At 40.6% G+C, this 56,172-nt stretch overlaps 1 protein-coding gene across 1 annotated transcript; it reads left to right on the top strand.

Annotated features, from left to right (window-relative positions):
* Positions 1-24,521: 24,521 nt before the first annotated feature.
* On the top strand, positions 24,522-42,826 carry LOC111234149 (fibroblast growth factor 10-like). The gene is made up of 4 exons (XM_022762090.1): positions 24,522-24,554; positions 25,625-26,183; positions 40,447-40,550; positions 42,560-42,826. The coding sequence occupies exons 1-4, from the start codon at positions 24,522-24,524 to the stop codon at positions 42,758-42,760; spliced, it is 897 nt and encodes a 298-aa protein (XP_022617811.1). The 3' UTR covers positions 42,761-42,826.
* The last annotated feature ends 13,346 nt before the right edge of the window (positions 42,827-56,172 follow it).

Raw genomic sequence — 56,172 nt, 5'->3', positions numbered from 1 at the left:
GACTGTAACAGTACCCGGAACATTTCCTCCGGGAAAATGCACATTTTATGACTCAAATCTAAAATCACCGAAACATCAAAAAAGAAATTTAACAAAATTCGGTCTCATTTTGATTGTCACTCCGGGCGGCACACCAGGATGACATCACAGATTACAGCCTCGGCTCTCTGGTTTCTTGCTTTGGGAGAAAAGATACTCGGGTCCCTAAAAAACAGATTTGACGGTGCTACGCCATGATGATAGCAGATGTGATTTCTTAAATTGAGGGGTATTCCCCTACAACCACTACCCCGTCTCTGGGCACGTTGATGCATTCCCTGACATCATAGCGCTGACTGCGGTGGTAACCCAGGTCACTGAGATACAGTTACACTCACGACTCTGGCAGACCACAGAGAGGTTCAGCAGAAAAGTCCTGCACAGAAACACTGCAAGTAGTCTATCAGCAATGGTTGTAAAAGCTATGGCTATGGTAATAGAAATTCAAGTGGTTGGACTGATAATGTGTCCGTCTGATTTAGAAAGGACAGTTACATTGGAGAGAATCTAAGAAAGTATTGATCATATTCAACTTGTAATCAATAATACATTATCACGTCCTGCATTGCAGATGCAAAGCGCTGTTTGCCTCTCTATAGATGTAGGATAGTTGGACGAGATCCCCGATCTGAGTGTGTTTTGGCTGCGGATCCAAACCCCAGAGATGTTTATTTCTGCATCTGATTTAACACAGAATGATTGCAACAATACTGTCTGGAGGTGGGGTAATAGCAGTGGGCAGAACAAGGTCTTTGATCAGGCTATTTTCTTGTTTGTGTTTTACATTATGGAATCTTAAAAATATGTTAACAGTGATGTCAACTTACTAGTGTCCCAGGGCACCTACACTTTACTTTGTAAACCAATCACATAAGACAATATAATCATATGATCAATTGTATATCACGAAAGTTATGTGCATGTAAGCATTTGGCCACGAGCCATGAAACAAGAGTCTGAGAGGGAAAAAAATGTTTTGTACAGTGTGTGAATTTTAAATCACGTGAAACAGGTCAGAAAAACAACTTTATTTGACTATTCTTTGTACAAGCTGGAGAATCATTTTCTGCAGCTCTATCTTTCCCATGAGGCCTTCTCATTCCAAACAGATTTTTCATATATCACTGACGTGTATACCTGTGCACTGAAATAGTGGAGACCCTGTGATTTAATTACCTCGCCCTGTCCCGCCGTTCCCACTGTAGGCCAGGCTTCCCAGTTTCAGTCCCTTGCATTCACTCCGGCCTCCCCACATCAGGTTCTGATGAGCCTAAACTGGAAACACGTGGTCCACGCTGGCTCCCCCGACAGATGGGACAATATCATATTATTAATGACAGAGAGAGAGAGAGAGAGAGACAGAGGTTGGGGGAGAGAGAAGTGGGGAAGGAAAATCCTCCATCCTCAAAGGATTGCTGGTCTTAAATAGCTCAACACTGAGCTGCCGTCGCTTCTGAGGAAGTTATTGTAGGAAGGCAGCACGTCTGTGTTTGCATAATATCCTCTCAATCTAAGTCAATACTCAGCAGGCTTAGCCCCATGTCACTCCCCTGGACCCTGTGGCACACTGACTGATGATAAGATGTAAACTACTTGCCCAAAAATAAATGGACACCCCCACCTTTTGCATACTTTTGGTCTGGGGATGTTTTTCAGGTTAATTTAGTTCTAATTAAAGAAAATCTTAAAATACATCTTCCAATGATAGTTAAGTAAATAGTGCCTCCCACAGCAGTTTGGAGAAAGCCCTTTCCTGTTCAGACAATAAGGATGGTATTCTTGTATATAATACAATAATATTCAAATGTTGATAATAATATTGCAATATATCCCGCCATATGCAATGTTTTTCATAATATCACATATGGCGGAATGGGAGCAAAGGATTTGACCACTTTAATCAGTGTTTGCAATGTACAGCAAATTAACTAACTATGACTCTTTAAGACCTTTTAATAGTGCTTAGAGTGCAATTCAATGCTTTTGTAACAGTGATACTGGTCAAAAAATGAAAACCAGTAGGGACAAAAAAGCATCCAATTATTTAGTATTAGGTATGAAAATGTATTGCCATTTAAATTGCATTTTGGGTCAGTAACCCGCAGCTGCATAGAATATTCCAAGTATAAACTTAATCATTTAACTTGACCTAGACCCTGATAAGCTGCAGAAGTGCGAAGACAAATCGCCATCTATAGCGTTTTTATGTCCCACTCCTGGGCAAACAGGAGACACATAACAAAGACAGAAACAAGATAAAGTGGAGAAGCAATTTCATCATTATTTCATTATGTCTACTGCTCTCAGATGATGTTCATCAGCGCTCCGATACTGGATTACGAAGAAAACATCCTTGTTCTTACAGGCTGAGTCACAAAGGCCAGATTCACCTGTACCACATTACTCCCGGTGCCTGAAGCCATGTATCCCACCAGCGCAGGAGACACTGAGCATGTGCATATCACAGCGGTATGGGGGCTAATCACGGGAGAATGGACATGACTTCTTTCCTTTCAAGATGCCAAGTTGAGCACTTGTGCTTGAAAAGGAGGCTGGTTATAGCAGCATGTTAATGAGTACAGTTTTAAAATAAGGCTTGGGTGTCCATATACTTTTGTGTATCTTGCAGAAAACAGACAAATAATATATCTCGAACTGAACTACATGGACATTATGCACAGAGGATCACATGCAGAGCAACAATTAGGTGGTCAACTGCCCAAATGGCTTCTTTCACCCCCAGTCACCACTGATTCACTTTGTATCAAAGCACCGGAAGCTACATTAACTACTGAGTCAAACATCCAGAACACACCTCTGTCTCTCTCTTTCATTTGCCCTCTCCTTCACACACACACACACACACACACACACACACACACACACACACACACACACACACACGTACAGTACCACAGCATATGCACAGGAAGGGGTCTCTGGGTTTGCAGCCAAGTGACAAAGAATTTACAGGCATGTTGTAAGGACCTGTAGATCTAAGTATGTGTGTGTGTGTGTGTGTGTGAGTGTGCGTGTGTCAGACAGTGTGTGTGTGTGAGAGAGAGAAAGAAAGAGAAAAAAGGTCTGACACTTGTCTATGAGTGCCTTATTAAAAAGGTGAGAAGTGAGTGCAGTGTCTGGAGGAGGGGGTTAATTGTGCTCTTAAAAGCGGACTTCAAAGGGAGGCTGGTGTCAGGGCTGAGGGGCATGGGAGTGAGAGAGGATGAAGAGGAAGAGGAGGAGGAGGAAGAAAAGATACAGTAACTGATGTTGGGGGTTCAGGGCAATAGCTGGGAAAGGGCAGAATTCAGGGGAAGCTAGTGTTGAGGTTATTCCAATCATTATGAGATACTATGAAAAGAGAGAAGTTGTTTAAGAAAATGAGGAGTGAGGCTGGTTGAGGGAAGAAGTTTTCATCCTGGGGACGGAGCCAAGAACAATGAGAAGGAAAATTAGCTGTGAAGTAAGAGATGGTTTAGTTACGGAGCAGAAATGTACTGAAACTAAAGAGGTTGTTAAGTGAGTGAAAAAAAAGTGTCCAGTTTTTCAAACTGCTACTATGAATATAAGTTATTTCTTTGAATACAATCTAAACACTTGGGTGATAGGAATTCCAGTCCAACAGAGCAAACTGTTTGCATTGAGAGAATATGCCATATGTCGTATCTGCTGTTTTTAGCAACACTCTTGGCGTGTCTCTAGGGACAGCAAGGTCTGTCTGTCAGCCCACCACTTTGGTCCACACTGAAATATATCAGCATCTACTGGATGGATTACCATGGAATTTGGAAAGACATACCAGGGGACGAATCAGACAGTCTGTGGTTATCCCCAAATTTTTCCTTTTACGGCACCATGAGGTTGACTGTTACAATGGCAACTGTACAATTGTAACGGACGTTCATTTATTTGTAAAACTCTTGTACTCCAGCTGTAAGTACCATCTCACAGGTCTGACTGCTACTACAGCTACAGATGCTTCTGTCTTGTTTTTTTAGTACTTTTTTGTGAAAATTTCATTTTTTATGTAGAGTAGATTGAAATGAAGTGTGTGGCTGCAGACTCTCTGTCATCTATTAAGCAACAAGACTAACAGCTAAAGTTTGTCAATTAAGTGTCAACTAACTGATCAAACAGCGAATCATAGCAGCTCTAGTTTAGACTTAATTTGACTTGTCAGATACTGGAACAGCGTCAGACCTGTCACATGAGCATCACACATTTAAACAAACTGAATAAAGTATCTTCTTGTCGTCAGGGAAATATCTATTAACACTGCTCTCGTTTTATTCTGTTGGTTATCAGGTAAACATTATTGACTGAACTGTTATAAACCCATACCTCTTTGACAGTAACAGCTCCCCTCATGAGCTTTGAGCCCTCATGCTCCCTGACCTCCTGATTGGTTGTGTTAGATGTTAGCTTAATGTAGCATAGATGATTGGACATTATCATTGTTCTAATTAGACCCTCTAACAGGCAGCTGTAAAGCAGATGGCGGAGTCGAGCTCTCAGACTAAACACTCCAGAGCCAGAGGAGACGGATTCACATCCTCTGATATATCGCCGCTGCTGGGTGAAAACCTCACATCTCCAAACAGACATCTTTGCAGCTGCTAAGACTAATAGGCATGTTTGACTTTCAACTTAACAGGTTTTGAAAAGAGTCACAAATCTCTCCCGACCCATCAGATGCTGTGTCAAGTTCAGTAAAATATCAAAGTCATAAAAACATACAGGGGTTCATACTGTGCACTGTTGATAATGCTTTTATAAGTCTCTGAGGCAGAAGCTCTTACTTCAGCTTGGTGAATTACTACAGTACATTTTATTACAGTTACTAGTTTGCTCTTTGAAATATGCATTTGTTCATTGTTTTGTTTTTTTAAATAATCAGAAAAGAAAAGCAGATGCATGAAAGAAAAAAAAACCCTCTAAAAGACTTTCTGATATGTCCTTGAATTTTATAATAAAATAATTCCAATAATAAATGAATAGTTAAGGGCTAATATTAGTAAAGGTGTAATAATAATAATACTAATAATACTACTAATAATAATAATAATAATTTAAGTAAATTAGTTAATACATTTACTCAATCACTCTGCTCAGGTACAATGTTATACTTGTAATTTGCTCTCCATTTGATCTTGAACTTCTTCTCTACTACATTCAACTGATTTTTCCAATAATTAATAGTTTCTTTGATGGTAAATCTCTTATATTCAAAATGTAGCAGTTTAGCAGTTAATATTAGCCCCACCTCAATCTGCTTTCACCTTAAAACGCTGTTTCAATAAGAGAGGTTTATTATAAAAAAACTGGAGCCATTCAGCTTAATAAGTATTTGTATCTTATTCACTTATAACTGACTTATAACCGATTTTCTGGCCACCTGGGGTCAGCAAAAACAAGCTGTAAACACAACACTGAATATGGCAAACTTGTTAGCAAACAGTTTCCCATTTAAACATCCAGCAGACACGGATCAACATGAATATTTACTTCTAATCATGTTACCAACACTCACTCTAACCTAAGCTCTACTTTCGGCCTCCGCAAACTCTGGGAAATACTGTGCTCTTTGGGTGCTAAATGCTCCAACATGTTCACCAGCTAGTCGCTAATTTTGTCTGCATGCTGTTTGGTCTGTTGTGGGCCATAAAAACCAAAACAATGAGCTTTATAGACACTTTTTCGCCACTGCTATTTATTTGGGAAAAAAAAAGAAGAAGAATGTGCATGGATGTTCATCCTACCCATTTGTGAAATCTTACCGGAAAAATTTAACATATTACATGAGACGGTGAACTAGCGGCTCGCCTTCATCCATTGAGGGATTAACCAGTAAAATCACCTGTTGTTGTTGTTTGCTTCTGTGAAATACTCTGTGTACTGAGGGATTACAGTCATTACACTGCAGTTTAATGATAATGTCGGGACAAAAGCCTGGCTCTGCATTTACATCGTTCAAATCACAACCATGTGAACCACACAAGCAGTGCGTATAAATAAAAAGCTTACATTGCACAGTTATAAATTTATGTTTGAAAAATAACTGGTATAATTTATGTCCATGAAAAAAATGTGGAACACTTTTAGGCTTATGCGAACCACCTTGGGCGTGACACAAATTGAAAACCCTGCAAGGGCAAAAACTTTGGCTCATGTGACTCCAGGTGTTAGACCTGTAAACTGTCATGCTCTATAAATATCTTCCACAGTATCAGAAACTGAGAGACATCAGCGAGTGCATTTGCGCACTTTAAAAATCCTAAAAAACAGAACACTTTCTAAACTTGAAGGATCTCATAAGAGCTGTCCAAAACATTGCTTAAGATTTCCAATACAGATTTTTAATCAACATTAGAATTTTTCCAGTGATTCATGGTTCATCCATGTTATTTCACCTGACACTGATTACTCTCCTCTTGGACAGATGGTTTTGCAGCAGTGGCGTTGAGGGATGTTAACCCAACCGCAGCACCAAAAAATGAAAATATCATTTGTAGCTGAATCAACTTGGCCTGCAGCACTTATGTGTCTTTTTTTCCATTTTTGAAAAAGTTTTTCAGCACTGTTAAAACCATTTGTCTCATGTAATATGCTAGCAGGTATGCCATCAAATATCTGGAGACCTTCTTGGAGCGTAGATCATATTATGAGGATAATTACTGTTCAGATGAGTCCGCAATATTCTGCATCTGCAGTCAGCCTCTCAACTTAAGTGATGCCCGAGCTTACATGACACTATAATGATGGCCTGAGGTATTCCCTCCCAGCACCCGTCTGACAATAATTACAATGATTCATTTAGTTTTATTATAGAACAGACGTCTCTCTTTGTGTGTGTCTTGGGCTGGGGAGCCCTAAGTGTCTCTAAGTGACGGGTCTTTAATTACAAGCACAAACAAACGACACCATGTACATATGTTCTGGTTTACTGTAATGAGGGAGAAGCCAGCATGAAAATAATGTTGTCATCGCACAAAGGATTACTGAGAAAGAGATATCAAATTCTCTTTTTTATCTTCCCATGCCTCTTTCGTTCTGTCTCGCTGTTAAAAGCAATCATCATTACTGTAAGTTCAGTAATCCAATCTGCTGATATTGCTTTGATCCGTTGATGTCGCTGAGGCAATGAATCTACATGTACTTAGAGTAATGAATTAGATCTGGAGTATCTGGCCCTTAGATCCAGTTCTCATCAGGGCCTTACAGCAGTTTAGCCATATGTTTCTGTTCAGTTAAATTAATCACTGTTTATCTGGCTGAGGTTAATTTCTCACTGGGAGAAAAAAAAAACACACCTAAAATCAGGTTTTCACCCACGTCTTGCTCTTCGTCTCTGTCACCTGCTGGAGCTTGGCTTGTCAAATGTTCGGAGGAGAGAAGGGTTGAATTACAAACCAAACTTGGTCTGTGAGCTACAGTCAGGTAACAGGCCAAAGGAGCCTGAGAGCGGTATGCACACGCTGAAGAGCTGGAGTAGTGTTTTTGTGCATGTGAGTATGAATGTTTGAGTTGTGTTCCTGCTGTGTGTGTGTGTGTGTGTGTGTGTGTGTGTGTGTGTGTGTGTGTGTGTGTGTGTGTGTGTGTGTGTGTGTGTGTGTGCGCGTGTGTGTGTGTATATCAGTGTGTGACTAGAAACACCAGGCGGTGTGAGTAATGCCTTAGCCTTTGGATGTCTCTCATATGAAGCGACGTCAGAGCCTGTTAGTAAATGATTAATCAACAATGTTATTTGGGCTAATGCTGTCTGATAGCATTTTTCCTGGAAGCTCTGGAATTCGTCCTCACAGCTGGACTTTTACAAGATCTCTCTACTCTGGAAAGGAGTGACAAAAGAAGAACTGGAATAGCTCTGCAGTGTTGCAACAGTCGAGAAACTTCTTGGACAGTACAAATAAGCGGAAACTTCATTTATCAAAAACTGAAGACATTGTTTAAACCTTTTTCAGGAAATTGGACGGCAACTATCATTAAAAATAATGATTAAAAACATGACAATGATAGCAATAATAACAGTAACAAACTAAAAGTACAACTATTAAAAGGTTTTATTCGTTTTTATGACACATTGTGAGCAACTATTTTTGTTTCAACTGACATAAAACTAGTGCAAACATTGACTTGAGGTTATCCTATAATATATCTCTGTGGTGATATATTTGTTGCATTTAACCTCTCTCTCCATCTTTCTTAGATAACAACTTCACCACTTGTCTTTATCTCTCAGACAAATTGTTCTCATGACATCACTCCTTGTTACATATATCACAGCCCACCCACTCTTCTCAATATCCCCCCTCCTGACACACACACTGCCCTGAAAGATGAAATCTCTAAAACTGCTCAGTTTGCCACTAGCCACTAAAAGTAGTAGTTTAAACATGAAATCAATTGAAATGTTTCAAAACTTGTGCGGGATTTTATTTAAAATATCAGTTAATTAAAGGTGATTTCACAGACATGTATCCCAGTTTGTGATTTTCAAACAACAGTTTAAACAAAAAAACAAACAAACAAACGAAAGAAAGAAAAGAAAAGAGTTCCCTCCATCACAAGCTGAGAATTTTTCCTCCCAACATCAAGAAGACTCCTCTCGATTTCACGCTAGTGGCTGGATATGCTAGATGAGTGGGGCAGACGTATATAACGTCAGACATTCTGACAGATTTACCACTGTGAGGATCACTGCATCTGCTGGGTTCACGGTGGAACAGATGGGCATGCTGGGAACTGGAGTTTTGGATTGATTTAGGTTTACATTTGGACAGCTCCAAACAATTTTAGGAAATTAAGATTATTTTAACTTTTCAGGAACATCAGAAAAAGTTAGATTACTTGGTTGTCTGTATGCATGCGTGTTTGTGTTTGCATGTGCATGAAAGACAATGAAAGAAAGACTGTGGGAAATATACTGTAGGCAAAAAAAAACCATATGCAGGCAATGAGAAAGACAGACAGACAAAACGTGGGTCACCCTTTCCCACTGAGGTAACCAAACTGGCTTGACCTGCCGCTGGAGGTCCCAACATGCTGGACTGACACCGACTCTTAGATGGCTTTAATGGACTCCACTCAGGCCAAGAGTAAGTGTTATGTTGTTATTAGTCCAAATAAAAAATGAATGGAACTATTTTTCCATTGGATATGACACATTGCATTTAAAAAAAAAACAAAAAACCAATAGCACATTTTAACATTAAAATATATGAGGAGCAGCTGCATAACATGGCATTTACACTGAAAATGTGCTCCTAATGTATCTTTCATCACAGCCGTCTACTCTTCATTCAAGATTGAAGAACAAAGTGCTACTAGAGAAATTGGACACGAATACTGTTATATTATATAACTCTAACCCTAAACTAAGGGATCAGACTAAGTAACCTCTACCAGGATTAGGAACAGCTGTGTTAAGATCTGGTAGAGCTTGTTGACCCGTTCAGAGAAAAGAGCTTCAAAAATCGAAACCAATCACGTCATGCGATGTCTGATCCTGATGACTCAGCATAGCTTCAGTCGTCTTACTGCAATCAGCATCAATCTCTTAGGGGTTGGAAAGATATGATGAGCAAGAAAAAAAAAAAAAAAAAAAAAAAAAAAGAGTATGAAGGGGAGTATTAAAAGTATGGTCTGCTCAGACTACCTCTGAATGAAGAGTTCCACCTTGGGCCACAAGACAGGCAGGACCGCCACTGTAATTTACTTTCTACAACAAGATTTCCCAATGACTGACACCAATGATTGACACCCACTGCAGCTGGTAAAATATGAAGACGGTAGAGTCAAACCACACTGACATTCAGCTGTGATTTGAATAACATGCAGCTCTAGGCAACACTTCTACACTGAACAAGACCAAAAGCCTACATTCCTTACAATGTTCAACAAGCCTTCCAAATTAAATGCCCAAATATATCGTGACTTAAGAACAACATCTACAAGTGATTTTCAGGCTGATGCCTGTATCTACATCATTTGCCACGGCCCTGGTTGCCATAGGTTTAGTCACAAAAGCGACTTGACTTGAAGATCCTGGTTTGGGTCAAAATAAGTTCTTGGTTGAGGTTAGGGGACTTTTGACATCATGGTTACAATAATGACCACGTGGTTCAGGTTTGTGAATGACTGCTATGTTAAATCAATGTTGACTATCAGAAAGAAACAAGAAGTGAAAAGTTGACTCCCTGGTCGAAGACCCAACATTTTCTTGATCCATCCACCCCAACCTCCTCCCTTTGTTGCTTTACAGAAATATCACCTGACTTCATCCTTTGCTCCTGATGCATAAGAGCCATAATTACTACAACCACTAGAGGGCTTTGTCACTTGCACCTAAACAAACGTCGGTTTGGGGTATTTTCTAAAATGACTTATGCTATTGTTTTTCTTGGAGGGAAAGTCTCAGTATGTTCGATGACAGGAAGGCACAGACCAGTTTGCAGGATTGTTATATTGGTAATTTTCAGAACTGAATCATTCAGCCCCTGTTGTTAGACTGTCACTGCAAACATGACCAACATTAAGGCAGAAATTATGGATGTTTTCTATGAGACGTCATGTAGTCACATCAACACTTATGTAATATCCTTTGTGCAAATACATTTTTTGTGTATTTTTCTCTAGTGGGCAGAACGGTTAAGTTAGATTATTGAACAATTTCTCCTCAGACAGCGTCTTTCACTGCCTCTGCTTTTCTTCTTTAAACTCCCTCCATGAATGCCTCATTTACCAATGTTACACTTGGGTTCACTGCAAACCCTCCAGGCATCCGTCTTTGGGCTTATTTTGTAAACACTTGTATTGTGTTTGTTCTAAAAAAAAAAAAAAGGTAAAACATTATCATGATATTTAAGAGTTTCACATCTTCTTGCTGAAATGTGCCATGCTAATTAAAATAATCAGTAACATGGCTGTCTATCATCTTGACAGGTAAAAGACGTCTGAATTCGAGAAATCGCTTCTAGATGAAGCTTTCAGTGAGCCAGCATCCAGGTCCCTCCTGTTGAGTCAGCGGATGTCTTGTCTCGGTCCACTGGACCAGTCGATGTCAGGTTCAGGATTAAATCCACAATCAGACACGATATAATGAGGTTTCAAACCAGCAACCCACTGTGACAAAGTACTGTAATCCCCACCAGTGAAAGGTTGAGTAGTCATTGAATCACGTGTGTTTGTTTTAGACTCAGTGGGAAATGGCTGAAGGTTCCAATAATGTTATGTCTCAGATTAGTTTATTGTCTCTCGACAAGCAAATGTTACCCATCAAGGTTCATTATTAAGCTGTCAAATACCTAACACGTGCAGTTTATCAAATTAGTCAACATGGTCTTTGTGAAGTAAATGTTCATGGGTGTCTTGAGAAAACAAATCCTCAGATATCTTGACATGTTTAAAAAGTCTCTTTAGTTGGATGAAACATTTTCATCCGTGAGAGGAACTCACACAGGAAATGACATACAGAGGAAAGGAGTAAAGGAATGAGTAGTATTTTTCTTCTGTGCCTGCATGAGCTTCAATGACCTTTCATGACCTACCTGCAGGTAGACCAGTAGGCAGAATGAGGGACTAATGTAAAGATGTAATGCAATGGCATGGCCTTCTCTTAATTTTTGCCACTGGCAGACACAGAAAAGGATCTGGGCCTATGATGGACTTCATACACGCCATTTCCATTTGAAGACATTGAGCATACATTCATGATTATGAGTCCGGCTGTGTCAGGACTCACTGAATGCTAAAATAAAATGTCTTTTCTTTTAGTCAGTTATTTTTTCTGTCAAGTAGCACCACTGGACAAAGCCCAGCTGTCATCAGTGTTTTCTTTTCAGTCTTTCTCTGCTCCTCCAACCACATTCATATCCAGAACAACCCAAAGTGACAAAAGTATTCAGTAAGACTTCTGTCACTGTTCTGATCGTCAGTGTAGCCAAGAAGCAGATATCAATCAGTATTGTTGTGTGTTGTTGTTTCTTAAATACATAAAAAACAAAGTAAACTAAACATTTGTTTGGATTATTGTATGTACATTAATAAAACACGCAATAATGTTGGTTTTCATGCATTCTTCATGCATAGTGTTATATCTCCCATCATTCCACGGCTTGCTGGCACATTAGCAGGAAATACTGCCTTCACTAGACCTGCTATAGATATACAGTTAAAGTATGAAAGGGAGGAAACCACTTCTGCAGTTTGTTGGTGAAGAAAAGCCCTGTCCGCGGCAGCAGCAGGTGGTTAATGTGTCTCTGATGACTTGGTTTTAATTTTGTAACCAGCTCAGCTGTCTCAGTCTGTCAGTCCACATGGCTAAAAAAGATGCTAAGCTAAAGCTGGCTTTTTGGTCTACCCCACGATATGCCTTACTTACACCAGATGCTTGACAGATCACATCAAAGATGCACCGCTGACTGTATCCAATATCTGTAGCTATTGTTATCCTGCCACATATTAACAGAATGAGTTGAGCTGACTGAAGCAACAGTACAGCAACTCTCACTTATCTGTGTCAGAGGTGGCTCTGTAAGGTCCAGAAGATATATTATGTATTTGGCATCTCGTAATGGTATTTTGTACAATGTATTGTACAGTAAAAGTAGTGAAGTTCTAACAATCTTAGGAAGCCAATGACACACTTACGTACAAGCTTAAAGTGAACTTCTTATCTTCTTATACAGTTACTGATGCAAACATGTCAACTGAACGAGCCTAAATAAAAAAAAATGTCAAAAGAACAACCCAAGCCCTATTTCAGAGTATTTACTGCTTAATTACAGATGCAAAAACTGCTCCATGAATGAATGAATACTTATTGTCATTGCACAGTTTCAACTAAATTGCATCTGCCACTCCCTGAGGTTGTGTTGGTGGTGGCATATTATTTAAGGTACCAGTGAAGGTATTCACAACAATCGCAATGACACTGCATTTGCAACAAAAGCTGAGCCTGATTCAAACATTTAGTCAGACAACCTTGTGTTTCAGGCACCCCCCCCCCCCCCACTGTCCCACTGGCTCTATTCAAATGAATGAAAGGGCTGCATTTTATTAAGCAGTCAGTCTGGACACAGCTTTACATGGACAAGAAAAAAACAGTCCAGAGTTAAGAACGACAGAAAATAAAACTTTACATGTGAAATCTTGTATTCAAACATAAAATATATTCATCAAATAACTATAGTGCTGTTTGCTTGTCTGCAGTGCAGTTTGGGAACAAAGAAAGAAGAAATGAACAGGGAAAACAACCTGAATAATCTCAATTTCTGGGAAGACGAACAAGGATTCTCAGGGTATAAATGAAAGGTTATATAATAATTAATACAGTCCATTAGTCCTAACAAAGAATTCTATGTAATTTTGTTGCCTCAAAATCAGTAACACGTGTACTGTTTTGAGCCACAGTCCCTTGTGAAGAGCCCAGCGGTGATATGAGTTGCCTCATCACTCATCAACATCTCAGACGAGACAAACAATCAAAACCACTATACAAACAAATGTGACACAACATGTTTGTTGTGTATAAAGTTCATGACCTGTATTGCGGCAATTTTCATTAATCCCTTTCTGTTCTATTAGCCATTAATCATCTCCTTGGGAAACATGTGGACTCAGTTGGGTCTGCATCCAAAACATCAAAGATCTTTGTGTGTTGCTGCCTCCATATGAGGGAGTTGGCCTCAGCAGACACTCTTTTACACACTGAAGATGGATTTTTGCAGACTCTTTCTGTGTGTGTGTGTGTCAGAGAGAATCAGTCGGATCCAGAGAGAAGATATTGTCATTCATGTTTTGTTGCCTCCATATGAGAGACTTGGCCAAAGTTGACACATGACGGTGATGACAGAGGAGTCAACATGCCAGTTGCACTGGCCACCATATGACAAAACCCTTTGAACACACACAGGGTGTAATCACAAAGATATGCCGGAGCTCCAAATACTGTATGTCAATGTCATATCTATAAGAGAACATGCTGATCTGTAGCAGCCTACTATCCTCGAGCGGGTCAGATCATTTAACATTTATTATTAAAGATATATAACATATATTATTAAAGGAATAGTCTTTTTTTCACATTTTCTTCTCTGCAACTCTAGAGTTATTTGTCAACAAGTGTTATTCAAACAGAAATAAACAGTGCATCTATTTTCAGCAGTGCATTGACTACTTACTGTACAGGACTGTACGTGGGATCAACTCAAAATGAACTACAGCGCCCATAGAAAGTGTGGCTCATTTATGCGTGTGCATGTGTTTTTAATAGTTTTTGGACATAAATGTTTTTATGTCCAAAGACTTAAGAGCAAAATTACAATTTGATGCTTTTTGAAAATGTATTAGGATGATGGACATTTAAGTCTAAAAAATAAAATGATTATGATTTATGTTTTTTGCTAACTTTTTCATCACCATGGGAATCTTCAGATTTATCTCGGTCCCAAACCCCAGGCTGAGAACTACTGAGGTGGAGTAAGGAGGGATTTATCTTCAGTCAGGACATGTGAGGGACAACCGCTGTGGGAATCCAGTGAGGGGAAGCCCTGACGCACTGTCCTCACTGTAGGCAACAGAACGTTGTGATGATGAAGCATGATGACTCCTTTTATGTGAGACTGAGTCTCATGTCTAATGGCCCTATCATTACTGGAGAGTGTAAACAGGAGAAAACACTACATACAGACATGGGATTAGTCCTGGAGCAAGTGTTTGTTGTGGTTTTGAAAACCGCAGGTTCATGTGTGTGTTTTATGTGTGTCTGTGCCATCACTGGTAGCAGCGCTTCTTTTAATGCTGTAAATGCATTTTTTTGTTGTGAGGCCCAGCGTGGAATCAAAGCCAGTCAGAGCACATGATCGCAGGTGTTCATGCAGGCCTTGTAAAAACTTGCAACACAGTAATTACAGACAAATGACAACTTATACCATCAATCAGCCATCACTAACAAATTTAGACTGAGGGAGACTGGAGTACAGGTGTTTACATGAATGTCAAAATATTTAACATATTTTGATTTGTAAATGCAATAAAGAAGTAGTCCACTAAAATTTGAGTCTCAAATTCTTGCCACTTGTAGAAATGTGGCTTTTGTACAGCTTCGAGGAAGAATGCAAATTGGGGGCGCTTACTCGCAGTTTTGGCTCCCGTTACACTAAACATGCTTTCAAAGTACACTTGGGGCTTTGAGTCTTCTTTGGATCTTAGAACAAAAAAAGAACAAGTACCATCAAACACCAGACACCTGAAAAACAATCTCTCCAGATTGATCTTTTAACTGGAGAACCCCCTTACTGAGACAAGTGCTTAACAGGTTAAATCAAGTGCATTTCAAGTGCTTCAAAGTATTTTCAAAGCATTTTCAGTTCAACATTTTTGCCCTTGTCTCACAAACTGACAAATGTCTTCATCTTGTGTGTATGGACTCTTTTAGCTTTGGTTTGTTCGCGTGTCTAGACAGAAAACATTCTGCAGGACTTTGAGCTGGTCGTCTATTGTCTACCTGTGTACCTGCGGATGGCTGGATGGCTTCACCACATCACACGGCTTTGTCTGCCTGAGTTTGTTGTCTCATCAGAGACCAGACATAATTACCTTCAACTCCAGTTGCCCTCTCTCTCACTAATGTGTTGTGTAGGCGAGGTTTACATTTGCATTTACCTGCTGTGCATAGATATAGGCTACAGCTACAGGTAAACTGTTCACCTGCTAAATGAGCATGTGCAGGGAGGCTAGAAAAAAGGAGGGGGTGGGGGGGTGGGGGTACTGACCCACTTAAACCTGATACCTGAAATCCAACCTCAGTACATGGAACAGGACAGGTGTCTGGTTCCAACTATGGCCAAAGTAATGGACAAGAGGGGTGTGGGGGGTTGGTTTGTTTGTGTGTGCGTGTGTGTTTGAGTGTGTGATGACAGAACTTCCCATGTCTCACTCTTTCCTGTGACCTTTCACCTTAATCTGACCTTTATGCAAATGTGTACATGACTGTGTGTTTGTGTGTCGGTAAGTGTGTAAGCTTGGAGGTTGTGGGCATTTGAGGCAGCATCATGTCAGGAGAGAGAGCTGAAAGCTGTCTTTAAAATGAACCTAGCTTCCTCTCTATGTTTATCTAAACCTGGATTGTCTTTGTGCAGAAAAGGTCTGGGAGCATTTTGGCCAAATAACCCTCGAGCCTTTGCTCTCACACACACACACACACACACACACACACACACACACACACACACACACACACACACACACACACACACACCTGGCCTCCATTTTACCTCCTGCCTGACGCAATCTTTCACGTCATGGCAAGTCACTCCACAGACATGTCCCCTACAGGGTGAATTTTGATGAAGTATTAACACTTCTGTTGCTGATAACAAGAAGTCGGGATGCCTGTAATCAGTTTGACTTGACAAACAAATCAAACATATCAAATGTGCCAGATTTTATGGCAAACCATCCAAAAGTCGTCGAGATATTTTGTTGTGAAGAAGTGGTGCACTGAGAGGCCCACTGCCACCCATAGAGCCGTGTCACTAGCGTGGCTACAATTAGTCATGTAACATGTACGGATGAGGAAGAGTTTTACAGACTTAAACATCTCTCATCTGTTTGCATGCCTTCAGACAACATTTCTGCCTCCACTCTTGTCTTGCCTTCTAATGAACTATCGTTTGATTGGTTCTGGCACTCATCCCGCCTTTTAATGATGACCACTGATTGGTCACAGGCCTACTCTGCTTTCAACTTCCCGCCTAGTGAAATAAACAAGAAAGCCATGAGAATCATCAATCATCAAAGACAATTTCCTTTCCTTCTAGCCCCTCTCCCCCATCTTGTATACCTTTTTCTTTCTGTGTCTCTTAAAATACATGCACGTCTGGACTGTGACAGATGTGCCGGTTTATGTTGAATGTCAAACTTCATCATGATCACATGAAAGGTGCTTACTCAAGTCTGTTAGATGTAATGTAGAAAAAAATACTGCTGGGCTTTTAAAGCAATAGACTACAACAGATTTAAGAATAGGAAACCTACACTGTATTTAGGTATTTAATATGCTACTTGTCCTTGGTACTTTGCATGCAGGCCTAAAGTTTCATAGTTATATATGCCATCAGATAACACTGTGCAGCCCAAGAACAGAATACTGTGAATGTTTCATATCAATTAAAACCCACAAAACTAGGGTACAGCTAGTTTTTGAAGAATTGCTGTCAAAATAAAGGTATGTGTTTGATATTTCTGTAATGTTCGAGCCAGTAAGTGAATGCAGACTTTTGTGTTCTCCTCTTCTCTTTTCCTTCTCTTGGCTTTAATTCTCTCAGAAAGCTGGATGGAGAAGCAGCTTTAATCATTAATTTATCCATCCACTCGCTTTCTCTGAAACCAGAACTAATCCACCTGTTGCATTATTCACCCGGAACCAACACTCCAGTCGCCAACATCAATATTTCAGTGAAGATCATGCACCTCCACCGGGCTTCGCCCAAACAGTGTTATTAGATAGAGGTGGAAGTTGGTAAGTTACATGGTGGACACAGTGTAGTCAACGGGGGATTTTGTTCCAAATGCCTTTATTTTTTATGTCAAATACTCTCGACATTTTAAGTTCCCCTATTTAGTACTTTTAAGACAAACATTTAATACACACTATGAACATTTGAAGTGTTTATTCATGTATAGTATGAAGCAGTTATAGTTGTTGATATATATCTTAATATTGATATTACTTATATCTGCTTACAACGATAGTATAGTGTGCAGTCATAAACCATTTATCATTTGTTTACACAGTGCGTATAACTGCTAAATAGCGGGACTTAAGTCTAACAGTAAATACAGAAATAACAATGAGAGGATGTGGATAAATGTCTGCTATCAAACTAGAGAAATGCCTTGTTGAGTGTTTCAAAAGAGATAACTGAAAATAAGAAAACTCACTTTGCCTTTCTCATTACATTTTTCCAACTGTAAAATGAAGATGACATGACGTCTACTGTAACTACTCTTCAGCTGAAGAGAACAGACACTGAAGGAGACTACAAATGGAAAAAATGGGCATCATTCATAGATGTGAAAGGAACTCTCCAGGCCACAGAGTCCATTTCAGCGACACCAAGGAGGCTGCCAGTAAGTTAAGAGCCAGTCAAGTGATGGAAAAGACCATTGCTTTGGTGTAAATGTAATTCGTTACCAATGGCAAATGCATCATGAGAATTAGCATTCCAGTGGCAGTTGTGTTTAACATTCCTGCGTCTCAGTGTCCTACGTGGGGCGCACAGTAATTACTTCCATGTAGTTAATATTATTAAAATATGGAAGCTATCTCAGCTTGTAGAAGTGCTATTAGAAGAAGCTGTCAGTGGTGTAGCCTTTCAAAACTTTGGGTTTACATTTCAAAATGTAAACTCAATCGAGGAACCGGCACCGTCTGATATGAGGAAACGGTTTGGAATTCAAATCAGTAGTTGACAAATTAAGTATGAAACTGGCTGCAGACTGATATGAAGAGGTTTTGTGATGTTAGATGTTCCGACGTAGACTACACTCTTAGCTTAACAATAACTGACTCTCCACTTTACCATAAAAGCTTTTCTGTAAAAAGCCAGCGCCAGTTTCATCTATTTAAATTAAACTGCCTTGTTGGCGCTGTGTCTCCACTGACAGTAATTCTTTATCCTAACCCACATCAAGCATTAATGACAATGTTAGTTTATACTGACCTCACTGAGCCAACACACAAGACAAGCAAAAAATGACTTCCGATCGTGGAGGTCCACAGCCATTAATAAAATCAACACCTGCTGCACCCACATCCTATGTGCTCTGTGAAGTTCATGTTTCTGAGTGTTGTTTGTTTGACTGTATGGCTCATTATGGCATCAGTGCTCTTGGTGTATGGATATATCTGTAAGGCAGATGTCAGCGGGTTATGTCTGCTTCACAGATGCAAGGTTTGGTGTCTAAAACCCAAAATATGGCAGCACTTTCCTTCAAATGTATAATTAGGTCCGTTATGACTTCATATTGAGTCATGATTTTCTGCATGGACCTAAGAAATAAACTATTCCTTTTCACTGTCGATTTTAGAGGACAGTTGTGGATGAAAAAGAACAGCAGCCCTGCACCAGACTGCTCTCTGTGTTGTTGTTGTTGTTCCCACTGGTTAATGACCCTTTAGTGCATTTATTAAGAAAGATTGATCGTGATATATTCATCCCTCGATGGCAAAAATGCTAACACCACAAGAAAATACTCATGTTTCATAATGTAATTTCTAAACAATAAAACATTCCCCTGAAAGACAGAAACCAGAACATCAGGACTTTCTACTATGTGACAATCAGAACATTGACTGAAAGAAATTGTAACTTAAGGACAGTGCTGTCTTTATGTGTTGTCTTTTAGCTTTAGGAGAGACTTGTTCATGATTATAAACCTGCCTTTTTTAAAAAAAAAAAAAAAACTTGCATGAGGAGACCATTGGAAATACTTTGGTGCGTGAATCATAAAACTCCCTTAAACCAAAGCACCAGTCTCATTGTTCTATGTCACCGTTACAGAACATCTTTGTTTATGCAATGTGAAGGTCGTGTCTCTTTGCTCAGGAGTCTGGCATACCTTCTGAGGCTGCATGAGAAAGAGGTGTTTACTCGTGTTTCTCTTATTGCTGCAGTTAACACGCTGATCCGTGTTTGTTTCCATTGCGAGTGCATGTAGTAGATTCCAATGGAATGACAAAAATAATGCACTCAGTGGGAAGGGAAATAAAACAGGGCTTTAAAAGGACTCAGTGCTGCTTTATTTAAAGTCGTGACTTTATTTTTCATGCTTGAAATTAAAAAACAGATTGAAATCAAATGGCTCTGGATTGTCACTCATGGTTTGCATTCAACAAGAATTATCTATCCAGCAGCTTGACCTTAAGTGGAGTGTATCGCTAAGTTAGCTTATCGTAAGGCCTCCTTTTTGTCTCCAAGTGCTTTAATGTGTCTGTAATTAAAGTTAACTGCCAGGGCCATTTCTGCAGAGCTGTTTTGAAGACCATAATGCGTTCAAAGCCACCAGCTCAACCGCAATGAAACAATTAGAATCTCTGAGCCAAACTGCTGGTCCCTAATGGCGTTCTCTGCCCTAGACATGAGCAATCAAGACTTATCCAAGGCATGACCAGCGGAGCCAGAGGGGGACCTGTGTCCGCTCATCTAGGCTGGAATCCGTAAAGCCGCACACATTTGGTGATCTAAAAAAAAAAAAAAAAAAAAAAAAAAAAATCTGTGTAGCTCTTAGCCATTTGTTTTGGGTGCTGATCCTAGATCAGCACTACCACTCTGCGGGACTTTGAAGTATGGCCTCAGATTGCATCGGCAGTTTAAGCCAAAACCACGAGACAATGAGACTGACTCATTTCTTTCCTACAAGAGGGGGGAGTGGCTGAGAAAAATGGTCACATCTATAAAAAAAAAAAAAAAAAAAAAAAATTGCACATTCATTATTAGCGAGGTACAACTTTTACATCACGGCTTAAATATAAGAAAGCACCTTACAACTGTAACAATGCATTAATATCAGCGTAATAAAAGTAAATCTTTTTTTTTTTATTAATTCATGTTATCTATGGTGTAACATTTCCAAAATATTTGTTCAGTGGCTATAAAATGAACTGTAGTGAATCATAAACAAATTTTTTAAAATCAAGTGTTATATAACGTAAAGCCAACACCATCTGAGTGACAATCCTTTCCAGAGAGGGAAGCCCCTACAGCCTTCCTAAGTAGTTCAAAGAAAGAAAAAAAAAAACCAATATGTGGTGCTTCACTGCATCCAACAAATTGTTTTCTGGTGTGACGAAACATTTTTTCCCTCTTGGACGACTGACTTCCAACATCTGAGTCTTGTTAGGACTGTTACCCAGAACAACAAGACCGCGGGGCGAGGCAATGAAGAGATCAGTCAGTAATTGATCAGTAACTGATAATTACTTCAATAGTGATTCGTGCTTACTAGTACAAGACAGCCATGATTAAACCTTTTTGAAAATAAATTTCAGTGCAATAAAAAGAGGGTCAGATACATACTATATGTATTTGTTTGTGTGTTTGTGCATGTGTGTGGGTGTGTGTCGTGTGTGTTGTCATTCTACACCCCAAATTCAAGCCACAGAGCCACTGACCAGATGTTTTTTCTCTCTTGCTCCTTCTCACTCTATCTCTTGGCATTTTTCTGTCTCTTCTTCTCACTCCTTTGTTCTTTCCCTTAGACTTTCCCTTTTTATTGCTTTGCAAGTTCCCATTTCTTTATCTACTTTGCCAAAGTTCTGCCTTTGTACCTCCAAAGTACGCTCATCGATAACCCTCTGTGATCAACACAATCCTGAAGACCCCGCTAAAAGTATAGAATGACTTCTAAAATATGACCAAGAAAGGTCGCACAAGTACAAAACTTTAAGGCTGCCGCTGAGTATTTCCATTATTGGTAATTCTGCAGATCCTTTTCTTGATTAAAATTCATATTCTTCTTTATAAAGTGCCAGAATATTGAAAAAGGTGATGGTGATGTATTCAAATCTTGTTTCATTAAAATCAACAAAATAATGCGTCATAATGGAAAAAAAAGCAACAAATATCCACATTTTAGAAGTTAGAACCCATGAATGTTTGGCAATAATAATTATGACTAACTATAAGTATTCATTGATTATCTAAAACATTGCTGATTATTTTTTTGTCTAATTTTCTACAAGAATAACAATGAACAAAAGAATGAAGTTTTTGTTTCATTGCAATAGAGTGATATCATCTCGCATACATTGAATGAGCTCTAAATCACACCTAAAAATGCCACACTGCTGGGGTTTGTTCTACCCTGATACATTCATGGGTCACAGTGTATCAACATTGCTAGCTCTTCTTCAGAGAGGATCATGTCTGTACATGTACTGTACATGTCTGCCTCAGAGATTCTCCTCACACAAGACTGAGTATAAAACAAAACAAAGAACTCAGCAAGACGCAAAGAAATATTTACGATTTCCAAGCCGAGGATCTTCAGTTTCGGCATGTTGATGAACCACATCGTAAAGTGCTGTCCGTGGTGCTGAATTTTATCAGCAGGCGTTGACATGTAAATGGTCCTCTGCTACCTGAATATATGAACATACAGCGTGTAAACAGTAAATCAACTGTTTTGATAGTAAATTCATGATTATAAGTCATTTTGTCGCACAGAAATTCCAAATGTGAACTGAATACGACATAAAGACATTATCCTGAGCTTTAGGTAATAGTTACTGACATGTTTCACAATTTTCTGACATTTATGGATCAAATGACTCATCGATTCATTTAGAGTCCTAGAGCCCAAGAGATATTGAGACCAGAGAAAAAATAAAAAGCACTCACAGTATTTTTGTGCAGAAAATTATGCATTGATCATCATTTCATCATGACATTCTGCACAGTGGTTGGTCTTTCACCAATACTCCCCAACAAATCAATCTTTGCCATCTGCAAAGCCAGGCCCCCAGCAGGAAACAGATGGCTGTAAAGCTGATGTGAATGACAGATTGTTGGCAGCATCCAACATCTGTAAAATCTCACTATGTTAACCACCTCAGAGGGGAAATTCAAGCTGACTGTAGGTGCACAGGTCTCTCTTTTTATATGGTTATTTCTGTGCAGTTGATGAATCCCCAAAAGGAATAGTTTGAAAATCCAAAAGGTACTAATGCATGATGGATTCACAGTGAGGAACTAAATGCAGAAAGAAACACAGTAGAACATCATAACTCACATCTGTCTGCAGAATAACTTGGACAGGATTCAGTAGTCCCAGTAATAACTGAAAAACTAATGAGAAGAGAAGAGAAGAGAAGAGATGAGGCAGCGGCGGAGATATGGCTGTTGTCTGACAATGTGAAAAGGAAATTAAACAATGCTGAAACCAGACAGTAGACCTAGATTCTTCAAGGTTGAAACGCAGCAAAACACGTAAGGTACAACTTCTTTCATCCAAACACAGAAAGATGTTTATCTAAACATTAAGCTCTAACGATACAGGTAAAGAAATCGCTAGATAATATCTGTCAAAACAGCCGCAGGGAACTTGCCTCAGCTCAAAACTGCTCTGTGCATCTGTGCATGAAAGAAACTCTTGGGATAGGCAACGATGGCAGAGAGTCAGTATTTTCACTCCTTAACACTAAAGAGGGCAATTTCACTGATGAATATACCTTCAGAAAAAGCGGCCAACAGTAATCAGGGAATTGATTTAGTTGATTTAGTGTTTGGTTATCACAAAAAAAAAAAAAAAATGACAGGAATGTTGTTTATTTGACTGTAATTCAGTGAGAGACACTTCCAAAAATTAACTGACAGTTTATAGCAAATGGTTTTACAGTTAAGATCTGGATAGAAAAGTCTCTGCTGAGAGACTGAATCCTCCTTAACACGTACACGAATATAAAATCTTAGTTAAATAAACAATGCCAAAAGCTCAGGATGGTTGCCGTGGTGGTGGAGGGTGTCGACACGGACATATCAGGGGAGTAATAGTCAGACGTGTCGGTTTAAAAAGGCCATGCTGTACACCTACAAGAACATCACTGGATGTTACTCGTCAGCTGGTAGCCGCACAGCTGAGTGAATGTGGAGCATGAATGAAGCAGCTGCTGCCAATCAGCTAATCAACGAATGCTACTTCATGCAATTCATTTAAGTTAGGGAATTCATATGTGCTGAAGCAGTAGCAGAGACAAAGATAGGCATCTTACAATAAGCAGGGCTGGGTTTAATATAATTTTGTTGCCCACCTGCATATAGAAAACTGTCAAGTACCAAAGGTGTCATTAAATGGATAGTCATAATCAATCTTATTTACTCATCCTCTTCTTCAAATAGCTCCTGATTTCAAATGAATTTTTGTGAGTATCATCATATTTCTGCAGCGTTCTTGATTTTTTTGTGCTTGAGTTTAGAAATGTAACATTTCACAATTTTGGCTTCTTTTGTTAAATCAAAAAGGTATTTTGTGAATAGACACAAAGTATTATATTGGTAGCAGAAGATCCAAAAATCAGGTATATTATCAGCACTAGTATTGAAACAATTCAAACAATACCCAGCCCTAGTCAAGAAGACAAAACATGAGAAAGATGGGCCAAACAGTACTGCAACAGGAGGGAGGTATGAAGGAAAGACTCTCTCTCCTTCTTTTGGACCTGCTCTGCTCAACTGGTGGGGTTTGGTCTGGAAAGGGGAGGAGACAGAGAAACGACGGGGAGGGAGGGAAAGAGAAAATGGGGTGGGACAGCCCCCCCCCCCAACCCTGTGCGCACACACACACACAAACACACACACACACACGCACACACACAAACACACACACACACGTACATGTGCAGACACACATGCACGCACACATAAATGCACACAGCTCTTCAAAGCCAAGTGGTTTTCACAGACATCCAATTACACTAAGAGATGACATCTGGCGAACTGCAGCAGATAAATAAGGTGAAAGGAAAGACAAGATTCAGTCACCTCAGAGAAACTAACCAGATAACCAGAGGGAGCACTGCTGATAGAGATAGGAGAGAGGGAGAGGCAAAGGAAAGAGGGAGGGGGCCAAAGGAGAGGGAGCCACACACAGAAGGAAAGAAGAGAGGCAACACACTGCTCCAGCGCTCAGACTCCGAGAGGCAAGGACAGAGGAGAGATAGGGAGCTCAGCTCACTGACAGACGCACAACAAGAGAGGGCAGAAAGACGAGAGCTCCCGGGCTCAGTTACACACTCAAGTGACTTCAAACCAGCTCCGACAAAACAAGAGAAACAAAGAGAAAGAGAGAGAAGAAGAGAAGAAAGTCTGGATTCTGACTCTTTTTGTGGCCCTCCTTGCGTGGATTTCTCACATTGGACATTTTATGAGAAGCAGCATTAATCCTTTTTTTTTTGACTTCCTGTTTTTATTTATTCATTTTGTACTCAACACACTTGGCATCTTTTATCCAGACCTCCTCCGCCTTCCTGTTATCCCCCTCCCAGGACTGGAGGAGATACATGGTTAGGGACATGTGTGTGGAGTAGATTTTAGTAGCATATATGAATGAACTGACATTTTCATTGTGTGTGTCTTTGGATGCGAGATTGTAGGTGTACATTAGGACTCAAAAAAAGGGATTTTTAGTGTGAGTGTGTGTGTGCAAGTGTGTGTGTGTGTGAACCAGGAGCAAAAAGCGGCGGTGTAAGGAGGAGAGAGAGGAGGAGGCGAGAGGTCTTTGAGGCAAGCCCCTGGTTGTTCCCATTGCGAGGTGATCTGAGTTATGGATGTTGACGCATTCCTGCTGCGCTTCTGAGGAATAACCAGCACCGGGGACCACAGCAGAGTCAGCCACAACACTGCGGGCTTCCCCACCACCAGCAACAGCATCCATCACCATTAACATTACTGACAACTCTACATCTGCTACCAAGAATCTCTGATCACATCTGCCACAGCCTTGTCAGTCTCCGACCCAGCCGTTCCACAGGTTTTCATACCACAGTCCCGGTGAGGTTGTGGGTCCCCAAACAGAGGAGGTGTAGTCGGTCGGTCGGGGGAGTTTCTCCCACTCTCTTTCCCTCTCCCCGCACCCAGCTCAGCATGCCCCAGCCCCTGAGCACCTCCACAGCTCTCCCAGCTCCACTACCATGTGTAGATGGACAGTGACACAAGGTGCACCGGTCGCCTGGTTCTCCTCCTGCCCCTGCCGCAGACCTCCTTCACTCCTTCTCTCCCTCACCTTCCTTCTCCTGCTTCTCCTGCTCGGACCCTCCTCTTCCTCGCCCCTGTCCGCTTCATCATCGCCGTCAGACTCTGGAAAGAACCAGAATGCACCGGGAGGGACGCCTCCTCAGTTCTTCGTCCCACACCCGTCACCTTCCTCATCGCCCGCACCTCTGCACGCATCCTCTGCGAGGTTGCCACGGGCGACCAACGTATCATCGTCCTCCGCGACAGTCGTCGGGCGCCACGTGCGGAGCAGCTACAACCATCTACAAGGAGATGTGCGCCAGAGGAAACTGTTCTCCTACCAGAAATTCTTCCTTCGCATTGACAAGAAAGGAACAGTTAATGGCACCAAAAGTGAGGACGATCCATACAGTAAGTCAACCTTGTTATGTGTTTAAATGTGTTTCATTTGTTCTACAAATTTAAAAAAGCGCAGCAATTTATGAGAACAAGAAAGCAGGCTATTACTGGGTATCTAGTTGCACTAAAAATTGTTAGGAGAGCAGTTAAACGCAAAGGGAAGTCCACGCTACTGGGTTTAAATATCTTTATACCCATATCTGTAAAGGAAAACACACCTCAGCCTCCCATCCCGGCTCATGTGTTAATCTGTGGAGAGTAATGTTTCTGTTTTGCCCACCTAGGCAACCGTGCACATTAAGACAGGTGACTGGGCAAAAGAACAAAAAACAGAGCTGCGTGCTTTTCAGCCTTTACACCATGTGTAGAAGCAGGCATATTTGCCAGACTACAGAGTTTGGGAAAAGGCAGCATGACAGTAGGAGAGTGGGAGAGGAGAGGAGAGGAGAAAACAAAATGAGTAAGCCAGGCAGATAAAAAAAAAGAGAGATGATCTACTGGAACCAATTAGAAATTGCCCAGAGAAGGTTCTTCCTCTTTGAGGAAATATCTAAAACACAGCTATTACCAAACCCCTGGGGAGAATGACAAGTAGACTTACTCCTTGCTGCTATTGTGCTGCAGCTATAATAGCAGTGGGCATATGCTAAGTGTGAGGTTATACGGACTCAGATGTAAAGTAATAAGCATGCGATTCCGGCTCCTTTTTCTGGTCGTGCATTTTGCGGGCTGTGAAATATGATTTTAACCTTTATTTATCCTGAGAAAGGTCACTTAGTACACATGCTCTTTTGTCAGCACCACTCAGCCTTACATTCACACAGTTACACTCTTTCACACTGGGTAGACTCCCAGCTTAGTCTTCCACCGCTGAGTACTTAGAGACTCTACTGGTACCTTTAAAGCACCTGGACCTACCTGAACTGTAGTTTTTGAGGGAGAGAAAAATATGTCTGCATGAATGGATGCAACAAGCACACATTTTGCAAAATCTTTTATAAGGCATATGGACTTATAATGCAGATTTTGAACATGCATCAATATAAATTTGTGGAGCATGCTGCATGATAGCATGCAAACCTCAACAAAGAATCCAATCTGTACACTCGCAAACAACTGGCAAATATGTTTAAGGGCTTGTAAGGGTCATCGTAATCATTTATGACTGATCCAGAACAGAAAATCAGCTGTTATCATTCTGTAGTCCACATCTTTATCTTCTAGTTAAACACATCTGGAAGTTCTCCAGGACTGCCACAGTCCTCTGGCCTCAGAGCAGCTCAGAGTAGCTGCATCGCCTAAGGGCACGTTGACAGTAGTTGTTGAGGGAGAACAGAACATTACTCCCACATTTACCTGCCCAGAGTTTCCCAGTTCACAGAATGAGATGGGTGACGTCCAAAACACAAACTAATTTCTTTCAGATTATACAACAGGCTCCTGCTGCATTATGTCTACTGCATGTGTTTTAATTTGCATGAGCGTCTGGGAATGTAATCTTCATAAATGGATCTTTATCACTCACACACCTTCATACACATGTCATAGGTTTGTATGCATCTGTCTGTGGGTCTGTGGTGCTGTACAAGCCTCTCCTGCTGAGAGCATGCACACACACGCACGCACACACACGCTTGAGCACAGAGAGGCCAGTCTTGCACATGGCCTCCATATGGCAAAGCCCACTTTTATTAGGGCCAGGGCCAGTGTGAATATGTGTATGTGTGTGTGTGTGTGTGTGTGTGTGTGTGTGTGTGCCACTCAGACACCAAGGCTCTGCCAGACATGGCTGAAGGAATTTCAATTAGCGTCTCTTCCTCCCTCCCCTTGCCTGCAGTCCTCTCTGACACACACACACACACACACACACACATGCGCGCACACTTTTACACACATGCATATAAAGAGTTCAACCATTAGGGTGCAACGTGTCACTAACTATAATGGCATCAGGTCATGGCATTAGAGGCACAATCCATCAATTTCAACAGCTCTGGCCACGTGATTGTTGTGGGAAATAGGTAAGAACTTTCTAGAGGAAAAAAAAAATATCTTAAATATGAGGACTTGGCCATGGAAGCCAAACCTTTCAGGCCATAGTTTAGCCTGGCAGCATGTTTAGCAGACATTTCATCAAGCTGCATCTACCTGACAGCAAGTGCAGATGTAAAACATGTGTCAGATTAAAAGATGGGAGGAAATTTGGTGATATTTTGTCATTGTTTCATCAGAGCCAAACTCTGATGAAACAATGATTAAATCATGTGTGTCCGCACACCATCGCACTATAGCCCATGTCCTGCATTTGTAGTGTCTGCATCTGTGCACAAGCTTGCATGTACAGCAGTTTGTATGCGTATACTAATGCGCCACCTCCTGCTATTTTGCATGCGCTTTAAAATCAGCAGAGAACAAATTCTACCCTTCAAACTAAACCAACCAGAACATAATTAAATTCTCCTCCCCTAACTGAGAACACTGATGTGGTATTTGACATCATGTTTTTTTTTCCCTGCATGACCATTCCTGCTCAGGCGCCTAATGTGTTTGTAAATGTCTTAGTTTTCAATGCGCTTTTTGGATTATTCTTATATGCTACAGATTACAACCATTGGTCATTTATCCTGTATAGGATTAAGAGTGTTACAACGGAAACAACTGCACAGATTTTTGGGTAAATTAGTCCTCTGATGCAGGTTTCAGGCCTTTATGTGCTTATCAGAGACACATGGCTCTTTTGAGATAAAGCATAGCTAGCTTGCAATATCCATATTCTATACCTTCATACTGCAGGGTGCTGGAATTGCTCCAGTGTGTCAAAGCGAACTCAGGAGTTGCATATGTAGAATGTGGCTAAACAGCTCATTGTCAGAAATGTTTTAGGAAAGCAATAAATTGAAGGAAAAAAAAGTGAGGGAGCAGTTATTAGTGTGGTTGTCATGGTCTAGTAGTCTGGTAATGTTCAGGAGGTCAGATTGCAAATGAGTGTCATTAGATGGTGTCAGAGGTGATGAAGAAGTTTTAGGTCCGGCTCTGGGGTCGAGGTTCTCCTCACAGCCGAGCCATTCTAATCATCTTGTCAAAGCTGCGGGCGGCGCGTCACTCCGAGTTTAGGTTTAGTGCCTGAGTTGTGAATCTGTGCTCGCTAGTGCGTGCCAGTGTTTGTCTATTTGTGTTTGTGTGATCAGTGCCCATCTATCCATCTCACATCATAAGTCCTTCAAGATGAGGCGCTCCGAGTCTAAATATGGAAATCCTGCTGGGCTGTCACGTGATTAGCATTGATCCTGCCACTGACCATAAGCAACAAAACTGTCCTTGTTTTCTTTCCTCCGTGTTTTCCACAGACTGTCACATCGTGTTTACAAACAAATGAATAAAGCAATGAAAGAAATGGACATGTGTTTGCAGTTGCACCACAGACTTGTGGTGGTGCGCAGCTCAATTAGTAATGAACGGTGCCAACTTGACTATAGTTGGAGCTTTGATTCTCACTGAGGCCACCTGGATTGTAAAAGCTGCCACACATACTTATTGTTACCATTAATCACAGTGAACACGTTACCCACTGACGTGAATGAATCGAACACTCCACAATTTATGGATAGTCTAATACATGGGACGTTATTCTGATTTAGTGCAGGTTTTCCATGTCCAGGCTAATTACACAGGTCTGCCCCCTCTACTTTGACCTCTACCTATTGACCCAAGTCAGGAAGCTTTGTTGATGGAAAGGTCAGCACTACACACAGTGCATCACTTTTGGCTGTTTCTTCTGTTACTCTGCCACTGCTCGCTATGTGATGTAGCTAGTGGATATAAATTTCACATTCTTTAACGTCGACATTCTGATTAATAATTCTTGTGTGAAAAAATACATTTGTATTTCCAATAAATACAACTTTTTTTTTCTTCTTTAAAACAAGAGAAATAAATCTGTCAGTTCAGTAAGATAGTTTCAGCCTCTTTCCAATACAAGATCAGTTTGGTGTGCGCCAAAATCTTGAAACAAAACAAAAGAAGGCAGATCACTGCTCTAAATTACAGACAAATTACCCTTGTTTCTACAAAATTTAAGGAAAGAGTTGATTTGTATTGGAAATGTTAAAATTATTTCACTCCACTGACAGATTTTTCTACTTGTTTTGAGAAAACTGGAGTATTAGGAAAAAAAAAAATACCAACTTAGAGTTAAGTTACACTCCAAATAACAAAAAAAGCGAAAAGAAATGTCAATGTCAGTCGCTTTGTCTTCTAATACATGTATTTGTCTTTCTGAAACATCTGAATTATGTTTTCAGAACCACAACCAGTTCTTCATCTTTCTCCTCTCCCTTTATAAACCTCCAGTGACTCAGCAAGATTGACTCAAAAACAAAAATATAGCAAGTGCTCGCCTTTTCGGATTTTTTCTTTTATATTTTATTGAAATTACTCCCAGTCTTTTCCCCCTTTTTTGTTTCTAGATCTCTTTACTTTGCTGCCTTACTCTCCCCGTTTCTTTCCTTGATGAGCGTGTTTAGGGTTCTCGTGGGAAAAGGTAACAGTGTGGCCCATAAAAGAGAGTTATGAGGAGGTACTGGATGCACCAGAGGTTAGTGTCAGTGTTGCTTTTCATTCAAAGTTATTTTGACATCTTCATGGACTCCCCATCTCCAACGGCCGTAAATAAAAGTGGTGCGCAAATTTCACTGCACAAGCTTGTTCAGGAAATGCTGAACTTATTGTCGAGCACTCACGAAGCCGCCAGGATCAAGTTTAACATCAACTATTACATTCAGCATTACTCTGAATACAACAATACAACACACATATACTACCTGCACACCTCCTATATTTCATCTCCTATGAACTTTCCTCTGATCACACTAACATTAACTCTGCTTGTGGTTGAAGCAAACAGGAAGTAGCCCTGATGAGTGGAGAAGAAATCAATCATCTAATAGGCAACAATCTGCCCATATGGGGGGAACAGCTTTGATGAATTCAGATAAAACATATTTCATTACATACAACACTCTTCATGGTGATGTTTTGTTCATATCTGAAGTGCAGCAGGAGTCTGGATCAAATCATGTCAGCTCTGATTCACGACTCTTTTTACTGGAATCTACGGAGCAAACAGAGCTGTCTAGGATCAGCAGAAACATTACATAATATTGATCATCTTACATAAGAGCAATTGTATTTTACCCCATACATTTAGAAATAACTTTATGACAATGAAACCAAGCCAAAGCATCAATAATGTACTGCAAGCTTTCACATAAGCTATTGCGGGATCTTTGATGCCTCGAGTCTGAAATGCTCAGTTTGGGACAAAACTTAATGCGAGTCCCAGAAATCAGGCCTTTGCACCGAGGAAACATACATGTGTCGAGGTGGCGGTTACACCCTAAAACAGATGATACAAGTGAGGAAGCATTCCTCCGTTTTTCTGCTGTCACAATTATCAACTTGTTGTCTCTGATAAAAAAAAAAAATTAGACAAAATCAGAAACGTTCAAAGTCTCCAGTTTGAGTTGTTACACAAACTCTCTGGCCAGGCTCATTTAACTTTGGCATTTTCATCTCAAGACTGCTAAGTTTATTTCATTGATGGTCTATATGTTATTGTAAATAACTGTAGTAATAAAAACGGAATCCTCGCAAAAATGATTAGCTGAAATACTTGACCTCCAAAATGGACAGACAATGATTTCTACTTCTTGCCTCTCCCTGCATTTCTTCGTCAGCACTATCTCACACACAGGGATGAGTGTGAAGGTCTAGAGGTCCAGATGTATGAGTGCCCTTTGACCTCATTACAGCCCGTACAGGGTCATTCATAGAGCATGTGTGTGTTTACGCTTTGGATGTGTTAGGAAGACACATGCAGAGCTAGAATTAGTCAGAACAACCATCCACAGTTTTCCCATCAAGATATTTGCTGAAGATATTTCTCCCTTGCTAAAGTGCAGTTCTAGACTTTTGAAAGCCGTGTTTGTGTTTTTGCCAGGAGTCACTGAGGACAATGACAGGATCCGTCTCATTTTTCCATCACTGTTTACATATTTCATGTCATCGCCGCTTGATATTTTCCCATCAATTCACTCCCCTGTCCATTAATGTGTCAGCTACAACAAGACTGAAATAGGAGCCAGATTTCTGTAGGCAGACCAAGGCAGCCCTGCCACAAACCCCACCACTCAGGCACCACCTTAAACAAAAGTCTTTCAGCAGCAAATCATGTTTCCGTAAGATCCTCCGCCGCTCTGGAGCGCTCCGGCTCTCTGAAGAGAAAATGGCTCCAGACATCAAGAGTCGATTACTATCCGCAAAGAATCTTGAGTTGGACATCTTTGTTTTGATGGACGGCCTTTTTCATTGTTTATGTTATGTGGAGGATTCTTGCAGAGTACAATCATACGGATCCAGGAGAGAGGGAGAAAACGAGAGAGAACAGGAGGAGATACTAAACTATCAGCTATCAAGCTTTAGTGTGAATCATCATCTCAATGAAATATCTGGGAGTACGGAGTCATATTCCTGAGGTTTTACACAAGCCCGCAGAGTCCATATTATTAACATAGAGAGGTATTTACTGTATGAATGCCGACATGTTGCCCATTCAGCCCAGTTCTTGGCTCATCTCTGGGATGTCCCTAACAATAATCCAACAGTTTGCTGTTGTCTAAATAACAAGTGATTACATCTGACAACAAACTGCAAAACAGAATCACAGCAATGTTCACTCTGGTGTAAACAGTGACAGGAAAGTTGTTAGCATCATTTACAGTTACGAACTGGAAAGTGCAGTATTTGCCATGTCAGCAGTACGCTCATCTCTGCGGTTTAATGTCGTAATACTGTGTAAAGTCAGCCAAGAGTGGAGCCAGTACGGCTTTGTTCTACAGATTATTTCATTGTGAATGTAAAGAAAATCTTTGAAAGAAACTTAAGCAAAAATAAATGTCAAATATTAAACTCATAAAAGAAAAAATCTATGATGCAAACATTCTGTAGTTTAACTGCTTCACCTCCAACATTATCAGAGGCCGTTTCAGGTTTCCTCTCTATGTTCTTTAAAGCTTTATCCAAGCAGTCCATGACACAACTCTATACTTTAAACTGGGCTCCTGCAGAAGAAAAACAAACGCCAACTTTTTACCGAGGTGAAAATCACATTTTATATAAAACCTTAATATTTTACATCATTGTAAATTTTTGATTTTGGACAGTTGATCAGACAATTTTTAAACTGACCAATCAATTAATCAAGAAAATAATAGCTGCCACTGAAGCCCTTTTACATTTACGTCTTTTAGAAACCTAAAAACAACAAACATCAGATGTTTTTGTCTTCCAGTAGCGATGCTGAAAAATGCATTGGAAGCCTAATACTGAAAGTGTCATTTCGGCCTGGTGCATGTGAACAGGCAGAATTCATGGTCAGTAAAGCAGTGGGAGGTGAAGAACAGCATCTGTGACAGATAACATCCAGGGCTGCTGCCATATAGATAGACCATGTGCACACACACACACCTCATGTTCCTGCTCTCCTCCATACTCTCTCACTCCCCCCAACCCTGCTACACACACACACACACACACACACACACACACACACACACACACACACACACACACACCACGAAAGTGAGGCTCTTAATGGAGTCATCAAAGGTAAAGCTGAGAGCTCAGAGTAGAGTCCAGAGAGGCATCTGGACAGCCTGGCCGTTTGAACAGAGAAGGCAGGAATGCCAGCTAATTACTCTCTCTCTGTGTGTGTGTGTGTGTGTGTGTGTGTGTGTGTGTGTGTGTGTGAGTACTGTAAGTGAGGAAAGACAAAGAAAAGTAAGGTCGCTACAAAGAGAGAAAGCTGCATGTGACAAAGTGAATAATACTTGTACATGTCGGTGCATAATATTTGTGGTGTAAAATAACAAGATTTCTGAAGCTCAAAGTCCAATGCCAACAATGCAAACCACAACAGTTGGGAAACATCGCACTGGCAGCTGAACTGTAAATGAAAAATGTGCGAAATGCAGACAACCGTCACAGCACTTTGCCTGAAAACATAACTCCTGCCGTGTCAGGCCTGTGAAATGTTTTGACAGAAACTGGCAGCTTTGGCACTTTATCATGTTACAAAGTCAACTGTGTGAAAGGCATCACAATATCTCAGGTGGTTACGTTTTTTTTTTTTTTTTCACCTTTCGCTCAAATCACCATTAACATCACTGTGAATTTCTGTTGGTTTCCTCCCAGCTGCTCTTAAACGTGTGTGACATAACTTGCTTGGGTCTTGCTGCGCTCGGTAAAGTGATCTCGAATTATGCCGACTGGAATGATGAGCCGCGCAGACGAAATTTAATGCTATCGGCAGGCTGAAACCTCTGGTATTTCAAACAGGGTTTTCACTCAGGTGATCCGTTTTGTGCGATTTCGGAATAATCTGGGTTTGTTTTTCTTTTGGCACTTCAGATCAACGAGGCCTGAAATCGCACACAGCTTGAACACTGTGCGGAAATGGCTATTTTTGAGGAAGACAGTGATGTGAGTGTTACCATCAGGGAAGGAAATAAAACCAATATGGAGGCAAGAATAAGCTAAATAATAAAGCGAGTGCAGGTCAAATAGAGCAATTTTACTAGTGGAAAAACTATTTAAAGAGCATATTATTATCTACTTAATAGGATTTAGAATCCTGAAATTTAAGACATCCAAAACAAATTATGAAAAAAAAAAACAATTTACCAAAAACTGTATTTGTAAAACAATTTTGGCCATATTGCAAATCAGAAACAGGCCTCTGTTTTCTCAGCTTCAGTCAAAACTGTCGGCCAGGCGCGCTTTGATGTGGCCACTTAGCACAGGATGATACTGTTGTCAACCACATCAGTCCAAACCAATACCTCAACGCTCCTCACAATACAGCAGTTTCTACTCCAACCCAATATCTTCACCGGCACTCGCCAAGCAAACTGCACAAGTGAGAAATGTTTGTTTTCTCTCAGACTTCAAAGAAATATTCAACCAAACTCCATGAAAGAAAAAATAATGCAAAGGAAATATGATAAAACCACAAGTGGCCTCAAACGCAGCAGCGGTCGAGATAACTTTTTTTTAAAAATGCATTTTGCTCATTGTGTTTTGTATTTATATGGTCAAATAGAGCAGAATAGTTTAATATTTTCAGTTCGTATCTGATTTAAACACATTGGTGGTCTATTTATTCTTTGAATTCCTCTATTCTTCTTTTGTATCTTTTATTTATTTATCTATTTTTTTCTGGCAGGGATTTTGGCGGTTGCATGGATGCAAACTTTCATGTCGCAGTGAATACAGCATGTTGTCAGTCACTCTGTTGCATAGTTTCAAAGAAAAAAATGATCTTAGTGTTTAGACCTCAACTGATGCATATCAGATATTAAATCTTAAAAACAATACATAATAGTGCTTCCACTTTTGCTTCGTGAAAATTTTGTTTTTTTGAACATTGCATTTATATTTCACATCCAAAAAAAAAAGCGAGAGAATTAGTCGCTGCAGAAAAACAACCGGAAAAGTCAAGGGTTCATCCAAATATCTGAGCTTTGGACGTAGAATAAAAGAACCCAAACCATTTCCATTCCTCGCACTGAGGGGAGTTCATGACACAAACTAGTCCGCAAGTGACAATATTTCACAATGCAGAGTGAGACCTCTCCGGGCTGCAGGCACGCAGTAGACCTGCTCACAGCTGGTCACCGCGTCGAGGTCACAATGTGAACAACCGCAGTATAATCTTCAAAAAAGCCCCTGGATAAACAGTGGAAACATTTTCACAACCTCCCTTAACCTTTAGGTTCAGCTGGAGTCTCACTGCCCGTGTTTCCAGAGGGGCCAGCCGGGGGTCGGCGGGAGGTCTGTGCATGTGTGTGTTCCTGTGTATGTGTGTGTGTGCGTGTGTGTGCGTGGGTGTTCTTGTGTGTGTGCGTGTCTATGGGTATGCTTTTTAATGTATATACATGTGATTGTGTGTGTGGTCATTGGAAAAATAATTGAGTTACCAAAGCCAGGGTCTACTGTTCACAGCTGTACATTTTTCTCAAAACTGATCAGTTGTTTTAATCCTAAATTGCGTTTGTTACACTTTGAATATATTGAACAAAAATTCATATTTTAATGCTTCTATGGAATAAATTTGGGGGGGGGGGGGCACATCCAATTTCAATGTACTGCTTGTCAGCAACAGTTGGAAACTTGTGGCTCTTTTTAAAGTATCGTATAGTCTTAAAGTTACCTACATTCATGAAATAATGTAGTATATCAATAAACGCATGGTGCAACTGAAGGATAGTGGACTGAACAGATGGTGGATTGACGACACGCTTGTAGAGATCGAGAGAGTAGCAGAACATCCTGCTCCAGTAGAAACAGTGTAACATGACTGAGTCAGTGTTGAGAACCACCCAGGCAAAAGTATAAAAGCGGCTCTTTAGAAAGCCTCTCTGAGAAGCTTTCAGTTACGTTTAGTAACCCTACTGACCAATCCCGATGGTGTCTGAAGTGATGACAGTCTTCTTCATCAGAAACATTTTTCAACGTGGGGTGGACTAGGGTGTGATTCTGACTGCATCTCTTTCCTCCTCGCTCTTCTCTCACTTCCTGTCATCTCACTACTTTTGACTCTCTAATAAAAAGGCATGGAAAACCCCAAAACATACTTTAATAAAAGAGAAATATTTCTCAAAGAATTGAAGTGAGCTTCATGTCAAACTGAAGAACCGTAGACTCCTCCAACCATGTTTTATACAAAACTCAAACTCCTGCCGGTGCGTTGTCAAGCTACAGATCTTATTGGGATGATGAGACACAGTCAGTCGTCAGTCACATTAATAGACTGAGGTCTTCAGGGAAGAGGAAGAAAAATTGTGGGGTTAACCATGAGGGAAAACAGAGTGAAGATAAGAGCACAAAGAAAAGGAATAAAGATGGAGGCCAAAGGAGCACTGATGTGAGGAAGAGAGAGAGAGAGAGAAAAAATCAAAGGAGACAGTGGAGATGAAGCAAGAGAGAGATATGAGAGACAGTAAGTGTAAGTGTTTCTCTGCACATTGTCAAAAAAAGTGGAAACGCCTTGAAATATCACAAAATATCTGTTATACTTGGCAGAGGTGGGCAAGTCGGCTTATTGATAAAAGCTAAATGTGCAAAAGTTCAAAAGAAAGACTCAGCAAATACATCATGACGTACATGAGACATGCGGCTTCAACATCCACTAAAGAGATGAAAAGTAACTGCAGAAGAAAACTTCAGGTCTGTGTGAGCTGATGAAGATGCTCTAACGAACCGCAAATGAATACAAAAAACAAACACAAACATTTTCCAGCTGGTTTTCTACACTGTTTTTCTCCATTTGAGGTTTGACTGGCACTTTTTTTTTTTTTTTTTTCCAATTCATCTTGTTGCTCTTTTCTTTCAGTATTTTTTTTTTTGGTTAAATTTTGCTACATTTAGATGGAGAGCTGGTTAGTGAGGCTGAGTGAATTATCTTGCAAACTGGCTCAAATTTATGAAAGCTGCTGTTGTGTCTCTACCTTCTGCTTACGGTGTGTCTGATTTGCAATGTACTTTTAAAAAAGGCAATGGACTTTCATTACAAAACCCATGAAACAACGTAGTGGTCTTTATGAAGTGGTCAATGAACAGTTTCTTACTGTTAGAAAGCCAGGCTGTGTTTATTTGTACTTGTAGCTCCGTCAGTGTTATGGTTGGGGTTTGACTGGCAAAGACGCCTTTTGGCTTGTTTTTATGAAAGTTGTAGTGTTGCCCTGTTACACACAGGTGTTTGCCCTTGGTCGGTTGTTGATAGCGGAAAATGTCCATGCCTTTTATATTAAGTGAACCCTGTGCTATTTGTGTTTTCAGTGTTAGGTCATAAAACTTTTTCTCTTTGCACTCAAAAACATATATTCATAATTAATATGCTGGGCTGAGATCCAGGGGCCACACGGAGGGAGAAAAACAGAGTGTTCCCTTTTTTTTTTTTTTTAGGAAAAAGTGAGAAAAGAGAAAAATACATTAACAGACTCAAGATACCAATAAGACAAGGTGTCGAATTAGAGAGTAAAATAATAAAGCTCTAAGTGCAATGTGGGCCCAGTACCAGAGGCTGAACCTTATTGTTTAAATGTGTTCGCATGACTGCATCTGTGTCCTGATGTGAGCGTCTGCAGTGATACAAGCTCAGGTCCTGTTTTTCTCCGTCTCCGTTGCCATAAACTCTGTTGTTGCAATCTAAGCCTTTTGTTGCAGCCTGGCCTTTTAACTCGCAGGCAGACGGGCTGCTTCTGGTAACTGGTAAAGCGGCCATAAAAGAGCCCTGTGCTTTTGGTTTTTCACAAACCACATCAAACGGGAGGAGGGAAAAAGGGTTTGAACAGGTGGACCGGCCTTTAGTGCAACACAGACAGATCTTATTTTGACGGATCACAGCTCAGAAATGTCAGCTGTGGTGCAGCGAGATGGAACATTTTGAACCTGATAGATCAGTGTTGTGGTACACGTCTGTATGAGTAATGAACTTAATATAACGAGCCAACATGATGCACTGTGAGCCACGGAAATCTTCTTCAATTTTAGAGGTTGAGCAAGCTTTTATTGACCAAATAAGGGAACTGAGGGGATAGATTAATGCCAGTGTTCTTCAGCCAAGACCAACATTTAACAAAAAGAAACAAGGCCTAAAACTATTTAAAAAAAAACCAAAACAACAACACAGACAAGATGGAAAATTGTTAGTGCAAAACAAATTAATTTTATGCTCCGCAAGACAAATGCAAGACTGTCTCCTTTTGCTTATTTCTCAATGTTTTCTCAGTGCAGATACTAGAGAGAGTCAACAGTGACACTTGCAGTTTCGTGGTGATATATATGTAAATGCAGCAAGAAAGACAGTCCAAGAAAGAAATATATCTGAATATATAAAAGGTTCAGAATTAGGATTTACAGCTGTACAACACAGCAGTCAGCATGCAGATGCTCTCGGATGTCTCCATCTGTAGCTACAACAAGGCTCCCCAACCTTCATCCCCCTTCATCTTCACAGAACTCACACCAGGGCTGCAGGATGTTGCAAATCTGTCTAAGGATGAGAGAGTTTGAACAAAGGCAGGGAAGGGGCATCTGGTCAAAAGACAGGTATAATTTATATGAGAATCTGAAGCTTAAAGAACAAAGTCATTGCGTGATCTTTAAACATTCCCTAGCTTCTCCTCATCACCATTTCTTCCACATTTTTTTTTTATTTTATTTTTTAGGTAAACCTACAACTATGTGCATTTGTTTGTTTGTTTGTTTGTTTTTTAGCAATGCATGAGGCAGTCCATCACTCATTACTCAAACAGGAAACTGTCTAAAAAAAGCTCAAGAATGACAATAATAGACCTCTAGAGATTCTCTGGATTTACTCTCTCTGTTTCTCACTTCTTCCTTCTGACTACTCCTGCAACCAGGTTCCACTTCCTACCGGCCCCTTTAGCTAATCCTCTCAAAACCCTTGATAGTTTTATGGCTTGGTGTAACCGACTTTAGGATGAGAGAAGAAAGGGCCGGCGACCACAGCTTAAACCAGTAATTGGTTCAGGCTTGAAAACTGATACGGACGCCTTGACCTCTTGCCAGTCTGGCAGCCAGAAAGCCTCTCTCCGTCCTGTCCGTGTGCCTGCCTGCCTGCACTGCCTGCCTGAGCTCCCCTGGTCAGAAAAACAAACACTGAACGGAGAAATGTTTTTTCCTGGCTTACACCTCGATCCCAGGGCATGCTGCCCACAAGCTAACCAGCAAATGAACAGGGGGCAAGAGGCCGGTCTGAGGTCTGACAGTCACAAAAAAAAAAAAAAAAAAAAAAAAAAGGGAGACAAGACTGGGGTTCACTTGTGAAGAAGGAACTGCCGGTTTCTCCTGCAGTATTTTGGGACTTTTAAGCCATTTTGTAAACCCTCACATTCCGAGATTTACCTGCTCTCATTTTAAGCTAATGCTAACACAATCAAATACTATTTCTATGGTGTGTCAGATCCCACAGTCTCTGAGAAGGATTAGCAATGTTTTCTTGGTAACAACGCTAACACTTGCAACAAATGGTTAGCTCTCTTGAGGAGCGTAAATATTTTTGTCTGGTATGAGAAAAAATGTAAATGACAGCAGAACAGAAAGAAACCGACAACGTACATGAATGCAACTGTATCTGAGGAAATGATCCACACAAAGTTTTGACACCTTTGTCTCTCTGTCCCCGCTGCACCAGGTATTTTGGAGATCAAGTCAGTGGATGTGGGGGTGGTGGCCATCAGGGGCCTCAGCAGTAACCACTACCTGGCGATCAACAAGAAGGGAGTGCTATACGGAGCGGTGAGTAGCAGTTTCAGTACCGTTTCACAGCGATCTACGCTTCTTCTTTTTTTTCGTGTGTGTGGTATCTGGTACTTTTTCATCCAAAATCTACTCTACTTTTAACATGAACATTTTTTCATTCTCATGACGGTTGAATTCATCTGATGATGTTGTCAATCTAAGTGACTCAAAGTCTTGCAAAAGAGACACTTTTCTTTCAAGTTTTGACTCTGTGGCTTTTCTTGAATGCCTTTTAAAACAATGGACAAGGCTGCAAGACTCTATTCCAGAAATAGGAACCGCAGTTAGTCAATGTGAGCTCTCCTCTCTGCTATCTACCTCTCCTCTCCACTCCATTCAGAAACAGGAAACACAATCCTGCAGTTTCTCTATTCTGCTTCAGTCCCTCTGGGGAGAGCGGCCCTTGTTTCATCCGTTTTCTCTCCCTCCCTCCTTTTCTTCATCTCATTCTCTCCCTCCCTTTTTTTTTTTTTCTCTTTCCCTTACTTTGAAAGGACCCAAACTTTCAGCGTGTCTCTCTGGAGCCACACCACAGATGAAATGACACACGGTAGAAAAGAAAGAAAAAGAGGCATTCTGTTGCATGGCCTGAAACTGAATTCCCATGACGTCTTCTGCTCGGTGCAACATAAACCACAGTAGCACGGTGGTGAAGGGCTGGCGTTCGATTACACTTGATGGGTTTACACAGTGACTTCTTTATCCAGTGGTAATCAAATGAAATCATTGTTTCATTTTATCACCAGATTAATACATGTAAGGATTATGACTGCCTTTAGGTTTTACCGTGATTCAATTTGTATAAAATTCTCAAAGAAAACCGAGGATGGATGACAAATTCAGTGTGTGGTCTGGGGTATAACACTGTACATATCTCTTAATTTAACAGTAATATTCTTTTTACTTTTTAAGATCTGAGCAGTAAGTCACTTACTCAAACGTTCCTGACATTATTATTTTTCATGATTCATTGCTATAATTTGATCTAATTTATGATCTTTTTTTTTTTTTTTTTCTTTTAAATCTGCTTAACTAATCATTTTAATTGAAAGGCAGCCAGCTCACACACGCTGTTTGGTTGTACCAAGCACCAGCATTAGTAAAAAAAAAGCTGCACAGTGTCTGTAAAATATTCTCATTTTGCTTTGGGAACATTCAGTTTTACTTCTGGAACCAATTTGAACAGCTGTGGCCAGATACAGAGAGAGAGACTGAGTTATATTGTGCATGTGTGTGTGTGTGTGTGTGTGTGTGTGTGTGTGGGGGCAAGTACATTTTTGCTCGTGAATATCGACTGCATCCAGTTAACTGGCTGTTTAAGCGACGATAGCCTTAAGCACAAGGGCAGCTTCCAGTAAACTGACAAATGTTACTCTCTCAGATCATTTTCTCTTCATTTACCAGTGGGTGGTCACTGTGGTAATGTAAACCACAAACATGGTGTCACGATGCTCTTTGCTGGCGACGAGCCCGAACCTCTAAGACGTCAAATCTCACGCTAACCTCCCTGCCCCCATCATCACCCGGGGGAATGTTCTTAAGCAACGGCTGACCATTTGTTAATCACAACAATGAAAATATCAACATGTTGTTTCTGAGCTCAGACAATGTTTGGAAGAACAACCTCAACATTAGCAAGCATGAAAATATGCAATCTTCCAGTCACCAGTCAATCAATAATCACTATTTAGGATAGTAATAATGAAAGTGAAAGATTAAAAAGAACCCACAGGAAGACTGCTGCTCCATTAGAAGAAAAGAATCTACTGACATTATTTATTATTTACTTTCATGTCTGTAAACTACAAACCACAGAAGTATATCAGCCTTCAGACTTGTGTGGATGATTCATGTTTTAACAAATTACATTATCAGACGCACTGTCTGATAAACTTTTGGTAGTCGTTTTTTTTTCTTCATCATCAGGGATATTAAGCCATGCCAGACACTAAATATGACCTATAAGCTCTGTGCTCCCATTTACACTCCTTGTTCCTCTTCCACAGAGGGACTTTGGTCCGGACTGTCGTCTGATTGAGCGCATTGAGGAGAACAAGTACAACACCTACGCTTCAGCAGAGTGGCGCAACAAGAAGAAGCACATGTTTGTGGGACTGAACGCCAACGGAAAGCCAATGAAGGGGAGGAAGACACGGAGGAAAAACACAGCCACTCACTTCCTGCCCATTGTGGTACAACCACGATGATTGGACACGTCAGCCATGGGAGAACACTGCAGACTGCAGGGTATCAGACTTTTTTTTGGAGTTACAGTGATGGCTACATTGGACAGATCTGAATGGGATCTGAATGATGCACTGAGAAGGACAAGAATGGAAACCTAGAGACATTTATCTCTGATGGATAAAGACAATTCTATTTTTAAAGAAAGAAATAAGATATATTGCTATACAATGTATATATTATTTTCTGTTTTAAGTTATAAAATACGTAGGCACAGTAGAAAATATGAAAAGAAACGACTTCTGTGCCAAAATGTGATTTAGTAACTCACATTTCTAGACTTGTGTACATGTGAAGTGCTTGATTAAGGAGAAATGAAAATGAAATGAAATGACAGAAGGCAAAGATGCAAGAGGAGAAGAAAGAGGAGGAAGTACTGATGGAAAGCTGACTGATAGAAGAGAAGAAGAAAAGGCAGAAAAAAGCAGGAAAGATAAAAATGGCAGTCGAAAGGATTCAGTCAAAAGAGCACCAACACAGCAGCAAGTCTATGTTTTTTTCTTTAAATTTATTTATTTTGTGTAATATTTAACAAAAAAAAAAAAAAAAAACAAAAACAAAAAAAAGACAAAGTCTTGTCTTTTTTTTACCATTTATGCTTTTCTTTTTGAAAACTAATCATTTAAACCTGAATAAATATAAAAAAATATATTTGTCTTTAACTTGTTTGACTTTGAATCTTTTTTTTGTTGTTGAGATTTTCACGGTTCAATTACTGGTTGCTCACACTGTAAATACACAGCAAAGAGAGAGAAATAAATTCATATATTAATAAAACATTCAAGGGAGTTCGTCAATCAACTGACCAAAGACCTGCAATAATGTATATTATTATGAACAAACAAACACATTTTATGGAGAAAAGACTTTGGATTCAAACGCAGTAAGCACTGTATGGGAAGGGTAGAAGACAAATACTCATTATATTGATAGACTTTTTCATATTTTGCCTCGATGGAGCAGAATTATTCAATGATGAATACTGTGTGGTTGAAAGCCACTGAGCTAGTATGTGGGCAAGATTATTTTGCCAAAGTACTATTTCAAAATGTCAAGAATGATCTTCTATGCGCAAGCATTCAAATATATTGGAAACCAAAAAGCACCACAACTGCCTTTATCAAAGTAATCAGGGTTTATACCAAACTGTGAGTGAGTCAGTGGAGTACCTTTATAAAACCAAGACATGGATCAGGAATCTGCAAGAGATTAGCCTTTTGAAAGAAGCCCAGCAGTCAGCCTGCTTGATGAGTTCAGGGGTTTTCATTTCTCACTGCAAAAACCTCTCCCTTACATGTACACATGGCAAACATGGCTTCCTGGAGGATAAACACTGTCTTTTATGTGATAACAACAAAGACGAAACAGGCTTTAGAAATGGCCGACACACACACACACACACACGCACGCACGCACGCACGCGCGCGCACACTTGGGCGGCTGGGTAAAGAGGTGTGTGCATCAGTGTGGTCTAGCAGCTGGGAAAAGCCTCCTCCTTGACCTTACTTGTCTGAAACCTGTTGCTGTGCCCCCCGAGACAGAGAGACACATGGAGCAGGGCATATGGTATAACGTAAATATCACTCCCTTGTTTATCACCTGATTCTAATTAACTATGATGTCATGTTTTCTTTATTCCTCTCTTGCTTTCCCTTTTTTTTTTTTTTTTTTTTTTTTTTTTAAACTCATTCGCTCGTGTTGTTGCTGTCCAGGTCCTGCGATTTTGCTCACCCCACCCCCCACCCCTCCACTGTTTTTCAATTTTTTGTCATGTCGTGGTAAAGTTCAGACAGATTCCAGAAATTAGCGGGATCAGACCTAGAGCAAGGTTATCACACAACACAGACACAGACACACACACAAACGTCCCTATGCCCAGGGCTGCAACAGTTGTAATTTGCTCATTGCATACATCACTTTCAACTCTCTGCCATCTGTTTCTGTATGTATGTGTGTGTGTGTGTGTGTGTGTGTGTGTGTGAGCGTAAGTTCATTTCCGAGTATGATGGAACCCACCAGAGTTGGTCTATCCTGCTGTGTTTATTACAAAAGGGTCCTTGATCCTCTTTTTGTGCTCAGGAATCCTCGGTGTCTCACACTCACGTCAAAACGTGAGTAAGTATGATGCATCAGGGGGATATTCAAATTTCCTTTCATCCTCCCAGGGCATCTAGTCCTTTGTTTATATGATTACTTGGGTGTTCTGTAAACGACATATCAAGTACAATTACTTTGAAATGTGTTCAAGAAACTGATCCACCCCCCACCTCCCCCTCTCCCTCCCTCATAAAGTTCAAGGGCTGGCATTCCTAAGCCAAGATGTCTTTATTATTTGGTGGTACTACTTCAGAGATCTACATATGTAAAACCTCCCATTTAAGTCCCTATTAGAGCATGAAGATCTGGATTCAAACTTAGATACAAATTCATCCACTTGTTCATTCAGAAAACTTGGAATCAAGTCTGCATATATATCACGAGTAGACCTCTTGGAATAGCTGGATGTATTTTTATTGCAACTTTAACATGACTTAATGTGCTCTTGCTTTTACCCGTAATACATAACAAGGCCAGACTTTAAAAGCGGGGCATTTATTCAAGACAGATGTTTCACACTGATTATCAACCCCAATGACATCTGAGTTAGTCTGTTCAGCGGCACCAAGCCACACATCGTTTCTCCCATTTCTACAGTGTGCCTAACATGTTTCTAAAAACTGTTTGCCAATGTCATTTTTTAGTGTTGTGCTTGGGTATGTTTGGTTAGTGTTTGGTTTGTTGAGGCATGTGGCGAGGCTCAGTATGCGGTTTCTGTTTTGACTACATCAGGATCTATCGGACCTGTGTCGGACCTCAAATGAAACATACACCATCGGCTTCACACGTTCACAGCTCCTCTGTTTGCTCAGAGAGTCTTGTGGCCGTGCGACCTGACCGCAGCAGCAGCTGTGAATATTTTACATCCCGGGGAGAGGGGGGAGAGAAAGCCAGGGAAGGGGGGAGAGAGAGAGAGAGTGAGAGAGATAGAGAGAGAGGGAGAGAGAGAGAGAGGAGGAGAGAGAGAGGTTGCGAGCTTTGAATCAGAGAAAGACGTGTGGGTTTGGAGGAGAGGTGAATAACTGAAAGAACTTCAGTCCTGGGGGCATTTACTAGCACTCCCCAGGGCGCATAGGTCGGCCCGCCTGGTTCGGGGGGTCGGGGGGTGGGGTATGTTTGCCTGACGAGGGCAGCCAGTTTGGCAATGAGATGCCAACAGGGCTTGAGAGGTAGGGGGTGACCTGACTGTTGGGAAGGAAAGAGCCCCCGGTCTCCTCACCACCGCCGAACCCCAAATCCCCCCCTTTCACCCCCCCCTCACCCCCTCTTCAACTTGGCTCGACCGGCTTAATACCTCCGATTCACCCCGACCCTGATCGGGGCGATAAAAGGAGTTGCCAGAAAATTTTGGGTTGGAGGGTGGGGGTGGGGGTGGGGGGTGGTTTAAAGAGGTATTTGCAGAGGTAAAGAGGGTTGGGGGGGCAAAGGGGCTTGGGGGCAATCATTGGAAGCAGACCAAGGGAGTTCCTGGAACCCAGGAGGTGAACCGGGAGTCCTCCTCCTCCTCTCATGTTCAGTACTTTTACTTAATTTTTTTTTTTTTCACCATTTAGTCCTCCACGGCCCAACTACCTGTCATTGTCCTTCTTATCCTCACTGACACATAACTACTTGACAACTTGCTTTAAAGTGGAGCTAATCAATATTTTGGATATTAACAATGCTGCAGATGACTGTGTAAAGCGAAATGGGCTTAGTTGTACTAAAAACCCCACAGAGAACTATCGTAAAACGTTTACCACACATTTACTCAATGGTTCAGTCTCACAGCTCTCACAAACACTGTTTTAGACAAATGCAAACAGCCACTACCACCAAAAAAAGCTCAGATAAAGCCACTGTCTGCTAACGACCTTGCCCATTATACAAAAGAGGCAGCAATTAGCTGCTGAAGAAAGTCAAACATTTAGCAGCTAAGGGGCCTGATATTTTCCTTAGAAGTTGGTGGAGACCAAAACTAAGCTAAAAGAAGAGTGAGCCATTACTTAGCCTGAGACATGACTCCAGTTGGATGGTAATGTTGATCGAGAACTGTTTGCTACCATATTAGCCGTAACAATTACATGTCTTATAGCTACGTGTCTGACAGCTTTTTTTAGAGTTCCTCTGCCCCCTACTGGCCAAAAATCATATAACAGTAAACCATTAAAGACATGAATCAAGGGGAGAATGTGAAAAACTTGTATAAAGCTCCAGAGGGAGCAGCACAAAGTCTGAAAAATTGCCTCAAATTATGTAATTTGAGTCAGTGTTTCTGGAGTCAGAAGACTTTAAGATTAAAAATGAAAAAAAAAAAAACAATATGCAGATTGCCACAAGTATCAGTGTTATGGCCGCAGCCTGAGCCCTGCATCCCCCCCCCATGTGCTTAATGTGTCAGGATGTTAATCAGGCTGCGCGGACTCCATGATTGGATGGGTCAGAGCAGTCGGTCGGCTTCTCCTATTGGTGCGGCAATGACTCCGCCAGTCCGACCCACAGCTGCAGCCATTCGAACGAGAAGAAGATGAAGAGTTTAAGAGCACGGCCTGCACGTTGTCAGACAGCTCGCCTCTGTACCTCTTTGTTATGAACTTTGCTTGTGATTTTGTCAAAGGTACCAATAACCATTAATGTGGACTGGGTTAGAACTAAACACTGATTGTGCATCACACCATTAGAAAAGTTGTTAGTCACATTAGGACCAGGGGTGCTGCTTTTTGTGTATTTTTTGGTTTGTCAGAATAAGCGTACTCGGGCTCCTTTGGTTCATTTTCCTTTTTAGTTAGAAATCGAGTTTGCAACTCTTTAATGATGAGTCCTCTTTTTGTTATATTTTGTTTTTGAGTTGACCAGCATCCGTTTTGCCCTGTTCCCCTACTTTAGTTGTCCTCTCACCTTGTTTGTACTTCAGTTTTTTTTTTTTTGTTTTTTTTTACCCTCCATGGTTACTTAATAAATTTTGCTTTACCTAAAACACCTGGTTTTATGTTGCTTCCCTTTTCCCCCTAACCGTGAACTGGGCCATAACAACGCATAGTGCGACATAGTGCAAAGAAAGATCCACATATAGATGTATATTAACAATTATAATAACATTAATACTAATAACGGTAGCAGTGGGTGTTGAGCAGGATCATGGGGCAGTAGGTGGTTTGCAATCACAGATCTAAACTCTACAGCTGTAGAAACAACAAGAGAGACGAAAAAAGCACGGAACGCTGGGAGACAAAAGATGCCGAGTTAATAACATGCATTAATGGGATATGGATGCATACAAATGGAAAGGGTGATGAGAGAAAGCCAGAGCCAGCCCTGACTAAAAGCTTCATCAAAAAGGAAAGTTTTAAGCCCTCTCTTAAACGTGGAGGGGGTATCTGCCTCCTGGACCCGAAATGGTTGATGGTTCCATAGGAGAGCCCTGCCAGTGTGCTTTTGGAGACTCCGGGAATCACAAGTAAGCCTGAATTCTGGGCGCACACCGTTCTAGCGAGTTGGTAACCACTGTCACATCAAGTAGTCCACCCCCCCCGCCCCTTGACACAAACACACACACTGCTGCTCTGCGTTTTCCATCTCCCCTTCTGTCCTGTTTCAGAGGCGACCTGTACCTGGAGCGCAGCCTTTAGCTCCAGCTCCATCTTCACATCTCCTGAGGGCTTCAAGTTTCCTGCAACAGGTGGCTCAAACATTTGCCTTGGCCTGCACTGAGGTGAGGCCTCTGTTTATCGATTCGGAAAGAGGGAGGAGAGTCGGGGAAGGGAGGGAAAGACAGAAATAAAGAGGAAAAAAATCTCCCTCTGATAAAGTTAAAGCGTGTCGGCAGGAGGGAGAAATATTCGGAAAAATCACTGTGACACAAGTGTTCTAAAATGTGAGTCACTCAAGTGGTGTGTGTTTAATCTTAATGCATTTGCTTCATGGAGATAGAAACAAGAATGTAAACATGTATTTTGTACTAATATTTTAGTCAAGGCTTTGATAAACCTATGAAACATTTTCCAGAGCCTGAGCCAGAGCAGGGCCAGAACCCCAAAATTAGTCTCTTGACGTCTTCCCTCCACCAATCGAATTTTTTTTTAATTTATTTTTTTAAACAAACTCTCATATCTGCCTCACTTAATTCATTTTGTTTCTCCTTTCTCTCCTCTGCTCTGCCTTACCTCTCCTCTCCTTTCCTCACATTTACTCCTCCACCCCCCTACTCTCTGGAGGAATATGCCTGCAGTCTAAATGAAAATATATTTGTTGTTTTTGTTGGCCTTCTCTCCTCTAACTCCACTGGCGTGATTTAGCCTTAGACCCTGGGTCGCTGGAAGCAGCTATGGCAGCAGAAAGCCTCTATTAGTCCTTGATCACTGGCTGCCTGACAGCGGAGTCAACATGCAGGGCATTAGGGCCTGACATGGGATCAAATAAAGGCTAATTTATTGGGTGCCTGTACATAGTAAAACCACATTAACCATTCCCTTTCCTGGTTTTGTTTTGTAATAATTAAATTAGCTGAAATGAATAAATGAACTGAGTAGATGAACATGAGGGGCAGTTATTTTTTACTGCAGAGCAAAAACATTTTTTTGTAATACATTTCTATAACATTTGACGGACAGACAACTGATTCAAATAGACATAGGATTGCAACATATCACAGTCTGCCAGGGGTGACTCTTGCATTATTATCATTCATTACTGGTATTAACATTAAAAACTATTTGACACTTGAGAGATTTTGGAGAGTTATGTGTTTTTTGTTAACATCATATTGATTTAACTTAGACAGCATGGCTGCCAACCTGACTTTTTTTTTTTGAAGGCATTTGCTGATTTAAAAAAAAAAAAAAAAAAACTGAGGAGGATTTTGGTTGAATGTCATGTTTACATTGCAGGGTACAGAGTTTGATACAAAGCACAAGAAGCTGTTATGATAGAGAATACCTTTACCATCTGCTATTGATTCATGTGTATTTTCATGTAGAAGAGTGTTATCAAAAAGATTAAAATCAGAGTATCACTCTCCCTAAGGGCTTCTTTAATTGCTCCGACCACCAAACTTGATGTGAAGGTGTTTGCAGCATGGATTAAATGCAGTTAGACATCACTGCTGTGAACCAAAACTACCACACACTCACAAAGTGATAATGGCAAGCTTATACAAGGTCACTGTATTTGTGGAGTGGTCTCTGTTCTTCATCATGTGCCACAGTCTCAAACAAAAGCACTTCATGATTCAAATTTTCTTTCCAAGGGCTAAACATGTTAGTGTCGCCAAAGAGGTTGTTTTCAGAACATTTATTAGTTAGCTCAAAAGTTACTAAACAGACTTAAATGAAAGACTTAAACTTAAACATTAGGAAAAACTGATTTTGGCGAGCATAGCGCCAACAGCACGTGATCATTTAAGAAGGTTTTATTCAAAACCCCTGAACTGTAATTGGGCCAGGATGCCGCAAGAGAAGACCTTGCCCCAGAAATTCCAACAAAATTGTCAAGGCTAAAACGTCTCTCCCAAGCTTTCGTGTTTACAACTGAGTGCAACAAAATTAAAGCCTTAGCCTGTCTGAAAATGTGCACCATCATTCTCATGTGCATCATCACGCATTTATGTTTCCTCTGGAAAATATTTCACTGTACTTTTATGCAGTTCCAAAACAATAACCTCTAAATATTTTACACTATAAAACTAGAGTTGTGCAGGCTTGGTGGAAATGTGTGTTCTGTGACGGCTTTCAAGTTCTTTCAAGCTTGTTTGTTCCGATTAGATTTTTTCCAATAACACATGTAGTTGTGAGAATTATAGCAACCCAAACAATTTTTCTGGTCAGATTCCTGGCAAATGTGAGTGGGTATGGCTGAGGGTTGTGTGTTATGTGTGGTGAGAGTGTGTAAAGTAAGAACAGTCTGAATGTGCTCAACACGAGGTAAGGTGGCAAAAGGAGTGAGTGGGTTTTTTTGTGGTAGTGTGGGGAGATTGCTGTGGTACAGGCCTACAAGAGGGTTGTGGCGGGAGTGTGCAATTTTAAGGGGGATTAGTGACTGTGTGTGTGTTTGTGTCTGTGTGTGTGCTGGAGCTGGCTTACTCTACATCAAATGGAGTTGGTCTTACAAAGTTTACAACTGTTTAATGGAAATATCTGAGAAAAGTGAGTTTTAAACATTCTGCGCTTTGTAACATGACTTTAGGCCATCTATTTTCATTTAACTTGCTTGCACAGGCCGAACATTCAGTCTTGTCTTTTTCAGAAATTCCCCCATCCACTTTTCCTCGGCATCCTGAACAAATGCTTTTGCTGTCTTGGTGCCTCATTTATAAAACTGTGCATAGGGTCCACACCAAAAATGTGAACACAACAATCAGATTGGAAAAAATTGTGTGCACACACACTATGCAAATTTCACTTTATAAATCACAATTAACTTGAAAATGTGTGCACTTTGGCGAGCCTCATATTCTGCCCAAAACACTGCCCCAATTAACCATGAACTCAAGAATACCGATATCGCTCCTGTAAAGAATGGAGGCAGTGTGTCAAACAAAACAAAGCTTTCGATGCTGAGGGCTGCAGCAGCTGTTCAAGCAACAAACAGGAAAAATCCCCGAAATTAAACAAAGTGGTCAGACATGGAGGTGGATGCCTTAAACACTTTAAAGAAGTTAGAGTGTGTCGGGCACCTCCACAACGTCTCCAGTGCGCTCTGAACGCCTGGTGCCCCTGACAGCACGGTCATGTCTTCACTGAAGCTATTCAGTACAAAAAAAACTACTGAAAACTATTTCAAATTGTGGGAAATTTGATGCAATTTAATCATTATTTCATCAGTTAATGTGGTTGAGATGAGAATAAATAAGGAAATTCAGAGACAATATTGCATCCTAGAATCATTCATGGCATTTCAGTTCCAAGCGGTGCCGAGTACAAGTATCATATGGCCCAGCGGTCTCCTCTGAGCTCTTAAGGGTTTGGGAATGTGGAGTCAGTGATGGGAACTCAGTAGTTTAATAATGAATCAGATGAGAATGGTTAAGAGTTGAGTTGGTCTGTGTCTTTTAAAACATAGCGGTGCGTATGGAATAATTAGTGTCTTAAAAGGACAAACACAATATAACACAGCTGGCCTTAATGTTTATCACGTTGTGGATATAACGTATTATTGTTCATTTAATATGAAGAGAAATTAAATCCATGAAAAGATCGACATAAAATCTGGCTTCAATTCACTGCTTCATCATTTCTGTCGCCAATTTCCTCTGTCTCGAAAATGTTTGTGCACATGGGTCAGAGTTTCTGTACAGGTACGCACATTCTCTCATTAGGTTTGTTTTAATAAATCTCTTCAGTAGGAAGTGACGTACGCGTGTTTCAAGCCTCATTGCCACACACTATAAACGATACTCAGGGAAGTCTCTGGGTCGCGTTGAACCCTGTTCCAGTTAATATTCTGGCGTCTGACCAAACATGAAATGTAATGTTTTAGGTTACACATCATATATTTTGCTAATAATTACATTATTTACTTGGGAATCTCTACTACTCACTAATGTCTCTGTGAGTGTTATTAAAGTGATTTCTTTTCTCTGTGTGTTCTCATTTACTCCCCCCCTTGAGCTGACCTCCCAATGGCTGTTGCTACAATTGAGCTCATTCTTGGAGAGACTCTTTGAATACTTCTCGACACACGCGCCAAGAAAATCAACAAATTTGAAAAAGAGAGGTTCAAGCACCACAGGTCTCGTCATACAGTGCATTCAGAAAGTATTCAGACCCCTTCACCCTTTTCAACATTTGTTATGCTTCAGCCTCATGCTAAAATCATTTAAACTACTTTTTTATCCTCATCCATCTACACTCACTACTCCGAAATGACAAAGCAAAACAGAATTTAAATTTTTTTTCAAATGTATTAAAAATGAAATATCACAATGAGTGGAGTATTCAGACCCTTTACTCAGTACTTAGTTGAAGTGCCTTTGGCAGCGATTACGGCCTCCAGTCTTCTTGGGTATGACACAACAACACCTGGATTAGTGGATTTTCGTCTTTTCTTCTCTGCAGATCCTCTCGGGCTCTGTCAGGTTGGATTGCTGGGACTGTTGGTCGACAGCCATTTTCAAGTCTTTCCAGAGATGTTAGACTGAGTTCAGGTCAGGGCTCGAGCCACTGCTGCATCGTGTTGGTAGTGTGCTTAGGGTCATTGTCCTGTTGGAAACTGAATCTCCAGTCCAGTCTGATGTCCTGAGCAGTCTGGACCAGGATTTCATTAAAGATATCTCTAGCCAGAGGATTGAGGCAAAACAGTTCAATCTTGTTTTCATCAGACCAGAGAACCTGCTTTCTCACAGTCTGAGTCCTTTAGGTGCTTTTTTTTTTGCCAACTTTCACAGAGGAGAGGCTTTGTCTGACCCATCTGCCATAAGGCCCAGATTGGTGGAGTGCTACAGTGATGGTTGTCCTTCTGGATATTTCTCCCATTTCCACACAGGATTGCTGGAGCTCAGTCAGTGCCCATCAGGTTCTTGGTCATCTCTCTTGCCAATCGTCCTGTTTGTTCCAAACTTCTTCCATTTAAGAATGATGGAGGTCACTGTGCTCTTGGGAACGTTCAATGCAGCAGAACTTTTTGTAGCCTTGCCCAGATCTGTGCTTTGACACAATCCTGTCTCTGAGCTTTGCAGGCAGCTCCTTCCTCCTCATGGCTTGGTGTTTGCTCTGATATGTATTGTCAGCTGTGAGACCTTATATAGACAGGTGTGTGCATTCTTAAATCATGTCCAATCAGCTGAATATAACACATGCGGACTCCAATCAAGGTGTAGAAACATCTTAAAGATGTTCAAGAGAAAAGGCTTTTTAATAAATCTTAATAATTCTGTTTTTGCTTCATCATTATGGGGTATTGAGTGTAGCTTTGGTTGATGAGGGAAAATGACTGAATTCTAGCATGAGGCTGCAATATAACAAAAGCTGAGACAGTGGAGGTGTCTGAACACTTTTCTCCCTCACTTTCTCACGATGTTCATAATGTCTCAGTCGAGTTTGGAATCAGTGGAAAAATATCCTGCTATGTATATCATATACAGTCTGAGACTGTGTGGTAATAAGCAATATGTGATTTTGCACTGAGAGGGGTCAGTGTGGGTGCACCACACAGGGGCAGCCTACAGCCTGGAGTTGTGGTGACAAGACAGTGACAATCCCTGAAAACAAATTATTACAAAGATTATCATGAAATTTTACAGTCAACACAGATTGACACTGGAGAAAAAGATCATTTTTCTTCTTTTTTTTCTTTTTAGCCTCGGTTCAAAGTTAATACATATTGCATTGTAGCAATACAGTAATCCCTTTGGCATAGAAACTAGGAGCTAAAACAGAAACAGGTTGCTCATAATCCCACATCTTTGCCTCTTTATGAATCCCAATTTAACCCCTGGTGATAATCCAAAATTGACAGACTGTTTATAAAAAAAACAAACAAAAAATAAAACAAAAACCTACTTTCATTCTAGGGAAAGTGGTGCTTTTATTTTGAAGACTACACAACAAAAGCAATGTATACAGTGGATATTCTGTCAGTATTAAAAAGTGAAAAAATATCAAATGAATCTATGAAACTTTTAGCAATATCCCTACGCAGGCGGATGTCTTGATGTATTTTTCTGAGTAATCCTATCTTATCTTTGGGGATACTTTTTATTCTATTGGATATGGTGGTATCTATTGGAGATGTCTTCAGTCCTTTGCATAAAACATTTTCCATATTGTCAATTAATTTCTTCTTCTTAACTTCATTAAAGTTGCTTAATGCCCTTCGGGAAAGGGAATGCAACATTTTTAATGGATATCGATCCGACAGCCTAATCTACTTGTATCCCATGATTATATGATCTGTTTTAGGATGAAACCTTAGAAGCCTAAGATTAAGTTGCCAATCCACTGATCTCACATGGTTAAAAGGACAAAATAATTACACCTATTTCTCTCCCCTCCTCTCTTGCTCCCTTCTCTGCTTCAGAATAGTTACACGCTGCCAGGACAACACATTGATTCTAATCGCAGATATCAGGTATTAGAGCTAATATTTTCAGCTCTAATACAATGCCCATCTGATTTCAACCAAGCATGCTCCTGCTGGGCCTCACAGGAGGGTAATAATGTGGAAGATGAGTACTGTGAAGGTTTGTGCGCGCATGGATGATGTGGTCCCTACAGCACAGAGCCCACAGGAACAGTGATGAGGTTTTCAATGATGCATTTTGCCTTTCAGCACAGTAGAAGATGTCCCATTGATGTCATATTCTGCGAGTGCTCCGTGCCAGTCTATCATCACTGGACTGGATTTTCAACTGATTTCCATTATGGTGCAGGTTCAAGATGCTTAGAGGGGCAGCGGCACTTAAGGGGCCTTTTGTAAGCATCCAAATCAGTAATTCACAAGGAAAGAATGTTTTGGCTATTTTCAAATCTTGTGCTGGATTTGTTTATACTGAAATGATAATCAAATGGTAATCAAAAGCAGCCAAATAAATTTATTTGATGAATTATAAACACACCACAGCCCGTCTTTGTGCAGGTGAGCAGCACAGAGTATTGTAATTGTACTCTTTAGTTACAGTTTAGATTTTACTGTGCATGTATCAAAAGCTGATCTGCACCAATTCATTACTAAAGAAAACCGTGTAATCCATTTATAATGTAGCAACACAAAATGGAGAGTGCAGAAAATTTAACAGGCTTATGTTTTCATCTCTTACTTTTAGTTTTGCTAACAAATGATAGCTGTGCAGTAGAGGCAGTGGTGATGATGTCTCAGTGGTAAGAGCACCATGAGTGTACATATTACAGTTAAGAGAAAAAAAAAAAAAAAAAACTCTCCTGGCAAATGTGAAACACATGTTGGCTCCATATGAAAGCAATAAACAGCTTCTGGCCCCATGTCCTCAATTCCTGCCATCATACAGGGCGAGCGTAGATAATAGCAATGATGACTGCCCAAAACACATTTATTGCATTAAATTATTTAGTATATGGTGCTTTCAAGCCCCTAAGGTTATACGACACACAATCATTCGCCATTAATCACGCAGCTTGAAATCCTAATCAGAGTCATGTGTGAAAGCTTAGTGTAATCTTAGTAATGAGTTGATTTTTCTATTATATGATTGTCAGAAGTTGTTGATTGTCATACTGCCATACTGGCTTATGTTGAGAAACGAAATGCAATATTATAATTTCATTTTCTGATACTGGATATTGTTTTTTATAGTTTATAGAGCCCAATAATGCCATATTCCCCACCAACA

This window comes from Seriola dumerili, unplaced genomic scaffold (assembly GCF_002260705.1).
Source record: "Seriola dumerili isolate Sdu_G_001 unplaced genomic scaffold, Sdu_1.0 BDQW01000442.1, whole genome shotgun sequence".
In the NCBI taxonomy this organism is placed as follows: Eukaryota; Metazoa; Chordata; class Actinopteri; order Carangiformes; family Carangidae; genus Seriola; species Seriola dumerili.
Note: the sequence above shows the minus strand (reverse complement) of the source record. Positions and strands in the feature narration are given on the sequence as shown.

Coding starts and splice junctions, on each gene's coding strand:
- LOC111234149 (XM_022762090.1), top strand. CDS start 24,522: ATGACATCTGGCGAACTGCAGCAGATAAATAAG. Junction 26,184..40,446: donor AAGTGAGGACGATCCATACA/GTAAGTCAACCT, acceptor CCGCTGCACCAG/GTATTTTGGAGATCAAGTCA. Junction 40,551..42,559: donor AGGGAGTGCTATACGGAGCG/GTGAGTAGCAGT, acceptor CCTCTTCCACAG/AGGGACTTTGGTCCGGACTG.